The sequence below is a fragment of the Quercus lobata genome, chromosome 12 (assembly GCF_001633185.2).
Source record: "Quercus lobata isolate SW786 chromosome 12, ValleyOak3.0 Primary Assembly, whole genome shotgun sequence".
Classification (NCBI taxonomy): domain Eukaryota; kingdom Viridiplantae; phylum Streptophyta; class Magnoliopsida; order Fagales; family Fagaceae; genus Quercus; species Quercus lobata.
Genome location: NC_044915.1, coordinates 28,090,537 through 28,162,625, shown reverse-complemented (window position 1 = coordinate 28,162,625; position 72,089 = coordinate 28,090,537). Strand labels below are relative to the sequence as shown.

The 72,089-nt window shown below is 34.7% G+C and overlaps 5 protein-coding genes and 1 long non-coding RNA gene across 6 annotated transcripts; 2 read left to right on the top strand and 4 right to left on the bottom strand.

The window, feature by feature from the left end:
- The first annotated feature begins 8,255 nt into the window (after positions 1-8,255).
- LOC115970485 (pentatricopeptide repeat-containing protein At4g21300-like) lies at positions 8,256-19,293 on the top strand. The gene is made up of 4 exons (XM_031090115.1): positions 8,256-8,487; positions 8,545-9,093; positions 18,338-18,404; positions 18,921-19,293. The coding sequence occupies exons 1-4, from the start codon at positions 8,256-8,258 to the stop codon at positions 19,291-19,293; spliced, it is 1,221 nt and encodes a 406-aa protein (XP_030945975.1).
- Positions 19,294-27,842: 8,549 nt separating this feature from the next.
- LOC115971052 (epoxide hydrolase A-like) lies at positions 27,843-29,765 on the bottom strand. Its single transcript, XM_031090724.1, has 3 exons — positions 29,235-29,765; positions 28,612-28,850; positions 27,843-28,392 (listed from the first exon to the last, which is right to left on the bottom strand). Exons 1-3 carry the CDS (start codon positions 29,697-29,699, stop codon positions 28,146-28,148), a joined length of 951 nt encoding a protein of 316 aa, XP_030946584.1. The 5' UTR covers positions 29,700-29,765; the 3' UTR covers positions 27,843-28,145.
- Positions 29,766-31,641: 1,876 nt separating this feature from the next.
- On the bottom strand, positions 31,642-35,815 carry LOC115971049 (epoxide hydrolase A-like). Its single transcript, XM_031090722.1, has 3 exons — positions 35,269-35,815; positions 32,724-32,956; positions 31,642-32,183 (listed from the first exon to the last, which is right to left on the bottom strand). The coding sequence occupies exons 1-3, from the start codon at positions 35,731-35,733 to the stop codon at positions 31,937-31,939; spliced, it is 945 nt and encodes a 314-aa protein (XP_030946582.1). The 5' UTR covers positions 35,734-35,815; the 3' UTR covers positions 31,642-31,936.
- A 13,408-nt stretch (positions 35,816-49,223) lies between these two features.
- On the bottom strand, positions 49,224-49,905 carry LOC115971051 (bifunctional epoxide hydrolase 2-like). Its single transcript, XM_031090723.1, has one exon. The coding sequence runs from the start codon at positions 49,862-49,864 to the stop codon at positions 49,370-49,372; it is 495 nt and encodes a 164-aa protein (XP_030946583.1). The 5' UTR covers positions 49,865-49,905; the 3' UTR covers positions 49,224-49,369.
- Positions 49,906-54,858: 4,953 nt separating this feature from the next.
- LOC115970894 lies at positions 54,859-55,556 on the bottom strand. The gene is made up of 3 exons (XR_004087175.1): positions 55,485-55,556; positions 55,338-55,382; positions 54,859-55,023 (listed from the first exon to the last, which is right to left on the bottom strand). It is a non-coding gene; the product is annotated as an uncharacterized LOC115970894 (long non-coding RNA).
- A 9,348-nt stretch (positions 55,557-64,904) lies between these two features.
- On the top strand, positions 64,905-66,140 carry LOC115972235 (RING-H2 finger protein ATL64-like). Its single transcript, XM_031092446.1, has one exon. It carries the CDS (start codon positions 65,064-65,066, stop codon positions 65,799-65,801), a length of 738 nt encoding a protein of 245 aa, XP_030948306.1. The 5' UTR covers positions 64,905-65,063; the 3' UTR covers positions 65,802-66,140.
- The last annotated feature ends 5,949 nt before the right edge of the window (positions 66,141-72,089 follow it).

Here is a 72,089-nt window from a genome sequence, read left to right as displayed (position 1 = left end):
ACCAATCAGTATAGGTTATGTCAATAAGTATTATAAAAATATTATTAAAAATATATTGTACCTAAACTTTTTTATTTATTTATTTTTATACAAGATATAAATTTTACTTTAGTATAATCTAAATATATATGTGTTTAAAACTCCTTCTCGAGAGAACATTCATTGTCCTTTAAATACACTGACAAGGTTACCTAGTAGTATTACTTGTATTTACTATTCACGTGGTCGTAATATTTATGTTGACTCGAGAGTAATGGTTCATCTTACAAAGAAAAGAAAGATCATATCCATATGACTATATGAGTAATGCTCATAACACAATTTTGTGTACAATTTTGTGTACAACTTTGTGTCACATCTTGTCATTATCTATATACAGTAGTTTTGAAAGAAATATCGATCTAATTTGACATTTATGTCATGGGTTGTAAGGATTAAGATAAGGTGTAATACATTCTCAATCATTAGTTAGGAATCCAAATTCCACTTGAATTCTTCCTTCTTCTTCTTCTTCTTCTTCTTCTTTTCATTTTATAATAAAATTATACTTAGAGTTTTCTTCTTCCTTCTTAATAAATACTTTATTTTCAAGAAGAAGAGTCTTTAAGAATTTCTATTCAAAGCTTGAGCTAACACCAGGACAAGATGGAAATGGGGGGGGGGGGAGGAGGAGGAAATTAATATTTATCCTTAATTTGAAAATGCGTAAATGCACTTTTAGTCTTTATATTTTGACTTTTTTTTTTTTCATTTTAATCCTTATATTTTATTTTTACCACTTTTAATCTTTAAACCAATTAACGTGGGACATTTAAGTCCTTGAAGCACCATTCTATCTCCAAACTAATGAAAAACCTAACGTGACTGACGGATCAATTAAAGAAATCATTATTTTACACATGGATCAATAAAATAACTGGCCAAACTCACGTGAAGCAATCTGGCGCGCAGAGTAGACAACCCACAAACAATAAAATTACTAATCCACTTAAAATTATAATATGACAAGAATAAGGACACGGATTTCCTCCAAACCTGTTTGGAGGAAATGCTACAAACAAGACACCTATCACTTAAAGAAGGAGACACTTACGCACATGACCCATTTAGGTTTGGAGCTGTTAACCCTAACAGTGTTAGAGTCTTCTCCTCAAACACGCCCCTCTTCCTCTTAGTCTCTCACCCACAACAATAGCCTCACCCATAACTTCTCTCTCATCCTCCTCCTCTACGGCGCGGCAGCTCCACCTTTGTTTTTCTCAGGAACCCCAGTCCGGCCAGAGAATCAAGGCCACTGAGGCCACCGTCGATTCCGCCTGTTCACCCCCTTCCCTCTTCTTCGATTCCGTCTCATTCCCTTTCCCACTCAACTGTTGCCACCTCTAACAACCTTCTCTCTCTTTGCCATTTACATCCCGCACCCATATATTTGCCGCCAAGGACCACCACTCCTGTAACTTCAACGTTTCTCAGTTGTTTTGTAATCTTTAGATTTTACTGATGTTTTGGGTATTCATACCTAAACTTTGTTGCTAATTGCTTGACAGGACATATTGATCATTCTGCTAGATTGATGCGTGTGATTACATGGAATCGGTCATTTAGAGGGTTACCTAATGTTGATGATGGGAAGGATGACTTTGACTCAAAAGAGCATGAAACTCATGCCACGGTGTTGGATAAGTTGCTAGCCTCAGAGAAGCTATATGATGAAGTGAAGGTATATTGCAATATTTCTTTTTGCTTTGTTTTTTCACACTTTGTCCTGAAAAAAAAGCTGTACCCAATGCGGTTCCATTTTACATGAACTGATTATTAATTTGTTGCTTAATTATAAATTTATGGGCCTTCACATGTATGCTTGAGCATTTCTTGAGTATAAGTAATGAAGATTTTCTTTGAGTTGATAAGAATTGGTGCACGTAGATAATCTTCTAGTTATTACTTCTAAAAAATAAAAAATAAAAAACTTCTAGTTATCTCAGATTGCTTGTCAATTTGTCATGAAATTGGTGATGTGCTTTAGGGGTATGATGCACAATTTGAGTCTAAGAAACATTTATAGACAAATAACAGTGAAATTGCTAGTTGCTTTAATAGGTATCTTAAGTTAGTTTTCATATCCAAACTTAGGTATTGCAACTTAACTTCACCATTTAAATTCAGCTATGTTATAAGTTGAAATTATGTATATGAGAGCACATTCTGTAATCTGTACATGAGTTTTGCCATTCTAGAAAAGACCCCCCCCTTTTTTTTTTGGTTCAAAGAACTACTAACCATACAAATTGCTTCTTGGAATGCGAATTTTGATCGTTGTTTGTGGGTAATCATTTGCCGTTTGGCGTGGTGGTGTCCAAGGACAAGTTATTTGGCAAAGGAATATTGAAAATGTCGCTTAATCTTTCCTTCAATTTCATGTTGTTTACCATCAAATCTCATTGTCTTTTTACGGTTTTTTTCTTTTTCATGATGTATTTTAGGGTCTAATGTCATTTACACATTATAATGATAGTTCCTGCTTTGAAGCTATATTAGATAAGTTTGGTTGTATTGCTAATGATATGACTGTTGCAATTTTTGAGCTGGTGAAGTGGGAGGGCTATCAGATTGATAGCTTTTCTCTTGAAGTGTCTGTACCTCCAATTATCCTTGAAAATGAACACTCAATTAGGTAGGAATTGTTGACTTTCTAATGTTGTAGAATCTCTGAGCATGTCTCAGTAATGATACTTCTCCTGTTCAAATTCAAAAGCTGGGGGTGCCTGGCCTTTGGTTAATAATTTTTCTTCCAAAAATAAAAAATAAAAGAAAGAAAAGGGAAGGAAAAAGCCCTATCTACTTATTATGCTTGTCAGAAAATTTATGAGGATAAAAATTAGAATTGAAGCTCATATTCCGCACTCATTAATTTTGTTTTTAGGACAGTTCGCCTTGGCTGATATAGGACAGTTTGCTTGTGTTTAGTAAATATAATATTTTTGTCGACATACATTGTTGACATGCAATCCTTGGATTCAACAGATGAGTTGGAATAATATGAGTTGGAACAAGATAAGTACTCACAGAAGAGGGGGCCAGATGAGTTGGAACAAGATGGGATGGAAGATAAACCTCAAAACTATCTCATTGAGGAGAAGGGCTGTCAAAGTTTGCGTGTTCATGTTAAAAAATGTATAGAAGCTTGCAGTCCATATCACATCCTCGGAATTAAAGTCAGATCTCATCATGAGAATGTTTTATAAGCCTTGTACAATTTTGTCATTTGTATTAGTAATGTGTTACATTACAATTCTTGCAATATTTATTTGGGACGAGCTCTGAGAATCATATATGGTTTTGTTACATCAAATTGAGTTTTGACATAATGTTATTAGTTCCTTGCCAACCAAAAGAATTATTATATGTTCTTTTACTTTATTTATAAAGGTGACACTGTGGTACCACTCTTTATTCCTCTCCCTTTGTTTAGATTTTGGTTGTTTAATTGATGTTACATGTGATTGAAGATTATGGACCTCTTGTAGTGGGCCATGTGATCATGTACCACATGCAACTAGCTCACAACAGAAATAAGCATGTTCCAACCAAATCCAAATTGTCAGATAGGGTTGCACGTTCACCTGAAATGTTTTCTACCAACCAAATCTATATCTAAGTTTAAACTTCCTGAATCTCAAAAGAGAGCCAAATAAAAAGAAAAGCTCAACAAATCTATTGCCAAGTTTAAAGTTCCTGAATTTAAATTTTCATCCATATTATTCTATTGCATTCATTTAAAGTTGCCTTGTTCAAATATGCAAATACATAGATACAAAAAATATAAAAATGAACTTTCCCATTGAATATGAAATTATCCAAAATCTGTCCAAATTGTGATGTCCAAAAAATCTATCCAAATTGACTGATATGCTCTCCAAAAATCTGTCAAAGTCAGATGTACTGTCCAAAAAATACTGTCAAGTGCTATCCACTAGATGTTATATAATAGCCAATATGCTGTCCAAAAACTGTGCAAAACACAAAGGAAAACAGCCAATACGGTGTTTTTCAAAGGTTGTCAATATCAGGATCTATTGAAACCTGCAAATTATGCCACCAAACATAAAATAAGTGTATGGAAAAAATAACTAAAAGGAAAATATAAGTTTAAGTTGTAGCAAAATTCATAATAACTATACACACTTGATTCAAGCCATATAACCCAACATGATCTTGTCCAACCAAAAATTCACAATCAAAAGATTCCTACATATAACATTTAAACAAATCAATATTTCATTTTGTATGCTAATGAAAGTAATTGGGTAGTAGGATACTAGACAAAATTTATAAGTACACCTGATTCAGACCATTTAACCCAACAACATTGTCTTGTCCAACCAAATTACTACAACTGAAAGATTCCTGTATATAACATTTAAATAAATTCATGTGTCACTTTTTAATAGTAGTAATTGTTTAATAGGATATTAGAAAAAATATGTAAGTAGTAGCATCATACCTGAGTTATGTTATCTACTAATTGTGATGGCTATTCGACCTTACTATGTTCTTTGTGAGAATTAATATTAACTGAGGAATCGACCTATGTGGGAAGAAAAACAATTGTCACATAAAAAAAATTTATGAACCTATAAATTCATGTTCTATAATGGAATGTAAATGAACTTACTCTATTTAGGCCACCACGTGATTGAACTTGTCTTGCTCCACTAGTCTTTTTGGGTTGATCCTTCTTACTTTTAGATTTTTTTTTTTTTTTTTTTTGTGTCCTTTCTAATGAACTTTTCAACCTTTCTCTTGGACGACCTACAGTAGGTTTTGTTTTGATCCCACATATGCCTTGAGAAATGTCCACATGTGAATCAAATCCACCATCACCTTGTAAAACATTCTTGAGAACAACTTCACCATGGACCTCACCGTCCATAGAGGACAAACAACATTTAATTCTCATTTCTTGCAAATCCTGCAATAATTTTTCAAAACATTTATCAACATGTTCATACATCATCTCTCTCTCTGCTGCAAGTGTGTTAATTTGAAGACATTTGTGACTCAAGTGAGAAAGACGCTTTCCCATTGACTCTTGAGCACTACCTTTAACATCAATGCCACGATAGTCCTTGATAGAACCAACATTTGCATCTTGTGTCCATCTTTTCAATACATAATGGGTTGGAATTCTCTTAACATTATTCTTGAGAAGAACTTTCAAAGCATGGGAACATAGAATTCCCAAAAAGCTAAACTTCATGCAACTACATTGGATTGTCATTGTTGAGGCTTCATATTTGACTAAGTGCTCTTGAGGCTTGTTTCGATATTTCACTCTGTATTCTGTGATAGAATCAGATTTACTAGCCTTGTAAATAGTACAATCCTTAATCTTCACATATTCATCTTGAAACATTTTGAATATTTCTGGAGTGTACAACTTTGCAGTATGTCTCAACACCTCAAAATCAAATAGTAAAACTGGTGTTGTTTGTCTCATTTTGAACTCTGCTTGTAGTTCTTGACTTTGCTTATCAAACAATACTCTAGACTAATGTCCAAAAAATTGCAAAAGACCATGTTTTGGCTTTAAGTATTTCTTCAACACACTATTCATTGACTCACTCGTTGAGTGCTTTTCATATCAGCAGTGAACATATGTCGACCGTATACCATACACAATTTCTCTTTCACATCAAACATTTCACGCAACCATGAATTATCAGTTAGATCATATGTCTCAAGCATGTCATTCCAAGCAACTATCCATTCATTTTCATCTTCAAAATCATACACACAATTACTAAAATCATTTTGAAATTGGCTTGATGAATTAAATATATGATGTAGACGCTTAGCAGCATTTTGATAAATATGCCACACACATAGACGGTGATTTGATTCAAGAAACACATCTTCTATTGCATTAGTCATTGCAACAGATTGATCTGTAAATATAGTTTTTGGTTGTTTCCCTGACATTGCACTCAAAAAAGTTTCAAACAACCACTTGAATGACATTATAGTTTCATTATAAAGTAAAATTGCACCAAAGACAATTGATTGTTTATGATGATTAACCCCAATAAATGGAGCAAAGGGTCGACCATATGAATTTGTTCGATAAGTGGTGTCAAAACATATAACATTCCCAAAGTGTCCATAATCAATTATAGATCTAGAATCAGCTAAAAAAATATTCAAAATTTGATTATCATCATCAAGTTGTATAGAAAAAAAATAAGATGGATCTTCTAATTGCATCTTTCTAAAGTGATCCATCACAGTACGACCATCTCCTCTCTTTAAAGTCTCTCTCCTCTTGGAATTTACATGATTTTTATAGTCAACATTCAAAAACCCAAGATTTTCATAACCGCCAACTTGCATGCTGAACAAATCTATAGTTTGTTTTATTGATACCCCAGATTTTTCTACATCATCCACAAAAGCTTGTTGGGTAGGTGTAATTTTCCTATTTGATCTTAACATGTGTTTCATTGGAGAAGGAGCAAACTCATGATTATATTGTTCGTGAAAAGAAACAACTTCTAACATACCATCCTTTTGAAGTTGACAAGTCATTTGTGCTAAACAACCAATTCATGAAATTGGGTGATGAAAAGATACCTGTTCACGACGTTTGTCAATAGCTTGTTCACCTTCTTTTGAACAACAAAATATTCTCCTCTTAACATGTCCAGTACTTCCTTGCCTAACATACTGTTTCCTTACACTGAAGCTCATTCTAAGAGCATATTGTTTGTAAAACTCATATGCACTATCATCACAATCAAATTTCATTCCAATCATTGGTGCCTTATTTTCCTTATTGTGTTTACTAGGGGTGTTTGGACTGCCATCAATAGATTTTACTTGAGCTTCTTCCTAAATCCAAAAACCAATAAAAAGCAATAGTGTTAAGAATATTCAATATGAAAAATAATATTCAATTTTTTTTATAAACCCAGCAAAAAAACCGTAGTTGCTTATAGTCTTACAAACAATCACGATCAACAACAACAACAATATTCAGAACTCAAAATATCTAAACATCCTATTCAACAGAAATTATACTCAAAAACTCCCAAAAAATAAGTAGCATATAAATCCTTGCCACCAACAATAAATACCCATTCAAAACCAACAAAACCATAAGCTCTTAAGCTATAGAACTCAGCTATGTCCATGATCATAAGGACAAATATTCAAACTTCAAATATAATGCAATTTGAGGAAATAATTATCTTTAAAAAAACAATGTTTTTTTTATAAAAAAAAAAAAAAGAAAAAAAGAAAATCAGACCTGAACAAATTGAGAACCATTGCATTTGTCACTGTCAGGGAGAATGCCGAGACACGATGGAGCGGTGGGAGCGGCATTAGTTGAGTGAGAAACTAAATGGGGTGGAATCCACGAAGGGGGAAGCGGGTGAAGAGGAGGAATGGAGATATGGTCCGGTGAGATCGACGGTTGCTGCATGTGGCCGACGTCCATTCCGCCTTACAAGCTCTTGCCGGTCAGAACCTCAGGTTGAGATGCGGGTTTGAGGAGAGAGAGAGAGAGAGAGGGGCTGTCCAGTTGTCCAGTGAGATCGGCGGCTGCTGCATGTGGCCGCCGTCGATTCCGCCTCACAAGATCTTGCCGGTTTGAGTTTGCTCAGAAAACAAAGATGGAGGAGATGAGAGAGAGGCGTGAGGCTGTGTGTGTTTGAGAAGAAAGTGTGGCTAATGCTGTTAGGGTTAACAGCTCCACACCTAAAGTGTCTCTTTCTTTTAAGTGATAGGTGTCCAGCATTTCCTCCAAACCTGTTTGGCGGAAATCCGTGTCCCAAGAATAATTGGTACTTGCTAGTTGCTAGTGATTACATGCATTTCCATTTATGCATTTGCTTATGTTTTCTGGGTAGTTAGACAGAAGAACAAGAAGAGTAGACAGCCCACAAACAAAGATGCTTTATTGTTCCACTGAACATGTCTTATTCCCACAAACTCCTATTTTTAGCTATGTCTAAATGCTTTACACGAATCTCATCACCCAACTTCATACACACCATTACCAACTATAACCACATTGAACATTCACGTGTGCTTTACTCGAATGATAAACAACAGGCTTCGCCAAACAATCAATCTTACAAGCTTGTTCTGGCCCTACTGTTCTTCAACAAGGTAGATAGGTTCATGCCCATTTCATTGTCAGTAGATATACTTATAGCAACAAAAATGGTCTTCTGGGTGCAAAGCTTTTGGGCATGTATGTTATTTGTGGCAGTTTTGTGGATGCCAAGAACGTGTTCTATAAGCTTGAACTTAGGTCTTCGGCTTGGTCTTGGAATTGGATGATTAGAGGGTTTACAATGATGGGTTGGTTTGATTTTGCCTTGTTGTTTTACTTTAAGATGTTGAGTTGTGGTATTTCTCCCGATAACTATACTTTTCCTTGTGTGATAAAGGCTTGTGGTGGTTTGAATAATGTAAGGTTGGGTAAGTTAGTTCACCAAACAATTCAGTTTACAGGTTTTGAGTTTGATTTGTTTGCAGGTAGTTCTTTGATCAAATTGTATGAAGAGAATGGTTGTATCGGTGATGCACGGTATTTGTTCGATAAAATGCCTCATAAAGATTGTGTAATGTGGAATATTATGCTTAATGGTTATGTAAAAAATGCAGATAGTAGTAGTGCTCTGCAAATGTTTTTGGGAATGAGATATAGTGACATTAGGCCCAATTCAGTGACATTTGCTTGTATATTGTCTGTTTGTTCCTCAGAAGCAATGGTTGTTTTGGGGACCCGGCTTCATGGACTTGTTACTAGGTGTGGGTTGGAGTTGGATTCTCCTCTGGCTAACACATTGTTTGCTATGTATTTGAAATGCCAGAAACGGTTTGATGCATGCGAGCTATTTGATAGGATGGCGCAAACTGATTTGGTAACTTGGAATGGAATGATTTCCGGATTTGTACAAAATGGGTGTATGGGCGAGGCCTCACATTTGTTTCGTGAGAAGTTATCTATTGGTGTCAAACCAGACTTGATCACCTTTGCAAGTTTCCTTCCATCAGTGACTGAATTCGCATGTCTCAAACAAGGTAAGGAAATTCATGGTTACATAGTAAGACATGGTGTGCCTTTGGATGTATTCTTGAACAGTGCACTTATTGATATATACTTAAAATGCAGGAAAGTGGAGATGGCATGCAAACCTTTTAGCCAAAGCAGCACATTAAGATTTTTCTTTACCTCTGTGCGCCAGATTGCTTCACGTGAGCTTAGCCAGTTATTTTATTGATCCATGTGTAAAATAAGGATTTTTTTAATTGATCCGTTAGTCACGTCAAGTTTTTCGTTAGTTTGGTGATGGAATCAAGGATGTCAATACCGTACCGGAGGCCGTACCGGTTTGGCCACCGGTACGATATATTTCGGATATCGGTCAATACCAGTGTACCGTTTCGGGTTTACCGCTATTTTTTATATTTATATATAAATATATATATATATATATGTATGTATGTATGTGTCTGTGTATATATATATTATAATAAATATAAAAGTTTACCATCAAACATTTCCTCAATTCAAAACTAATTATTCATGATTTTAGACTTTAGTACCAATTAAAAGGGAAAAAAAATAAAAAAAATAAAATAGAAAGCTTAAAAGTTACCATTGCATACTAAGAAAACAAATAATACTAATAAGTTAATGCAAATAAGTTACCATTCTGTCCTAACAAAAATTCAAAAATTACAAAAACTAAAATAAAAAAAAATAAAAAAACATTTTTCTGTACCGGGCCGGTACGCCCGGTACTGGCCGGTATTGCCTAAAATTGGCCGGTATGGCTGGTATTTTTTCCGATATGAAACAGGGGGGTTGAGCGTACCGGATTGCTGGCTGGTACGGTATATTCCGGTCATACCGGCCGGTACGGTACGAAATCGATAACCTTGGATGGAATAGTGCTTCAAAGACTTAAATATCCCGCGTTAATTGGTTTAGTGATTAAAAGTGGTAAAAATAAAATGTTGGGACTAAAATGGAAAAAAATTCAAAATGAAGGGACTAAAAGTGCATTTACGTTATTTGAAAGATATGTAGCAAAATATCCATGTTTTGAAACTACTTAGTAAAATGCCCATATTTTGGAACTCAATTTTAATAAAATCAAATTTTGTATAAAACTTGGTATCCTCAAAATCGAGTTCTATGTATATTTTTAAGTAAGACTCGACATTAGCAATATCGAGTTCTACTTAAATTTTCAAAAAAAATTTAAGTGGTAAAATATGCATAGAACTCGATATTACTAGAAGGTGGGCAGAATAATTGCCTTCTCTACATTTTAAAAAAAAAAAAAAAAAAAAAATTTGACGCATTAACAAAAGATTTGGTTAGGTACAAAAATTCCACTTAGGTTCTAAATTCAAATAGTGGTTCAAAGTCATGTGTGGAAAAATTTAATATGATTATTTTGTAATGAAGTATAATTGAAATGCTATATTATATATTTTGTACTCTAAAAACTGAGTCTTTTGGCTGAATATTGCAAAAAATCAGGTTTATTTATGATATGAGTATTGTTCAAAGTTATTTGAGAAAATGAGGAGAGAAGAAAATTTCAATAATGGTGTTGCCAAAATTCTAAGAAAAAGTATGAGAGAGGAGAGAGAAATGATGTGATGGATGGAGAAAGAGAAAATTGAATTTTGGGAATGTAGTTACTGAAATTCCTGCTCAAAATGCAAGCGGCCCAAATTAAAGGAGTACCTAAAATAGGAGGAGTGCCCGAGAGGAAAATAGGAATTGTGGCAACTAAGTTGCTGAAATTGTATGGGAGAGGAGAGAGAAAATTTTGAAATTATTTAATATAATTTATTGTTATTATTATATGACCACAAGCATTGTAATAAATTGTATTATTATGATCTTTTTTTAATCATTTTGACTTTGTTATTATCAATAGTTACATCTATTACTTGGACAAAATATATTGTATAATATGTTTGTTAGTTGTCGAGGATGTTTTGTGACAAGGGCCAAAAATGTAAAATTAGCCCAAATCTCCCATTGAGTTCTTTAGAAGTGACTATTTGTGAAGAGTCAAACCCAAAATTTACAATGTATAGCAAACAAAGGCTAATAGTGCTTTAACAAGAGAAAAATGAAAATGCCATAATTGAAATACAAGAAAATGAAGAAAAAAATACACAGGTCTGAAACTTCAACCCATAGTCAACAAAAAAAGAAAATTGAGAGAGGTTATGAGGAAGAGAGGGAAGGTTCCCCTGTATCCATATTTCTACCTCTAAGCTTCAGAATTGTTAGAATGTTAACTAGCTAAATGGATTTTTGCTCTAAAATTCCAAACCTGAGGGTAGAACATGGTTGGTTGATTTTTTAGCTGAAGAGAGACTCTTGTTCTGAGATTGGGGTGTTGCTCTTAGAGTAAAATGTGATTTCTTCGTTTTGAATCTGATTGGGGCCTTTTATATTGAGTTTGAGGTGCTCTAAGTGACTCGTTTTTGGTGTTAAGCAAGTAGTAATTTTTAGGTTAGCTTTTGTTTGGATAAAAGGAATGATTACTTTTATCATCATCAAGGGAAATTCTTGACTAAACCCTCATTGGCTCACTTTTTCAATTGTTTCAGAACATTGGAAGGCTCACCTGAATGAGGGTTAGCAGTTGAAGTTGGCTAATGAGAGCCAACCATTTTTAAAGAAAAAAAGGGTCAAGCAGAAACTTTAGGTCACAGTCAGCCAGAGCATAATAGCTGTTTTGGGGTGGAAATTTCAGGTACAAGATCTCCTCTATGAGCCTGAGGTGCTACTAGTGTCCCTTACTCACCTGGTAGCACACATGGACTAGGCTTACGCAAAAGGTTAGAAAGGAAACTGACTCATACCCTCCAAATCACACTTCCTCAATTTCCCCAATAGGTCGCATGGGCTTGGGCCATGCTTAAAAGAATAAATAAAATATAATACATGAACTGAGCCCACAAGACCTCCTCCATGAGCCTAAGGTGCTACTAGTGTCCCTTACCCAATTGGTAGCACGCATGGGCTGGGCTTAGGCAAAAGGTCAGAAAGGAAACTGACTCATACCATCCAAACCATACTTCCTCAATTTCCCTAATATGTCGCATGGGCTTGGGCCATGCTTAAAAGAATAAATAAAATATAATACATGAATTTAGTCCACAAGGAAGTCGAGCTTGGTTGAATTGGGCTTGTAGAAAATGTGCCACGAAAATTGGTATCAACATTAGTTTATAATAAATATATGTATGTGTATTATTATTTTTATTTAGTACAATAAATCATACATTTGTGTTTCCTTTGATTTCATTAAAGTTTACTTGGTATAAAAAATGTATTAAGTTTCTTGAATCATTACTTTTTAGGGTGGTTATAGGTTGGAAAATAAAAATTAATTATATGTTTTGTCCTTTCCTCCAATTTCCAATAAAAATAAATTCTTTCTCTCTCCTCTTTCTTCCAATTTTTGGCAACTTCATTGCCACAATATTTTTTTCTCTACTCCAATTTCAACAAATTGACTGCCATAATTCTTATTAAATTTTCTCTCTCCTCTCCCCTATAATTTTGGCAACTTGGTTGCCACAATTCCGTTTTTCCTCTCAGGCATTCCTCTAATTTGGGCAGCTTGCATTTTGGGCAGGAATTTTGGTAACATCACCGAAATTCAATTTTATTTCTCTTCCTCTGTCACATCATTTCTCTCTTCTCTCTCATACTTTCTCTTAGAATTTCGGCAATACCATTACCAAAATTTACTTCTCTCATTTTTCTAAATAACTTTAAACAATGCCCATATCACAAATAAACTTGATTTTTTGCAATATTCAGCCAAAAGACTCTTTCAAACTAGTATGTGTTATTTGAAATTGTCTTTTGAATTGTAACTTGTAAGTGTGGTGTGATGAAACATAGCACAGTTTGTTTTCGGGAATTATATATACTGATATATGTATGAGAACTCAAATTGTAACGTCTTCAAGACCATCCATCCAAAAAGAAAATGTTCGTAAAAAGAAAAATCAAACATGACTACAGAAAAAATAATTTCTAAAAAGGTATTTTCAAAATTCATTAATAATTACAAACATAAGAGTCCAAGGAAAAATGCATTATCATCTAAGCCATTTGCTTAATTATATCCAAGAACAAAATTCGATATAAAAAAGTCAAATTATAATTCAATTACAAACAACAAAGATCAAATTAGAAAGTAGAAACCTCCCAATTCTTTAAAAATAATAAAAATGCTACATTCATAATATTTTCATAATACTTTCATAATAAATTATAGTGATAAGTTGTTATTGATTCTAATTTGAACTTATCACTAAAATTATTTTTGTGCTTACTAATAATAATTTGTAACCTGCTACTTATGATTTGTTATAAAAATGTTGTAAAAATCGTATCTCTCTCTCTCTCTCTCTCTCTCTCTCTCTCTCTCTCTCTCTCTCTCTCTCTCTCTCTATATATATATATATATATAATACTTTTATCTTTTCCTAAATAAAACTAGGCAACTAGTGGATCTTATTTTAAATTTTCTTTGCTTTCATGGTTTTTGAAGGTCGTTTTGAGTGGCGTGGCCCCATTGGGGTGGGGGACTTCAAGGAGTAGTAGTAGATTTCAAACCATTTAATTAAAAAATATATTGAAATAGTGGGCCCCACATAATTAAAAAAAAAAAAAACCAATTTTCATCATTTTATTCAGCACTAGAAGTATGCAGCACAAAAATCTAAAATCCTAAATTTCCACTAACCTTGTTCTCTTTCATATTTGACCTTTTTTATTGTTTCAATTTTCAGACTTTGAGTTTTGTTGTAAATCCAAATTTTAACTACTTAGAAGAATAAATAAAGAAATGATGAATTCTAAATAATTTTTTAAAAGCATTCAAGACAATGGGATATGTATACAACTTTGCAAATATATTGCTATATTCTTAACATTTTTACATTGATTTATTTTCTGAATTGGATTAATTGTTATTAATTATGAATTTATTTTTTTGTATTTTACTATATTCTTAACACTTTTAAATTGATTTATTTTCTTAATTAGATTAATTGTTATTGTAAGGACTCAATTTGTAACGATCCCAATCTGATATTGGGTTCGAACGTTAAAGGCCCAAACAATAAATTTGTAGAGCGTGGGTAAAAAGGCTAGGCCTTGGTCACCGAACAGTGGTTAGTCATGGTGTTCATGGTAATCACACGAAGGTGAACTCAGCGTATCTAACAAGACTTTTTCCCCTGGCACGGCCTGAGTGGCCCCGGTCCTTAGACCTCGTCCAAAGAGCTTCATGTTCTTCTTCTTCTCCCTTTTTTAGGATTCAATGGCTTGGGAGACAATATGTCCCCCACCTTCCTGAATTGCTTCTCTTTCCTTTTTATACTAGCCTTTACCCTTCCTCCAACGTCCACGTGTAGGTTCAGCTTTCCAGGGCTGATACTTGTTCCATCAGCCCATACCCAAAGTGGTTGGGGGTGGTTGTAAAAGCTGAAAAGTATTGCTCTGTCAGGCGCAGAGTATTTAATGGCAGTAATGGCAGTCTTTCCTTTGTCCTTTGTCGCCATATTGTCCAGGGGTCCTTTCTCCATCAATGTGGAGGTGTTCTGCTTTTCCTTAAACTACTCCTATACCGTACTTGGCCTTTCTTTCAGGAACACTTTGGGATACCGAGGACAGAATTATCCTCGGCTATATCTCTAGGCCATTTGGACTTGCATTGTATGTTCTTGGCAATATCCCTCCACGGCTCAGGCCTTGGGCCTTAAAATAAAGTGGGCCAGGGTCATAAGTTCTTTGGCCCCACAATAGCCCCTCAAAATCCTGTTGTCCAGCCCCTCGGACAGAGATGAGGTTTTTGGTGACGTCGGGCCTATGTCACGGCTTGCTAAACCTCGTCCTTCTTCAACGCCGGTGCCTCTTCATTTGCTTGGGACATGCTCCTGGTTATGAGACATTCCCTTAGCTTTACCCACGTCGCGTTCTTGCCGTTTCGGTGCACGAGGCGCATCTTTAATAAGTCCCCCTTACGAGGCGACGCAAATCCAACGGTTGAAGATGGCGTTGGGAGTTGAGTGGGATTTATCTCGCTTGTAGCTTTTCTTAGAAATTCGTACAAAGTAAATGCCACCAAGCTTGCTCCCCATATAAGAAGTGCAGCGGGAGGTCATTTTCTTTATTCACAGACCCTTTAAGCTCTCCAAATCCCTAACTTTCCAGTTGCACCCATAGCCCCTGTTACCAGTGTGACGGAGCCTTAGGAAGTGATATGGTCAAGTTTGGGGATGAGGGCAAACAGACCACACCCTCTCCAGAAGCATTAGGTTTCCCTAAGACTTAAGATGGCCTGGTCAAGGCAAGGGAGATAAAGACTCAAATCCCTTCTTCCTCTTGACAAGGTAAGAAAGGAGCCTCTTCTTCCTTCAGCCAAAATCCAAAGCAGGTGGAGGTCGCATCAGATTTTTGGTGCGATAGCACTGAGGTTTCTCATCATCAGTACCATCCGCTCTCTCTCGAGCGCTACTAATATGGCACTTGCTTGATTGTAGTCAGAGCTGGTACGGGGGTTAGGCTCAACTGCTTTTCCTTTCTTCCCCCCTGGTACCACCTTTTGCCTCCGCTTCTTCTTCTCTTCCATCACTGGGGCCATCTTGGTGCTTCTGCTTCTTCTTCTGCTTCTTCCATCAATGGGGCCATCCTAACATGCTTAGTCACTACTAGAGCAGAATTTTGAAGGATTTATTGTTCCTTTGTATCTTTTTCCTTTTTGCTTCGATAATTAGTTGCTGGTATAGGCTTGCTTAAGCCTCTCATTGTACGCTGTACTATTTCTTTGTCTTAATAAAAGATGACTTTATTTTATTCTACGTATTCTTTCTTTTCTGCAATAGTTATTTTGTGAATGGAGGTGCTAGTGTTAACAAAAAGCTATTATTTTGAACTTATTGAGACTAACAGGCACAATAATGTCGACCTAAAGTAGGTTAAACATATAAGACTAACCGAGATAACAACTGAATGCTCTATATTGCGTATAGGGTGATTATCCGAGGATGGGTAACCAAAATGAACCATCCGAGAGGGTCGTCGAGTACTAGGGTGCTTTGCCACATTCCTGACAACATTCGTAGCCTTAACCATTTTTGGCATCTGGTCCGAGGACCGTGGTATGACTATACCGGGCCTAAACACTCGTTTGCATTAGTTTCCTTTGAGTTGGGGATCCGAGGACAGGGCGGGATTTCCCTTCTGTCCAGGACTTAATCCATTCTCTAATGACTAATCTCCCCATAGGTCTGAGTCTGAGGACCATGCAATACCTTGGTTCTGTCCAAAACTTAGACTTTTGCTTAAAGTAGTTGGTTTCCTCATAAGTTTGAGTCCGAGGACCATGCAATACCTTAGTTCTGTCAAAAACTTAGATTTTTGCTTAAAGTAGTTGGTTTCCCCATAGGTTTTAGTCCAAGGACCATGCAATACCTTGATTCCGTCCAAAACTTAGATTTTTGCTTACAGTAATTGGTTTCCCCATAGGTTTGAGTCCGAGGACCATGCAATACCTTAGTTCTGTCCAAAACTTAGATTTTTGCTTAAAGTAGTTGGTTTCCCCATAAGTTTGAGTTCGAGAACCATGCAATACCTTGGTTCTGTCCAAAACTTAGATTTTTTCTTAAAGTAGTTGGTTTCCCCATAGATTTGAGTCCGAGGACCATGCAATACCTTGGTTCTGTCCAAAACTTAGATTTTTGCTTAAAGTAGTTGGTTTCCCCATAGGTTTGAGTCCGAGAACCATGCAATACCTTGATTCTGTCCAAAACTTAGATTTTTGCTTACAGTAGTTGGTTTCCCCATAGGTTTGAGTCCAAGGACCATGCAATACCTTGGTTCTGTCTAAAACTTAGATTTTTGCTTAAAGTAGTTGGTTTCCCCATAGGTTTGAGTCCGAAGACCATGCAATACCTTGGTTCTGTCCAAAACTTAGATTTTTTCAAAGTAGTTGGTTTCCCCATAGGTTTGAGTACGAGGACCATGCAATACATTGGTTCTGTCCAAAACTTAGATTTTTGCTTACAGTAGTTGGTTTCCCCATAGGTTTGAGTCCGAGGACCATGCAATACCTTGGTTCTGTCCAGAACTTAGATTTTTGCTTAAAGTAGTTGGTTTCCCCATAGGTTTGAGTCCGAGGACCATGCGATACCTTGGTTCTGTCCAAAACTTAGATTTTTGCTTAAAGTAGTTGGTTTCCCCATAGATTTGAGTCTGAGGACCATGCGATACCTTGGTTTTGTCCAAAACTTAGATTTTTGCTTACAGTAGTTGGTTTCCCTATAGGTTTGAGTCTGAGGACCATGCAATACCTTGGTTCTGTCCAAAACTTAGATTTTTGCTTAAAGTAGTTGGTTTCCCCATAGGTTTGAGTTTGAGGACCATGCAATCCCTTGGTTTTGTCCAAAACTTAGATTTTTGCTTAAAGTTTCGAGGATTAGCCCCTACGTTGGAAGCCCCTAGAACTCTCCGCGCCACTGGCCCTTCGAAGCGTAGCCCCTAGAGGAACTTTATATTAGGGCAACAACAGCGGGCTGCTGGAAGTGATGGAGGGGCTTTCGCAGACCCTTGTCTGACTGGAGCTCGATCCACCGCCTGTGCCAATGCACAAGCCTTTCCCACAGACGGCGCCAATTGTAAGGACTCAATTTGTAACGATCCTAATATGATATTGGGTTCGAAAGTTAAAGACCCAAACAATAAATTTGTAGAGCGTGGGTAAAAAGGCTAGGCCTTGGTCACCGGACAGTGGTTAGTCATGGTGTTCATGGTAATCACACGAAAGTGAACTCAGCGTATCTAACAAGACTTTTTCCCCCGGCACGGCCTGAGTGGCCTCGGTCCTTAGACCTCGTCCGAGGAGCTTCATGTTCTTCTTCTTCTCCCTTTTTTAGGATTCAATGGCTTGGGAGACAATATGTCCCCCACCTTCCTGAATTGCTTCTCTTTCCTTTTTATACTAGCCTTTACCCTTCCTCCAACGTCCACGTGTAGGTTCAGCTTTCCAAGGCTGATACTTGTCCCATCAGCCCATACCCAAAGTGGTTGGGGGTGATTGTAAAAACTGAAAAGCATTGCTCTGTCAGGCGCAGAGTATTTAATGGCAGTAATGGCAGCCTTTCCTTTGTCCTTTGTCGCCATATTGTCCAGGGGTCCTTTCTCCATCAATGTGGAGGTGTTCTGCTTTTCCTTAAACTACTCCTATACCGTACTTGCCCTTTCTTTCAGGAATGCTTTGGGATGCCAAGGACAGAATCATCCTCGACTATATCTCTAGGCCATTTGGACTTGCGTTGTATGTCCTCAGCAATATCCCTCCTCGGCTCGGGACTTGGGCCCTAAAATAAAGTGGGCCATGGTCACAAGTTCTTGGCCCCACAGTTATTAATTATGAATTAATTATTTTTGCTACTTTATTTTAATGACTTCTTTTTGAAGGCTTGTCGTCTTTCCACGTGTTAACAGTATTAACCCATTGGATTGTTGGGTTTTCCTTCGTGGGAATTGGGAAACAGTTTTCTTTCCTTTTTTATTCTTTTCTTCACCATCTATAGTCACATCTACTCGGTCCTACAGCTATGTAGGAACTGATGCAAAATTGGAAAAATTTATCCCTTTTAGAACGGGAGGGACTTGGTTGCTGTCTAGCCAATGATTTTAGCTCTCAAGAATATATTATTGCAGCAAAATTTCTCATGAAACGAACCCTCAATATTGACCCAATAGCAAGAGCTTTCCTACCTCTCTAGCGCTCTCAATGTGAATTCACGATTCACAAGTTGAAGGAACACAAAGTCCTATTTATTTTCAGTGATGCTACTGATGCTGAAAAGGTCCTCAACACCGAGCCATGGAGTTTTGATAAAAATTTAGTCATCGTGCAACGTTATGACAGGAGCAATGTTGAGGAAGATCTGAAATTTGATACAACAATGTTTTGGGTACAAGTTCATGGACTACCATATCAATATATGAATGTCAAGGCCGCGGAGAAAATATGTGAAGTGCTCGGCAAGGTTGTTCACTCCGAAAATCCTGATGCAACTGAGGGAGGACATTTTGTGAGGATTAGGGTATCACTAGATGTCACTCTTCCTCTATGCCGTGGTCTAATTATTTTACTGGAGAATGATAAGAAGATTTGGATAACTTTCAAGTATGAGTGCCTCCCCAATGTTTGTTAGTGGTGTGGACGCTTGGAACACGATGACAAAGATTGTGACCTCTGGCTTGAGAGTAAGGGAATTAACCAATGATCAAAAGCAATTTGGGCCTAGCCTCCGTGCACCACCTTATGTTTCGTCGAGAAGAAATGTGGTTTCCATTCCAGGCTTCTACAAATCGAATAAAGCTTCGTCTTCAAATTTCAGTGAACAATGAAATAACAGTAGAGGAATCCCAATGGTCACAAGTAACAAACCTACACAAGCTGAGTCTGTAACGACAGAAATGTTATGGACTGAAAAGCCTGGATAGGTCACTAAGGGACATGTAAGGGAGGATGCAATTATTTCAGAAATTCCAAACGTAAAGATAGACATGCAAAATTCAATGGATTTCGTACTTGTTAGGGTACTTTTTTTTTTTACACCTAATTTTATTTGGGTACCACCTATTTATTTTCAAACACCACTAATAAGTTATTGAGTTTTCCCAAATATTTTTTGCTCTATTATTATGTTAATTACAAATGTTTCATATCTCATTATCTAAATTGGGTTATGATATAAACTATCACAAAAAGGCTCAAAACTCATATTTTATCCAATTTTATTATCATATTCTATTTAAAACCCAAGAATCCTTATACTTGGCAATATTTAAGAAGCCTATGATTCAAGTCCATGGCAAAACAATTTTTTCAATGGAATTCAAATCCATGATCAAAGCCCATGATTTAAACTTATGGCAATTTATTTATCCAAAGCCCAATTCTCATTGGCAATATCAAAAAGCCAACTTACGTTGGCACTATTTAAAACCCAATTTTCATTGGCAACATCAAAGCCTAATTCTCATTGGCAACATCAAAAACCCAACTTATGTTGGTACTATTTAAAGCCCAATTCTCATTGGCAATATCAAAAGCCCAACTTGCATTGGCACTATTTAAAGCCCAATTCTCATTGGCAATATCAAAAGCTCAACTTGCGTTGGCACTATTAAAAACCCAAGCTAACTACTTGACACTATTCTATCAAAAACCCAAGGCTATTAAAATACTCGGCAAAATACTATATCATAATTTATTTCACTTAAAAGTCCGATAATAAACAATACTTTAAATTCTTAAACATATTATTACAATATTACAAGCTCATGGAATTTATGAATTATCTATTCTCAAAACTCATGGCAATCGTCTTGTAAAAGCCCATGGAAAGTTATGATTGTTAGACTCATGACATATATTTATTGTTATAAACCCATGAAATACATGGACATTATTTGCATCGCGACATCCATAATATACGCCTTCGACACTCATGTTAAACATTCAAAACCACAAGCTCATCGTTTAAGTTATGATGCGATTATTAGAAACCATGAACATTATTGCAACATGGAATTCATCAAAGTAAATAGTATTTACAAAAGTATTTTGAAACTTGTCCTATTGTTTCAAACATTACAACTAATTGCTCAAAGGCCTATTGCAAATATTTATGAAAAACCTAAAAATATTTACTAATAAAATCCATGAGGAATGAAAGCCCATGACAACATGTGCACACAACCCAGCCCATGTGAGCAAGCCCAAGGAAAAAACACAAGTAACTAACCAAAAGGCAACTAGAGACTCATACAAGGGAACCAAGCCTTTGAGAATGGACTAAGGGCTGTCCCATCAATTTTCTGCCACCCTTTGCCTGACATGAACAGTGCCCAAGGGCTGTCATATCAGTTGAAGTCAAAGGGATGAAGAGACTCCATGATCTTCCTCAAAACTGCACCTCCAGTGGAAGGGGAGCTGAAACCAAATTATCCAAACTTGAACAAATTGATGCTATAAATGTTAAAAATGATCAAGACATGATTCATGTACCAAGCCCATGAATCCTAAAGGGGAAAATTTGGGAACACGTGGTTTGGAGGGCATAAAGGGATTTCCAGCGGAACCCCTTGAAGTAGACTAGAACTTGACACCTGGCTTAGGGTGTTGAAATCTTACTTCTTAAGGGACCAAATCTCAGTTTGCAGCATTAGGATTCACTCTTGATACACAATAATTAAGCTCAACCCCGAAAATCTTAGCACTTAATGCAAAAAGCTCTAAAATCCCATCATTACCCAAAGAAGTAAGGCAGCCCCTAAAGTGAATCTCTTACTGCTGATCAAAAATTCTCAAAAAGCTTAACCTTAATTCGTCATTAACTAAACTCTGCAGAAATTCAATCCCTATTTGCTTTCTTTAAGCTTCCCCAAGCTCTCTTGAGCTCACTCACAACCTTTCTCAGCCTATAGTCACCATAACACCAACATTCACCACCTTGCTTACACCTTCCTACTCCATAAACGTCCCATAACTGACCAAGACATCCACTCCCTTTGAAACCCTTGGTTTTTTTACTACTTTGCTCGTGGTTTAGCTTTCCTCAAGCTCACCACTCACCATCTTTAGCCCATACTCATCCAATCTCAGACACTGTTTTCCCCTTTCACACAATCACAACCCATAAATGTCTCTCAACTAGTCACAAACAAACCACTACTCACAAAAAGCCTTAACCTCAAAGTTAACCTCATCCCACTCACTCAAAACAGCCCATATTGTCTCATTCATGTCTTATGAACACACACTCACCAAAATCTTAGTCTAATGCTTGCTGCACTGAGCTGGGGATCTTTTTCTCCCTTCATTCTATCCTATTTTTCCTCTTTTATTTGTAACTATGGAGCCTTTAATCATTGTTTATTATTATTATGATGAAGGATATAATGTATTTGTAACAATTGAATTTTTCCCTTCACATTGATGTAATGATGGTTGAAAGTATTATAATTTCCCTTGACCAAGACACTCAAGGACCCCTAGGAGTGAACACTTTCCTAAATTCATTTGATCATTGACTACTGGACTCTAAGTATAATTTCACCCATACCGTTGGAGATAATACCGTACCGCTAGAGGACTGATTTGAACTATGACGCCGTAAAAAGACTAATAATATAACAAACTAACAACACTAATGTGTTTATTGAGCTTTATTGTAGTCTTCTTATTAGGTTGCAGCCTCTATCTCTTGCTTGGGCAGACTTACACCACACCGATAGCCTTTGGGCTTTATTTCAAGAGCCCGTTGTTGAGTTTCGGCTTGGCTACCCCATATTCTATTTGAGAACATCAAAATTTTCCCCTTCAACAGTAATCAATGACCCAACAATCCCTAATTACTTGGCTACTCATTATTATTGTGATCAATTGACAGCTATCTTAATCGATATTTCCAAAGTAAGCAGCAAAGAGATTGAGGTGGAATTAAACACTATTGATCCTAATCAATGCTTGGCCAACCCTAGGCAAGCGATCAATGACCTAGGTGTTGAGAAGGGGTCATGTGAGAAGCATGAGGAAGTTAAGTTGTGTCCTTTACCATAACAAAAAAAGAAAATCACGTGGATTAAGAAAGTGAGGGACAACTCAGGCAGCCATATTCAACAAAACTCACGCAACAATGAAAGAGGCAAAACGGTGTTCTCGCAAGTTGGTGATCTCTCTGTACTTCCAAGCAAGAAGAAATAGGTTGTGGGGAGAGATAAGGACTTAATTTTATCAGTGGTGGAGGCTGTTGAGCAACCTTTCCAAGGGCCATGAATTGCTTAGTGTGGAACTGTCGTGGGCTTGGGAACCTACGTATAAGGAAGGTGCTTGGTGATATAATTCAAGCAAAAGATCCCTCTGTCGTGTTTATAGCCAAAACATGGGCAGACGAAGCTAGGCTAAACTCAGTTTTTCACAACATTGATGTTGATCATAATTGGGTGGTTCCTAGAGAGGGTCATGGGGGTGGACTCATATTGTTTTGGAAGGACTCAGTTAATCTTACTATTAAGGATTCATCAAGATATTTATTGATACTTGTATTGATAAAAATTCTGATAATGCCTGGCGGTTTACTAGTTTTTATGGGGAGCTAGAGACTTCAAGAAGGTTTGAAGCTTGGGATTGTTTATGAAGATTGAAACATAGCTCGAATATTCCTTGGCTGTGTGCCGAGAACTTCAATGAACTTTTGAGCCAAGATGAAAAATTGGGAGGAGCCTTATGTAATCACTAGTAGATGCAGTTGTTTAGGGATGCAATTGATGAATGTGGATTCATGGACCTAGGCTTTATTGGGTCAAAATTCGCGTAGAGTAAACATTTTGGGAACGACGACTCAATTTGGGAAAGACTTGATAAGGGATTGGCCACCAACAACTGGTTCCTTAAGTTCCCAGGTACACGAGTTCATCATTTACAATGTCATTTATCAAACCACTCTCCATTATTCATTAACCTTTCAGGTCGTGAAACTTTGCCAAGGAAAAAAATTTTCGATTTGAAGAAATGTGGTTATCTAATTCTCGATGTGCTGAGACAATTGAGGCCTCATGAAATTCCGATTTATATGATGTGGGAGATGGGGAGATCCTTAAAAAAGTGGAGAAGTGTGGAAGGGATTTGACAAGATGGAACTGGGATGTCTTTGGGAATGTTAGGAAAGAATTGGAGGTTAAAAAAAAAATTATTGCTCCAAGCCGAGAGGGAGGCAGTGAGTAGTGGGGCGAATTACAAAGTTAGAGAGCTGAAAGCTGAAGTAAATATTCTCCTTGATAGGAAAGCCAGGTTATGGAGTCAGAGATCTAGGATTTTCTAGTTGAAGAACGGAGATTATAATACAAAATTTTTTCACAGCAAGGCTACTACGAGGCACAGAAAAAATATTATTAAGGGAATTTTTGATGAATCAAATTCATGGCATGATCAATAAGATGAAATTTCGGGTGTTTTGTTAAAATACTATCAGGAACTATTCTTGATGTCTAATCTGGTTTCCTCTAATGCTACGCTTACCTATGTCCCACATGTAATTACCGAGGACATGAACAATATGTTGATGGGGGAGTTTTTGGAGGGTGAATTTAAGATGGCACTAAAGCAGATGGCACCACTTAAGGCACTTGGACTAGATGGGATGCCTCCCTTTTTTATCAGCACTTTTGGCAGGTGGTCGATCAGGATGTGATCAACTCTGTTCTCTCTTAGCTCAATTCAGGTACTCTTCCCCATCCCATAAACCACACTTTCATTACTCTCATTCCAAAAATCAAAAACCCTAAATATGTTCATCAATATAGGCCAATTAGCTTGTGTAATGTCCTATATAAAGCCTTTTCAAAAGTACTTGATAATAGACTGGAAAAAAAAAAAATCATGCCCAATATTATAACAAAACACCAATCAGCCTTTACAAAAAATCGCCTTATATCTGACAATATCCTTAATGCCTTTGAAACCCTTCATTGCATGCAGTCACATAAGTCAAGTGAAAATGGGTATATGGCTATGAAATTAGACATGAGTAAGGCTTATGACCGAATGGAGTGGTGTTTTCTGGAAGATCTAATAAGGAGGTTGAGATTTAATGAAAGATGGATAGGGTTGATTATGGTGTGTATCAAAATAGTCTCATATTCTATCCTTGTTAATGGTGATACAAAGTGATTGATTCATCCTACTAGGGGAATAAGACAAGGGGATCCTTTGTCTCCTTTTCTCTTCCTCCTTTGTACGGAAGCACTACATGGTCTCTTCTCAAATGCTGCAAGTAGTGGGGAAATCAATGGTTTTTCTTTTTGTCAAAGGGGCCTAAAACTAACCCATTTGTTGTTTGCAAATAACAGTATGTTATTTTGCAGGTCCACAATTGAGGAGTGCAAAAAAATACTCAATATCTTGGAAATCTATTGAAGTGCTTCAGGCCAAAAGGTGAATAAAAATAAGACGGCTTTGTTCTTTAGTAGATCCACTATGGAGAGTGTTCGTCTTGCCATCAAGCATAGACTGGGTCTACAAGAAATTGCTCAATATGATAAATATCTTGGTCTTCCATCTATGGTTGGAAAGGGGAAAAAGGAGAGCTTCAATTATATAAAAGTAAGAATTTCAAAAAAAATTGCAAGGATGGGAAGGGAAGTTACTATCACAAGCCGGTCGTGAAGTCTTGATTAAATCCGTTATCCAAGTCATTCCAACCTTCACTATGGGATGTTTCAAATTACCCATTGGTTTATGTAATGAAATTGAGACTCTCATCAGGAAATTTTGGTGGGGACAACATGGTGAAAGAAAGAAGATTCATTGGCAACAATGGGATGAGTTGACAAAATCCAAGTTGGTAGGAGGTACGGGTTTCCGACATGTTGCTATGTTCAATGATTCTCTATTGGCTAAACAAACTTGGAGATTGCTACATAATAAGGATTCTCTTTTTTACAAAGTCTTCAAACCACGTTTTTTTTCCAAATGGCTTGATTATGGAGGCAAAAGACTCAAGATCAGGATCCTATGCATGGAGGAGTATCCTAAAAGAAAGGGATGTTATCCAAAGGGGTGCCTGATGGCGGATTGGGGATGGTAAAAAAGTGAAGATATGGTAGAATCATTGGCTCCCTAGGAAGCATCCCCCCACAAGTTTGCTCTCCTATGGTTGCCTCTTTGGAGGAAGCGACTGTTGATCAACTTCTTGATGAATCAAAAAGAGTGGAACAAGGATATCATTGATGGGATTTTTGCACCAGAGGAGGCCGAGTTAATTTATAGAATACCATTATCTGCGACTGCATCAGAGGATAGCATATTCTGGCCATTAACACAGGATGGGACTTACACAAGCAAGACCGGATACAGGTTCTTGAAGGAAGAGTCGGAGCATGAAGGTATGGATGTGGAGAAGATGGAACTAAAGAGAAGTATTTGGTCGATGCAGGTGCCAAACAAAGTAAAAAACTTTGTGTGGAGAGCATGCCGCAACTCTCTGCCAACGAAGACAAACCTGGTGCACCGTAAAATCATCGACTCACCCATCTGTGATTGTTGCCAGCAATGCCCAGAAACGGTCCTTCATTCACTTTGGTCATGCCGTGAGCTGGAGGTGGTTTGGGATGAGGAGGAATTATGGGATTTCCATTAGAGATCATGGTTTGATGATTTTTCAGAGTTGGCTGCATAGATACTCAAGAAGCGAAAGCATCCAGAGTTGTTTGCAACGGTTGTGTGGTCGATACGGCAACAGCAGAATCAGGTCAGACTACGACAGAGTGGCTGTGCTCTCCGTCAAATTCCTCAGATGTCAAAGGATCGGGTTGAGGAGTTTCTTGCAGTGCAGACACCACAAATTCCTCCACGAGTTCCTCAACGGTGTCGCTGGAGTCCACCTCCTCCTGGGTTCGTGAAGATCAACGTCGACGGTGCGGTTTTTTCCGATACAAACTCTGCAGGTGTGGGTACTGTTATTCGGAACAGAGAGGGTCTCGTGATGACCTCTCAAACCCGAAGGTTCTCCCATGCCTATAGCCCTGTAGTCATCGAGGCTTTGGCTGCTCTTCACGGTCTTCAACTAGCGCGGGACCTTGGCTTCACTAATGCTGTCCTGGAAGGTGACTTTCTACAGATTATGTCGGCCCTACAAAGCGGATGTGAAGTTCCTTCGCCTGCTGGTCTGTTCATTGATGAGGCTCGGCATAGTTCACAATTTTTTCAAAAATTACTTTACTCGCATGTTAGGCAAGAAGGTAATAAGGTTGCTCATTGTATGGCATGATATGCTTCAAACATTTCTGATTTTGTGGTGTGGATAGAGATTGCTCCATTTACAGTTTATGATTTAGTTCTGAATGATTCAGCCAAATTACCTTAATAAAAGCTAAGCAAGTTGGTTTCTCCAAAAAAATAAAAATAAATAATTTACAGACTTTTTTACAAATAGCTAATGAGGTGAATGATTATTAATAAGTAAATCAATGATATTAATAGTGAGCTCGAATGAATAAATAAATTGAAGATTACATTTATTATATTAATTATTAGATTGTATATGGCCATTAACATATAATTTTTTATTTAAATCTTTATTATTGATGGATTTTATTAGATTCATTTTACTTTCAATTTTTTCTTTTAATCTTGCTTTGCTTGAGTTGAAATCCTCGCTTTGCCACTAATTGACGTGGTTAACAGTTATATATATATTTTTTTTGAAGAAATTAACAGTGATATTTAAATATTAATATTGATGCAATCTAAGATGTCATATGACCTTAAACAAAAACAAACAAAAAAAATTTAAAAACCTCTTGCCCATTTAAAACTCACATGTAAGCACGTGAGGTAAGTGAATTAGGATCTGACATCTGCAATAACATCCTGGATCAATTTTCAGCATTTTATATATGCATAACTGAACATATATTTAACACCCTTGGCTTGATTTAGATTTAAGAGGAAGCATGCTCTCCAATGCTGGTTTATAGACAATGATCATTGTTATACGGAAAGTAATCCCATTGCTTTGGAGAACTAGAACCGCATATATTTGGTTGTTTTTATTTTTTTGGTAAGTAATTAGAACCGCATGCTCTTACATGAAACCTGATTTTCCAATTATTTCAGAACTTATTAAAGGATGTACGGCACTTAGTCTTTCTCAGGACTACCAATCAAATAGAACATTTAGTACTCTGGAGCATATAACCAACTTCTAATCAGACATTGTTGACATCAATAACAGATATGCTCAAATAGACATTAATTGCAAATTGCAATGTACTCAAAACTCCTTATTCAGATAATAATATGCAGAGAAATGGGGTAGTTTTTGAGATACAAATACAGGAACAGGAACTTACGCATGCCCCATGATAATGAATACTTCTCTCTACCTCTGGACTCTTTATTGACTTGATCAGACATTGTGTTGGCACATTCTAAAGTAAAATTTCAAGTGCAGATCAGATATTTAGGAATTTAGCATGCCAATGTGGTCAATGGCATTTAAAACTTCTTGATAAAGTCATATATGTGCGTGTTGATCTCCTCTGGCTTTTCTTGGTTGATAAAGTGAGCTACTCCTTCCATCACAACTACATCTTGCAAATCTGGCACATCCTTCTTGAAGGCACTACTGTGAATATATTCCTTGGTACCTGGCATATGGTAGACGATGTCTAAGTCACCCACAATGAACTTTACTGGTACTTTGATTTGTAATCCATTCCATGGTGCTGTGAGCTCCCAGTTTCTGGAAAATAAAGAGTAGTAATGCTTTAATGTCTCAAGCAAATAGATTCTCTCATATTAGCTAATCCCAAACTAAAAACTGCTGCAATGGAAGTATTAATTTTGTGCTAAGTATTGCTTAAGAATGTGTTATATTGGTCTACTGCTTTATAATAGCCATGTACTAGCTAACACAAACAGTACTTGTTCGAAAGTCAATAAAAAGAAGCATGAAACCTACAGGTCAAAAGCTCGATAGTAGTTCAATCCTCCAGTGAAGCCTTTCTGGTTGAATTTGTTCGCGTAATAATTAACATCTTCTTCTGACAACCATGAGAGCAAGGTATCTGGAGTTTTCAATCCTCTAAATCCTACTTCTTTGGGTATGAATACAAGCTCTGGACCAAAAGCTGAAAACAACTTCTTCATTAGAATTGGAGTATCCACACAAGCAAAATCCTTTTCAGCTTCTCCAGGTTCCTGCAGCAGAGTTTAGCAATTTCATGGGAAGATGAAGAACAATAACAAGAAAACTATGGACTACTATTAACACAAACAAAACTTGAGAGTAAATTTCACAAAGTTAGGAGAAGGTTTACAATTATTAATCACCATCCATCGAAGTTTGACCAATATTGAGCTTTACCAAAGAAAATTAAAGAGACAAATACTAGGTTTGGATTCAAATTTATGATTTAAAATTAAGTGTAGTATAACTGTCTCTATGTTAATGTAACAGTGTTCAAATCTGTTCATGAATCTTATCAATAAATTGAAGTTTTTCATATTTCATTCAAGTCTTCTAAACTAAAAACTAAATCAGATTTCTTAATATTCAATTAATTGAGAGTGTTACAGAATTACCTGAAACCTGCAAAAGTAATAATCATCACCTAATAAAGCTCTCAAGGAATCCACAGGCTTCATCGCTGGGTTTCTGCGTAAATATGGCACGCTCAAGTTGACCAATGCTTTGACCCGGTCTGGCCTGAACATGCAAAAGTTCCAGGCCATCACAGCTCCCCAGTCATGGCCGACCAAGAAGACTTGGTCGATACCCAGATGATCAAGAAGGCCAACAAGGTCACCGACAATGTGGAAAGAGGTGTAGGAGGCGGCGGAGGGCGGCGCGTCAGTGTCACCGAAGCCACGGAGGTCAGGGGCTATGCAACGGTAGCCATGGGAGGATAGGGAGAGAAGCTGGTGGCGCCATGAGTACCAGAGCTCAGGGAAGCCGTGGAGGAAGAGGATCACTGGGCCTGTCCCTATTGACGCTATGTGCATGTTGATGCCATTGGTGGCCACTGTTGTGTGCTCTATCTTCTCCATCTTTGATATCTCTCTTGTACTTGCTTGTTCTATTTTGTGCAACTAGACACTAGAGTAGTGGTGTGGATTAATTTGCTTTCATTACTAACAGTAACATTGCCAGCCTGTAACATATCAAAAATCAAAAATAAAAAACAAGTTTGTATATTATGCCCTTTTTTTTTTTTTTTTTTTTTTTTTTTTTTTTTTTTTTTTTTTTTTTTTTTTTTTTTTTGTAATTTACAGGTTCTACCCAAGTCACTTATTTTATTTAGAGTAATACTACAGTTAGAAATTATTTTACAAATCGTTAATATGTCAAATTTTTATTGGCTGTAAAATAGTTTGTGACTTTAATATTTTATTTTTACATTTCATTTTATTTAAAGTACTTTCAAGAGAAAATTATCAACAAAAATTAGATAAGTTATTTCCAAATAAACATGTGTCTATAAAAGTCCAAAGGAAAAATATTTTCATACACTCATTTTACAATATCTACAATTGATGTCTTGGTATGTATAGTACATTTTATAAGGCCAAATGAAAATGTCCAAATTTAAAACATAAAAATCAATGTGAAAAAAGTATACGTGACTGTATCATTTGCCCAAAGGCTAAGATATTGGTAGAGTCCTTTACAGAGCTGCAGGATTTTCCTTATGTTTGGATTGGAGCTCTTGTTTTTCTCTCCTCTTCTTGTTTTGTTTTTGCTCATTGCGCTGTTATCTGTTTTCTCTTCTCTGTTGTTTATGCCGTTTTGCATCTTTTGTTGTACTTAGGAAACCTCAGCAAAGAAGCAAGAAACATGGATGGTTTTATAGGAGAATAAGTTGGAGGTTTCTGTAAAATATGATAATTTAAGAATTTTTTTTGGCTATTGCCCCTTGTAAAACTATACTAGGAAATGTGAACTAGTGGAAAACGTTTTTAGAAATTGACAGTAACACAGTCGGTTTATTTAGAATAGGACAAGGATTTGCTGCATAATATTTTTTTTTTGGAGAAACTCTATACAAGGTTAGGTGGCAAAGAATTAGAGTGTCACTTGTCCTAGAAGGGTCATGTGCATTGTTTTGGGTTTATTTCCGTTAGCTTAACGTCTCTCTCCCTCTCTGTGTGTCAAATCTCAAATGGCAAAAGGATTATTAGGCATTACAATATTTTTACTGTAATGCAGCAATTTCTAATCTATGGGGAGTAAGATTGAGTTATTAAAGCCCCAGTTATTATAGAGGACTTAATTGAGATTGGCATTGGGAAATTTTGCTTTGAACTCGAGTCGGCCTCTGACATCTTGCTTAATCTTTGCCAGGATCTGTTCCTCAGTCAGGATTGGGCTATTATGGATTATAGCTTTCCTTTGGTGCCAAAGATAATAGATTGGGCCCCACAAAGTAAGCATGCAAATGGAAGTTCTTAGCTCCAGCCCTTTAAGATTTTTAACAGCCCATTCCATCACAACCCAATCAATCTTGACATTTGAAACCAGGCACAGACTCGTGACTTCATATCCTCTTTGCAAATGAACATGCAAAGAAGGGATGGCTTCTGCACTCATTACACCCTATGCATAACACAAAAAGTATCACCTGTATAGCCCCATTGGGACAATCTGTCCCTAGTAGCCAGCTTATTTCTAATCACTAACCACCCAATAAGAGCATGCCTTGGGATTGTTAGATTAAACAATAAAAGCTTCCACCATTCTACAATCTCAGCCTTTTATCTAATGCAACAGAATAACTACGAGAAATAGAACACATCTGCCTCAAGATGCAAGAAACAAAACACATTTGCTTCTGAAAGAAAAACCCACATCCACGAGTGGTTCCTTGAATCCACAAGGATTCCTTGAATCTTATAGGAATCTTAAATTTTTCAGGAGGATCAATTGCATGCATTCATTTATTCTTCATTTCCTCGTATAGTTTGGTAAAGGAGTAAAGACACAAGGTTCAAAAGATGTAAAGGGGTAAAGGACTTCACAGTATTATACCTTTATTTGTTTATTTGGGAAGATAACACAGCCTACGGGACAGTCAGACAGATATCATGGAAACTCTGAACAAGATAAAAAGCAGGCAAGTAGAGCCTATGAGGCCAAAGCACCAGAAAAACTTTTTCAACACCATGAAACATTTTTACTCCAAAATCAGAGATGGAGCTACCACCCCTAACAACTAGTCTATGGATTTAGCATCAGCTGCGTATCAATACATATAGGAATTTAGCATGCTGGTGTGGCTAAAGGAAAATCAAAACTTCTTGATAAAGTCATATATGTGTGCACTGATCTCCTCTGGCTTTTCTTGGTTTATGAAGTGAGCTGCTCCTTCCATGACAACTACTTCTTGCAAAAATGGCACATCTCTACTGAAGCCACCTTTGTGTATGTATTCTTGGACACCAGGGATATGGTAGGTGATGTCTAGGTCACCCACAATAAACTTCACTGGCACTTTGATTTGTGCATTAGTCCACGGTGCTGTGAGCTCCCAGGTTCTGCAAGAAGAATACAAAAGTAGAAAAATGCCTTGTTTATAGCACCCTTTTCCAAATAACATAGCAAGGTTTTAATGCATTATACAATTCAACTCTCACATGCTTAATGTCCCAAAACTTGCATCTGGTAATGTTTCAAATGATTGAGAAAATATTTGTGCCAAGGGCCAATTGCTTTGTTGAAATAAACAAAATTATGTAATGCCAAAATGTTGAAATTAGTCATATTAAATGAGCATGAGAATTAATGTCATCTCCAAATAGCTTCAGCAATGAGGCTAGTTAATTATAAGCTCAGAACTTTTTTTTTTCTTTTTTTTTTTCTGTCATAAATTTTTCTGCACAGAAAATAACAAATTTCTTAGAACACCAGAAGAAAGTTTGACATGCAAATAGCAGGCATAGAAGATGACCTTTTATTTGTAGATTTATTACCTGATAAAAAAGTAATTGCTGGAATTAAATCATTTGCAACTCTTATAGCAGCCATATTTTAAACCTACTAAATACTATTTCAATAAAGAAGTAAAAGAAACATACAGATCCAAAGCTCGATAATAGTTCAGTCCTCCAGTGAAGCCTCTATTGTCAAATTTGCTGACAAAATAATTGACATCTTCTTCAGACAGCCAAGCTGGCAAGGTGGTATTAGGGGAAGTTCTGAATCCTCCTTTAGGTATACAAGGTGGACGTGGACTGCGAGAAGTAAGAAATCTCCTTATTATTCTTGCAGTTCCTGCATGAGCAAACTCTTCTTCAATCTCCCCAGGTTCCTACAGAACAATTTAACACTGCTTATAATATTGATGAACTTAAATCATTTGAGAAATAAGAACTCAAGTGAATGGTGAACCATACAGCACTTAGAAGATGAAACTTTAAACATCATGGTACAGAAGAAACATACTCCTAACATGATTTAAAAATAAAATTTCATTACTTTAGAGATATATAAATGGATTAAGATATTACATCCTTTAGATTGAACATATTTATTAGACTTATTCATTAATAAAGAACCAGTCCAAGCAACTTTGTCCAAATAGTTTTTTAAGAAAAAATTTCTTACTAATCAAAAAATTTTCTAACAAAAATATTGTTAAGCATCATCAAAGAAATTCCATGTGGTTGGAATCATTTTGTTCTGTTAAAGCATCTGGCCCAGAAGCATCCTTTCTGGGAAGCAGTATATGGGAGCATCCTGCCAGGTATATGCAATTCCAATATCCCAACCCCACATGAACTTGATCATCTCTCATAAACCAGAGACAGAACAAGGTAACCTCCATAGAAGACATTGATAGTGTGACATGTAAATGGTGATCTCTAACCATGCCAAAGTTGGGATATTATCTTGTCCAAATCACAAGTTTTCATCTCTCTACAAGTTTATTGTTGGTATATTGGTTACTGTGAACAAAAAGAAATGAAAAATTATCTTTACATTGAAAAGATTAAGCACCCCAAGGACACCAATCAAGAAAAGAATTACTACTATGTTGTATAAGTATGACTAGTACTCAAACTGACAGGTAAATATTTCTAAATTGCTGAAGCTTCTTGGACATGAAAATCAAATACAACTGTTTGAAAGAGGAAATAAACTATCTATGATGTGTTTTATAAAAATTTATAGGTTCTGATAAATTTATACATTAATCACAGAGTTTATGTAACTACTTAAACTTCCAATACAGAGGACCTCTTACACAATCTTGCAGTGCAAACTACACTTATATTTATTTATTCCAATTGTGTTTAGGTCAAGTTGAATGCTTTGATCAATTGTTGGGTGAGGCCCAAGTGGAGCAGTTCCATAATTAATTTTAGGGAGATGGTATCTCAAAATTAATCGCTCAATTCTCATGACTTCTACCCCATTTAGGACTTGACCACTTACACGAGTATACTCAACAAATAGAACTGTCCATAATAGATTGTCAGCTAAAAATGCCCAAAATTTGGTAACTTAAAGCAGTAAATGTCTCCAAAAAGCTTCTCAGTAAGGAAATGAGGGATATAGTTTAAGTAAAAGTATTATTTTTCTAAATTTTAAGTCAAAATGAAACCCAAATGCATCTACAAACAGGGAGATACATACCATTGGTACAAGGTGATTAATGACTTAACCTTCATGCCTAACTAGATTTCCTCAATTTTATGGGCTATAATCAAGGTGGTCTTCACTATAATTGAATGTTGAGTAACCTAAACTAGTTCATCAATACTCAAAAGATGGTGAATAACTGCATACGGTTGTGGTTAGTACATCCCCACATGCATCTCATCTCTAATTGCTCAGTGCGATCCTATTAGAAAACAGGAAACTTAACCCACGATCTATGGGATATGAACAACAGAAAAGCTCAACGCACATAAATTATGTGGTTCATCCAAAACTAAGTCAACATTCACAGGGTTGCTGCACTTTTATTATGACCACTATGAACTATTAAGGATCATTGGCATATAGATGCCACCCTTTACTTGGGTCACTCGCATGTGAGAAATTACAATAAAAGGCTAGGACATTATCTAAAGTGTACTAAAATACCAGAAATTCCCCCAGCATATACAACACAGTAGATGGAGGCTCCACAGAGATCCCATTAGATCCTCTCCCATTAAAGCCTAGGCCTAACGAATAAATCGAACAAGGAACACTATAATTTTACAGGCATGCTATAGAAAAACTAAGGACCCCAACGAACAAAACAGCACAGTTACTCTAAATATCACCAACATAAAAATCACTAGTGTCAATACAGCCCATAACTGCAATTAACAGCCTAAACTAACGAGAAATTTCAAAGCAAAAACATGCAGAAAAAACAACCAATTACTGGCAAAATCCACCAATAACAGACAATTAAACTTGAAGAAAACAATCTCCAAAGCAGAGAAGTTACCTATGGCTATAGCTAATGTACAAGAGAAAAACAATCATAACTCGTTCACAAAGGCAATTACTCCTCGACCCAAGTTGTATCATACAAAAGCAAACAAATTTCACAAGAAAAAGGAAAGAAATAACAAACCCAATTAACCAAACTAATCACAAAATGAAACGGAAATGTTGAATCACCTGAAACCTGCAGACATAGTAATCATCTCCAAACAAAGCTCTGAAACTCTCCAAAGGCTTTCTTATTGGGTTCCTAGGACGATACGCCAAGCTCATGTTGACCAAGGCCTTGACCCTGTCAGGCTTGAGCAGACAAAAATACCAGGCCATCACAGCCCCCCAGTCATGGCCAACTAAGAAAACCTGGTCAATACCCAGATAGTCAAGTAGGCCAACAAGGTCACCGACGATGTGGAGCGCGGTGTAGGAGGCGGCGGAGGGCGGCGCGTCAGTGTCACCGAAGCCACGGAGGTCAGGGGCGATGCAACGGTAGCCAAGGGAAGAGAGGGAGAGAAGCTGGTGGCGCCATGAGTACCAGAGCTCGGGGAAGCCATGGAGGAAGAGAACCACTGGACCTGTCCCTATTGAAGCTATGTGCATGTTGATGCCATTGGTGGGCACTATTGTGTGCTCTATCTTCTCCATCTTTGATATCTCTCTCTCTCTAGCTTCTTGTTGACTACTATATGTATTAATAGGTTTTTGATAATAATAGATAGATTTTTTTTTTTTTTATGAACGATAATAATAGATAGATAGTATATATTTGTGGAGCTATAAATATATAGTGTCAGTATTTGTGGGATTTGATTTTTCTGGCTCTCAAGTCGAAGCCCAATCGTTGTGTTTCAAGGTTGGCGACAGAACAGAAATATTATTGTACTTTGCTATCATGGGATTGGCTGTTTGGTCGTAGCCGACTCGTAGATGAGTTGATCTTTACCTACTTTTATTATATATAAAAAAAATTTCATTGCTTTTAGAATATAGGCTATATAGCACGGATTTGATATTTCATGTAATATGTGAGATTTGATATTTCCTAATTTTACACAAGTGATGGAATTTAATTAGTGTGTGAAAATAAATAGTATAGTAATATCACATTATTATATTTTTAAAAGAAAAATATTAACCAATATCCTTAAAGTATTGATTTAAAAATTATTTTTAAAAATATTTTATTAAAAAAATAATAAAATAATAAATATTGTTAAAGTCTTTTTATACTTCTTATAAAAGTTGTATTTGTAATTTATTATTATAGTTTATTAGCAATTGTTTTAAATGGTTAGATTAATAAAAAAAAAATTCTAAAAAAAAAACTTATAAATTTTCACTTATAAAAGCTGTGTATGGCCCAAGACCTTCAGCAGGAAGGCTCATTGGGAAAAGAAGGATTGTTAAAGATCCCAGATTGATGACAGCCAAAGATCATGTTCCTGTTTTCGTTCCTATTTCATATTGTGCTCTATGTAATGATTATGGAGTGCTCCACGAGCATGAGCAGTATGAGGATAACACTGATCCGCTAGATTATGATAACTACGCGGATACAGATTGATAGACAGATAGACAGAAGACACAGACAGACAGAATACTCTTTCGACAGACAACGGCGACAGATCACTATTCACCGACGACAGATCACTATTCACCAGCGACAGATCACTATTCACTGGAGACAGATCACTATTCACCGACATGCATGAATAGCTTCCAGACAGATCCATTACAGTCCAGACAGATACAGACAGATCCAGAAAGATATTTTGACAGAATATTATTCACATACAGACAAACTATTACTGTTAAAGATAGACTTTTACTGTTCAAGATTCTACCGACAGATTAACTTGAGTTCACTTCATTTAACTCAGGTTGCTTTTGAAGACTTACCATGGTTCACTTTATCTATAAATAGACAGACTTCGAAGACAGAAGACAGGTCCAAATTTTAAGTTTCCATTCCAAGGTCCAAGATAGCCCTCTCCCTCAGAAAGATTTTATAGCTCTCCTTTTCCCCAAAAGACTTTTGTCCTCTCCCTTTGAAAGACTTTTGTACTTTATTTTCTTTTGTAATCTTGTAGCCTTACCTTTCCAGACAGACAATCTTGTAACCCTTTACAGATTTTACTTTGTAATCTTGTAACTCTTCAGACAGCTCTTATTTTCAAAACTTGTAAGAAAGACAGTTTGTTTTCAAGTATAATCAAAGACAGAAGTATTTTCAAGTAAGATTTTATTTGTTTCAGTTTTATATTCCATACCCTGTTTTAATCTATTTTTGACTATATCTATTTTGCTATTATCTTCTTTATCAACTATTTTATCATTGTTTATGCTTCTATATTACTGCTGTGCTCACTCCTGGGTAGTCAATGGTATCAGAGCCATGGATGGTAGGTGTATGAGTTTTATTTCTTTGCAATTAAGAAGTTACTAGGAACTTATATTACTACATAGCCACTACTTGCTCCTTGTTAGCGTTGGTCAGCCTAGAGACTCGTTGGCAAACCATAGTTTCGCGTTGGTCAGCCCCTTTGTTGTAGCCGACGGACAGGCGTTGTTTGGGTGGTCCCGCAATGGAGTTTCCCGAGGAGGTGGTCCCGATAGCAAGGATACCAGTGGTTAGTAATAGTTCCGCCAGTAATTATTAATTGTTTAGAGATAAAATGAATATGTTTAGTCGCTCATTATCTGTTGCTAAGACACACTTAGGGCAGGCACACACTAATCTGAACATGGAAAGTGATAAGATAGTTAATTCTGAAGAATTTAGCATGAGAGATATAGACAGAAATTTATTAGAATGGAATAAATGGAATATACCAACTGAAAGAACTGATAAAATCTACAGACAGACTACTTTTTCTAAATTATCTTTCTTGACAGATTATACCATAAAAACTGTTGAAAGAACTTACTCTTTATTTAATGAATATGAAACAATTCAGTTATTTTCAATAGATTCAATTGACAGGCACAGACAGAAATATGCATTTTTACATGTTGGTTTGGTTCAAGTAGCTGTTAAACCATTAACAAGAGAAGCTTTAAATGCAAGTGTTTTACTTTGCTTAAGAGATGACAGACATTTAAGATTTGATGACTCACTTCTTGGAATGATGGAAACAAGCCTACATAAAGGACCAGTATATTTTAATTGTTATCCTAACTTTGCTTTAAGCTTATCTGACAGAAATATTATGGATGCTTTAACTTTAAATGTAAAAACAAATGGTTATTACATGAAAGAAGGCTCAGAACCCTTAGCTATTATTTATAGGATTTATTATAAACTGATGAAAACCACTTTAGACCCTCAATCCATAGTTGATCCTTCCCCTAAAGGACAGACTCTCCTTATGCAAGCCTCAACCCGGAGTACTAGATTGCGGGTACCTCAACAAATACAGTGGAAAGATATAACCCTTCCTGAAAGATGGCAACTTGAAGCTATTGCCCCCACACCAAAAATAGAAAACACTGAACCAGACTTTATAGCCCAAAATACAGATGGTACAGTTATTATTTCTTTTAATAATAATGACAGACATACTGATAGTCTCATAAGACCTAGTAGTTCTACAGGCAAAAAGACCCCAATGATGTTTACCCCTAGAAGCTCCTTTTCCTCTAGGACACCTTTCTCTGATTCCAGACCTTTACCTCCCCAAAATCTTCCTCCAGTTATACACCTTCCCCCTATAAATACTAGGAAAACCCCTATTCAGACAGAGCCAGCTTATTATCCGACAGATACCACACAACCTACCCCTAATGTTCACCAACCTCTTTATCAGCCCCAACCTCAACCTGATTCTCCTACCCACACAGATATATTAGGATTTACAGATGATAGACAAATTAATGTTTTATCTAAAGAATTTGTTTTAGATAAAGAACTACTAAAATATGATTATTTAAAACCTGAAAATAATGACAGAAAGAATCAATTTTTTGAAGAATATAATGAACATGAAAGAAACAATTTAAGAACTAAGTATTTTGAAATGATGACAGAATTACAGACACACTTTAGTTTCTTTGACTTTTTAGACTATCATAACAAAAAGATAAGTGTAATAGAGAAAATATTATCATGGACAAAGACAGAAAATCATGAGAAAGTGTATCAGACTTATCCACCATTTGAATCAATTATATTGAGTCAAAATAGTGGAGTCCAAGTTTTGGCTACACCTATTAAAAGACCCAGTCTAAGTGATGATAATAAGAATCTAGATAGTATAATTCAACAGAACAATTACACCAATACTTATCTAAAAACTATTGGTCAAAAGCTACAAGAGATAGAAGACAGACTTATACCCCCTTCTACTTCCATAAAAAAAGAAAACACGTCTAATACCCCTTTATTTATCCCTCATGAGATACCTCCTCACCTTAGAGCACCTTTAAAGAAACCCATGACAGAGAAAACTGATAATTTACTTAATGAAATAAATAAAAAATTAGACTTAATGAAATTAGAATCATCAAAGAATATGGAGCCATTAAAAAATAAGAATATTATAACATTAAATAAAAAAGGAAGAACTGACTCTTCAGAGGATGAAGAATCAGAAGACAATCAATTGACAGATTTGACAGATATAAATAATTTGGAATCACAATTTACAGATAAATTACGAATTAATAAATTAATTTTAGCATCTTCATCACAAGATCGTAAAAAAGGAAGAATTGATGACTTATACCCCAAAAAGAATTGGTATCCTAAACCTACTCCCCCTGATTTACAATTTGAAGAAAGACATACTTATGTTAATTCATCTTATTCACCAGATTTAATTTATGAATGGAATATTGATGGAATGTCAGAATATGAAATAATAAACCTTTTACATGAGATGACTTTGCTCACTAATGTTTATAAAAATCATGGAAAACAAGATCATCAGATAGCTCATTTAATAGTCACTGGTTTTACTGGCCAGTTGAAAGGCTGGTGGGATCATTATTTAAATAATGATGACAGAAATGGAATATTGACAGCTGTTAAAAGAGAAATAGATGGAAGTGTTATAATGACAGACAGACAGCCTTCACAAGATGCAGTTAATACTTTAATTTTTACTATAACTAAACATTTTGTTGGTGATCCCAATCAATATAAAGAAAGAGCTTCAGATGTTTTAATTAATTTAAGATGTCCACAACTTTCAGATTTTAGATGGTATAAAGATGTTTTTATTTCAAAAGTTTTAAGTAGGAATGATTGCCAACAGTCCTACTGGAAAGAAAAATTCATTGCTGGTTTACCCTATTTCTTTGCTCAGAAAGTTAGACTTGATATAGTTAATAATGACGGAACTATAGACTATCCTAGCCTAACATATGGAGACATAATATCTTCAATTAATAAAACAGGTTTATGGCTATGTAATGACTTAAGGTTAAAAAACCAGATAGAAAAAGAAAAAAGATTTGCTAAAAAAGAGCTAGGAACTTTTTGTGAGCAATACGGTTTTGATCCATTAATTGCTCCCTCTAGAAAAAGAAGAAAAGAAAAGAAAGATGACAGAAGTGATAGATATGATAGATATAAGAACAATAATAGAAGATATTATAAAAGTAAGTCTAAAGACAAGAAAGAAGAGTCCAAAAGAAAGAAATATGATAGACGTAGGGAAAGTGACATTACTTGTTTCAAATGTGGGAAAAAGGGACACACTAGCAGATACTGTAACTTTCAAAGACAGATAAATAAACTTGATATATCAAAAAAATTAAAGGATAAATTAATGCGTATAACAGAACTGACAAATAGTGATGAAACAGATAATGAAATTCACTAGATAGATAATAGTAACAGTACTTCATCCTCCTCTATAGATGTTTCTTCACATGATGGAAATGTTCAATTACGTAACTGTAATAATATTGATAATTGTTATTGTAAAAGAAAATTAAAAATATGTGTCTTAACAAAACAAGAAGACATAATAATGGATTTGATAGACAAACTTCCAGACCTACAATCTAAAAAAGATTATTTATCTAAATTAAAAGAATCCTTAACTGAAACTGATAGATTTGAAATAGATCTAAAAGATTATAAGTCAACTTATAATTTTACAGAAATTACTGATAGATTTAAACCCAATAAACCTATAACTGTGACAGACCTACAAATAGATATTAATAACCTAAAAAATGAATTGAAAAAATTAAAATCAGAAAATTTCATATTAAAAGGCATGGTTGAACAGATAACTGCACAAGTAATCAGCATAAAAGATAGAATTAAATATTGTAATGAACCTCTGACAGACTCCTCTCTTCTTGACAGGCATAATTGTACTGGTGAAAGTTCTCATAAAGAAGATGATAAAGATGAATTTTTAAATATAATTGACAGAATGATATTTCAGAAGTGGTACACAGAGATAACTTTGATAATTCATAAAGAATTTTCATTAACTGTTATTGCCCTTGTTGATTCAGGTGCTGATATGAATTGCATACAAGAAGGATTAATACCCTCTAAGTATTATGAATCAACGACATACAGATTAACTCAGGCTAATGGTGATAGACTTAAAATAAGTAATAAACTAACTAAGGCATACATATATAATAATGGAATCAAGTTCAGAACACCTTTCTTCTTAACAGATAAGTTGTCCTCTAAAGTTATATTAGGAAATCCTTTTTTGGCTTTAATCTACCCTTTCTTCACGACAGATAATGGAATATGTACTAATGTTTTAAAGACAGAAGTTTTCTTTAAGTTCCTCCTACCTCCATTCCCCAAAGATATACACTTATTGAAAGAAATTTCCATCTCAAAAGATAAAAGTGATGATGAGATTCCTACAATGACAGACTTAGTAATAGATGATGATGAGATTCCTACAATGGTAGATAATACTGTTCTACCCAGTAGCAAAAGTACTTAAGTACATATATACTTAAGTATATATATATATATATATACATATATATATATGTATATATATATATATATAAAAGATTTCCTACTTTTGTTGACTATTCTAGTCTTTCTTTTGTTCCTACGTATCTTTTGTTCCTATGCATCTTTCCATCATTTCCCCTATCCCTTTGCCAGGATCTTTGTCTTGTACTATAGGTTCATGACTTTAGTTTATTCTTGTCCTTTCTCATCATATATTTTACCATTTCATAATAACCTTTAAATAGTTAATTTTAAAATTAACGGTCAATTGCCTGGCAAGCAAGATAGCCATTCTAAGGCTAAAATTTCAGACCAAATCCTGCCAAAAATAGAAATCTTTAATACAGATTTCAATTAAAGCATGAAGGCGTCTCAATAGAGATAATATCCCTTCAGAATACAGGGTCAGAAATGACAGTGTATTCAAATGGATAGACAAATTAACAGACAAGATAGACACTGCGCCTTGCGCCAGATTAGATACAGACAGATGAAATCCTCCTTCATCCTCTCCAAACTACAGGACTCATGTGACAGAAGGAGACAAAAAGAAGACAAGAGACAGATAGATACAAAAAGAAGACAAGAGATCAAAAGATAAATCCAGAAAGATATTTTAGCAGAATATTGTTAGTACGCAGATTCTCACAGACAGAAAAGATACTGTTCACCAGCATGCGTACCCGGACAGACTGCCAGATAGACTTTTACTGTTCAAGATTCTACTGACAAATACCGACAGATAGACCTTTACTGTTCAAGATTCTACTGACAGATACCGACAGAAAGACTTTTACTGTTCAAGATTCTACCGACAGATACCGACAGATAGACTTTTACTGTTCAAGATTCTACAGACAGATTAACTTGAGTTCACTCTACTTAACTCAGGATACTTTTGAAGACTTACCATGGTTCACTTTATCTATAAATAGACAGACTTCGAAGACAGAAGACAGGTCCAAAACTTAGGTCCAAAATTCTAGGTCCAAATTTTAAGTTTCCATTCCAAGGTCCAAGATAGCCCTCTCCCTCAGAAAGATTTTATAGCTCTCCTTTTCCCCGAAAGACTTTTGTACTCTCCCTTTGAAAGACTTTTGTACTTTATTTTCTTTTGTAATCTTGTAGCCTTACCTTTCCAGACAGACAATCTTGTAACCCTTTACAGATTTTACTTTGTAATCTTGTAACTCTTCAGACAGCTCTTATTTTCAAAGCTTGTAAGAAAGACAGTTTGTTTTCAAGTATAATCAAAGACAGAAGTATTTTCAAGTAAGATTTTATTTGTTTCAGTTTTATATTCCATACCCTGTTTTAATCTATTTTTGACTATATCTATTTTGCTATTACCTTCTTTATCAACTATTTTATCATTGTTTATGCTTCTATATTACTGCTGTGCTCTCTCTGATACCATTGACTACCCAGGAGTGAGCACAACAGTAATATAGAAGCATAAACAATGATAAAATAGTTGATAAAGAAGATAATAGCAAAATAGATATAGTCAAAATAGATTAAAACAGGGTATGGAATATAAAACTGAAACAAATAAAATCTTACTTGAAAATACTTCTGTCTTTGATTATACTTAAAAACAAACTGTCTTTCTTACAAACTTTGAAAATAAGAGCTGTCTGAAGAGTTACAAGATTACAAAGTAAAATCTGTAAAGGGTTACAAGGTTGTCTGTCTGGAGGAAGGTTACAAGATTACAAAAAGAAAGTAAAGTACAAAAGGGAGAGTACAAAGTCTTTTGGGGAAAGGGAGAGCTATAAAGTCTTTCTGAGGGAGAGGACTATCTTGGACCTTGGAATGGAAACTTAAAATTTGGACCTTAGAACTGGACCTGAAATTTTGGACCTGTCTTCTGTCTTCGAAGTCTGTCTATTTATAGATAAAGTGAACCATGGTAAGTCTTCAAAAGTAACTTGAGTTAAGTGAAGTGAACTCAAGTTAATCTGTCGGTAGAGTCTTGAACAGTAAAAGTCTATCTTGAACAGTAATAGTCTGTCGGTAGAATCTTGAACAGTAAAAGTCTATCTGGCAGTCTGTCTGGGTACGCATGCTGGTGAATAGTAACTTTTCTATCTGTGAGAATCTGTGTACGAAAAATTCTGCTAAAATATCTTTCTGGTCTGTCTGCATTCTATCATTTTATCTTTTTGTCTGTCGGTCTGTCTTTTGTCTTCTTTTGCATCTCTCTGTCTTTTGTCTTATCTGTCACATGTCATAAGGGTCTTGGGAATCTTGAAATGCTTCTGGATGAGTTCTGTAGTTTGGAGAAGAGGATTCCATTACTGTGTCATCTTCATCATCTGATATTTGTGATGCAGCTTCAAGCAGTTGCTTTTTGAGCTGTCTTCTGTCTGAAACAGAGGCAAGCTGGCACTGAACTTGACTCTTTTCTAAAAAGAAATTAGAACTTTCTGTCTGGGAGGAAGAGGTCTTTTTTTGTAATTCTTGGCAAATATGATCAAAATTAAACTTATTCCACCATTTTAATTTAAACTTTCTGGCGAGCATAGGAAAAGGATACTGGGGATGCTTTTCTATCTTGTATTCCCATCTGATGATCCATGGGAGATCTGGAAACCTGTAAAAGAACTGTAAAAGATGTGGGAAATCCCTAAGATGCAGTATGTTAGGTTCTTTCTTGAAAGTCTCATAGGCTTTTAAAAGATCAGGAGGAAGAATCATAGCTTCAGGACCATAGGAATTCCACCAGTCAATGAACCATCTTGGAATCATCATGTCTTTCTTTCTGTACATATCAAACCGGAAAAACCAAGTATGCCTGTTAATATTATTTTGGAATAAAAGAAATCTGTCCCAAGCTTCCATATAGTCATAATAATTATAAAACTGGGGCTCAAAAGGTACAGAAAAGTTCCTTGTGATCCAGGGTTGTGCTTTCCACTGAGAAGAGGTGAGAATCTGTTTTATAACAACTTTAGAATAACCAATTCTGTTTGGTTCCTGGGAACAAGGCATATGTGTAACTAAAATTGAGTCTGTATCTACTAAAATATGCTCATAAAATGTTTGGGTCTTAAAAGTTTCTGTCTTAGGATGTTCCCATCCTGGGGGTATGAGCTGTCGGACAAGGGAGAGGGTGTCTTTTATGTGCTGGTATTCTGGTTCAATCCATAAAATAAAATTCCATGAGTCTTTTGGGATCTCAATGCTGTGATCTTCTTTTGGGATTTGGGTCTGAGTTTCTGGAGAGGTAGAGGATCTGTATTTTGGTTGGTTGGAAGGAGAGGCCAAAGGAGGAAAAGAAGATGCAACTACATTAAATGGTTTCTTTAAAGGAGGGGTTGAGGAGGTTGAGGGTATGGCATAAGTCTGTTTGGATGTTGGATTCGGGCTGGGGGAGAGTGGTTGGAAAGGGTTTGGGCTACAGATTAATGGGGATCTGTCTAGAGATTTATTTGAAGAGAAAGTGGGTGAAGTGAAAGAGGGGCAAGGGAGGAATCTGCTAGGGGGAGGAGGAATTGGGGGAGCAGCATAAGACTGTCTGGTTCTGGGTTTTGGGGATTTGCTCTTATCTGCAGGGGAGCTCATCTTCCCTATAGAAATTCACGGGTTAAAAAATCAGGAATTGAATTAGTTTCTCCTTTAATATATTCAATGTCAAAGTCAAAAACACTTAAAATAGCCTGCCATCGAGCAAAACTCTGTTTGGAAACAAGATTTTGAACATCTTTCTGTAAAACTTCTTTAGCACTTTTACAATCAACTCTGATTAAAAACTTTTGATTAAAAAGATCATTTTGGAATTTTGAAATACATAGTATGATAGATAAAATTTCTTTCTTAGTAGTGCTGTAATTCTGCTGGGTAGCTGACCAAGAGCCAGAATGAAATCTAACAATTTGTTCTTTAGCATCATTTGTTGCTACCTGTTTTAGGATTCCACCATAACCTATGTCAGAAGCATCTGTCTCAACAATTTTAAAAGTATTAGGAGAGGGAATAACAATACAAGGAAGTTGCTTAACATATTTTTTAATCTGTCTGACTATCATAGTATGTCTGTCTGTCCAAGGTGGAGGATTCTTTTCTAATCTTTTATACAAGGGTCTGCATATTTTTCTTAATCCTTGAAAATAATCTGAAACATAATTTAAACTGCCAAGAAATCTCTGTAATTGATTTTTATCTTTTATCTCATCTGGGAATTTATCTGCAAATTGAATAGCTCTGTCAATAGGGCTTAAAGTTCCCTTATAAATATTATGGCCTAAAAATCGAATTTTATCTTGAAAAAGACTTATTTTAGAGGCTGAAACAACTAAACCATTTTGTTTGATTACTCTAACAAATATATTCAAGTGTTTCCAATGGTCATCTATTGTTTTAGAAAAGATTAGAACATCATCTATATAAACAATGGAAAAGTCTGTGAAAGGTGTAAATATGTCATTCATTATATTTTGAAATTCACTGGGTGCATTCTTCAAACCAAAAGGCATAACATTCCATTCATAATGACCAAAAGAAACTGTAAAAGCAGTTTTATATCTATCTGTCTCATCTATCTGTATCTGCCAAAATCCACTTTTCATGTCAAATTTAGAAAATATGGTTGCTTCATGAAGTCTGTCAAGAAGATCTTTCTTATTGGGAATAGGATATCTTATCCATTGTAATGCTTTATTTAAAGGTTTATAGTTTATGACTAATCTTGGAACTCCTCGCTCCAATTCTGCCTGTTTATTAACATAAAAAGCAGCACAACTCCAAGGAGACTTGCTCTTTCTGATTAATCCTTTAGTTAAGAGATCTTCAATTTCTTTCTTACAATGTTCTAATAATTCATTATTCATTTGTATTGGCCTAGCTTTAGTAGGTATCTGTCTTTCATTAAAATCTTTCTCATAAGGTAACTGTACTATATGTCGATGCCTGTGCCAAAAGGCAGTGGGTAGACTAGAACAAATCTCTGTCTCAATCTGTTGTCTAAATAAATTTATTTTATTATTTAGTATAGGGTCAGTTAATTGATCAGTTATTCTTTTGTATTTTATTTCTGTCTTTAAAGATTCCAAATGCCTATTCCTTCTGTCAATTCTTTCTCTATCAATTTCCTTTACTATGTTATTAAGTGAATAAATATCTTTTGGAATTGGTGGCAAGATAAATTTAAAAAGTATATCTTTCCCTAGGACATTAGTTTTAATACCTTCTTCTGTCGTTAAAAAGGGGTAAAGTAAAGTCATAAAGGGGTTTCCTAGAATGATTTTAGAAGAAAGGTCTTTAATTAAAACAAAAACTGTTTCAAAGCAAACTCCATCATTACATATGTGAACACTAGGTATTTTATAATTAATTATTAATTTTTCTCCATTAGCTTGAGCTAGTCTTTCAGATGATTTTTCATAATACTTTAAAGGTATTAATCCTTCTTGTATGCAGTTCATGTCAGCACCTGAATCTATTAAAGCAATTTTTGTCAAAGAAAACTCTTTATTAATTACCAAGGTAATTTCTGTATGCCATTTTTGGAAAATTACTCTGTCAATTAAACTTAAGAAATTCTGTCTATTGTTATTATCATCAAATTTTCTGTCTGGGGGATTAGAAAATTCTTTTAAGTTAATTAATTCTGCAATATTTCGCTCATTTATGTCTGTGGAGTTTTCTTCCTTAATCTCTTTAATTTCCTCTTTTACCATTTTTGCTTCTGTCATTAAGTCTTGTAGATTTACTTGTTTTATTTTCATTTTCATCTTTTCTTTCTTTCTATAATCCGTAACTTGGTGTCCATGTTTTTTAGATTTATGACAAATAGTATTATTACTAACATGTCTGTCAATTTTTTCATTATCTGAAGACTTAGTTGTATTTAGAACTGTTATATATCTATTTCTGTCTATCTGTAAGGGTGTATTTAAAATTTTCATTTTTTCAGTTAATTCTGTCAAACTGTCATTTTGGGTTTCTATTATAGATCTTTCAATTAATTTTAGTCTTTCATCTACCATTTCTTTTAAACCATTACACTTTTTGTCTACTTCCACTTTTACTACACTATCATTATTTTCTTTTAAATTACCATAATTATTTTTTCCACCATTGTTGACTTTTTCTTTTTGTCTTTCATGTTTCATCTTTTCCTCTATTTCTATCTTCCTACGTAGGGATTCTTCACTACTATTTGTTTTTGGTTTTTGCATGTCCTTTACTTTCCCTACATCTTTCCTATTTTGTTTTTCATGCAATTCTTTCAAACTATCATCATTATTTCTAAAACTATCATCTATCACTATTTCTTTTTCTAGCTTTCTACGTATAACACCTTCATGTTTATGTCTTTCAATTCTTCTTCTATCATTTGTCTTTATCACTTTCTCTACATCTTCACTATTCTGTCTTTCAAATATTTCTTTCTTACAATGTTCTAATAATTCAGAAAAGATACTGTTCACCAGCATGCGTACCTGGACAGACTGCCAGATAGACTTTTACTGTTCAAGATTCTACCGACAGATACCGACAGATAGACTTTTACTGTTCAAGATTCTACTGACAGATACCGACAGAAAGACTTTTACTGTTCAAGATTCTACCGACAGATACCGACAGATAGACTTTTACTGTTCAAGATTCTACAGACAGATTAACTTAAGTTCACTCTACTTAACTCAGGATACTTTTGAAGACTTACCATGGTTCACTTTATCTATAAATAAACAGACTTCGAAGACAAGGGACAGGTCCATTTCCAAGGTCCAAAATTTCAAGTCCAGTTCTGAGGTCCAAAACTTAGGTCCAAATTTTAGGTTCAATTCCAAGGTCCAATCCTCAGAAAGACTTTTAGCTTTCCTTTTCCCTTTCCCCGAAAGACTTTTGTACTCTCCCTTTGAAAGACTTTTGTACTTTATTTTCTTTTGTAATCTTGTAGCCTTACCTTTCCAGACAGACAATCTTGTAACCCTTTACAGATTTTACTTTGTAATCTTGTAACTCTTCAGACAGCTCTTATTTTCAAAGCTTGTAAGAAAGACAGTTTGTTTTCAAGTATAATCAAAGACAGAAGTATTTTCAAGTAAGATTTTATTTGTTTCAGTTTTATATTCCATACCCTGTTTTAATCTATTTTTGACTATATCTATTTTGTTATTACCTTCTTTATCAACTATTTTATCATTGTTTATGCTTCTATATTAAGCAGAAAAGTTACCTATGGCTATAGCTAATGTACAAGAGAAAAACAATCATAACTCGTTCACAAAGGCAATTACTCCTCGACCCAAGTTGTATCATACAAAAGCAAACAAATTTCACAAGAAAAAGGAAAGAAATAACAAACCCAATTACCCAAACTAATCACAAAATGAAACGGAAATGTTGAATCACCTGAAACCTGCAGACATAGTAATCATCTCCAAACAAAGCTTTGAAACTCTCCAAAGGCTTTCTTATTGGGTTCCTAGGACGATACGCCAAGCTCATGTTGACCAAGGCCTTGACCCTGTCAGGCTTGAGCAGACAAAAATACCAGGCCATCACAGCCCCCCAGTCATGGCCAACTAAGAAAACCTGGTCAATACCCAGATAGTCAAGTAGGCCAACAAGGTCACCGACGATGTGGAGCGCGGTGTAGGAGGCGGCGGAGGGCGGCACGTCAGTGTCACCGAAGCCACGGAGGTCAGGGGCGATGCAACGGTAGCCAAGGGAAGAGAGGGAGAGAAGCTGGTGGCGCCATGAGTACCAGAGCTCGGGGAAGCCATGGAGGAAGAGAACCACTGGACCTGTCCCTATTGAAGCTATGTGCATGTTGATGCCATTGGTGGGCACTATTGTGTGCTCTATCTTCTCCATCTTTGATATCTCTCTCTCTCTCTAGCTTCTTGTTGACTACTATATGTATTAATAGGTTTTTGATAATAATAGATAGATTTTTTTTTTTTTTTTTTTTTTTTTTTTTTTATGAACGATAATAATAGATAGATAGTATATATTTGTGGAGCTATAAATATATAGGGTCCGTTTGGATTGAGCTTATTGTTGCTGAAACTGAAAACTGAAAACTGAAAACACTGTAGCAAAATAATTTTTAAATGTGTAAATAGTACCGTAGGACCCATTTTTAATATTTTTTAATGCATGAACAGCTTCAGTACAGTACATAAACAGTGAATTTACTATTCATAACAGTAAAATTTGTCTCCCAAAAGTCAATAAATACAGGCAAAAAAAAAAAAAAAAAAAAAAGAGAAAACGTGAAACGCAGACGCACAAAATGCCCAGCCCAAACGCCCTCATAGTGTAAGTATTTGTGGGATTTGATTTTTCTGGCTCTCAAGTCGAAGCCCAATCGTTGTGTTTCAAGGTTGGCGACAGAACAGAAATATTATTGTACTTTGCTATCATGGGATTGGCTGTTTGGTCGTAGCCGACTCGTAGATGAGTTGATCTTTACCTACTTTTATTATATATAAAAAAAATTTCATTGCTTTTAGAATATAGGCTATATAGCACGGATTTGATATTTCATGTAATATGTGAGATTTGATATTTCCTAATTTTACACAAGTGATGGAATTTAATTAGTGTGTGAAAATAAATAGTATAGTAATATCACATTATTATATTTTTAAAAGAAAAATATTAACCAATATCCTTAAAGTATTGATTTAAAAATTATTTTTAAAAATATTTTATTAAAAAAATAATAAAATAATAAATATTGTTAAAGTCTTTTTATATTTCTTATAAAAGTTGTATTTGTACTTTATTATTATAGTTTATTAGCAATTGTTTTAAATGGTTAGATTAATAAAAAAAAATTCTAAAAAAAAAACTTATAAATTTTCACTTATAAAAAATGTGTTGAATAAATATTCTTTCAGACTAGGAGAGATTATGGGTTTAAGATAGAGATAAGGTTCCGTATGTGATAAAAAAATTAGTAGGATGTTCTAAAAATCTTAAACGCCCACATGGAATTAATTGATCCTAATAAATTTAGATTCAGAGTATTCATAAAATTTTGCCCACGTGCTGTTTTTAGTTTTTTTTTTTTATTAGCCTTTTGTATTTTGCTTTTTGTTTTGAGTGTTGACTAGTTACTGAATTTTCTGTCGTACCTACTGTAATACTAATATCTTCTTCTTTTTTTTGCTGAATTAATACTAATATCTTTTTGATTGAATGAAACTTTTATTCAATATAAAACCAAAATAACTCCTGGCTATAGGTGATTTGTCTCCTTCTCTATTTTCTCTTGCAAATTTGTCTCTTTTCCTTTGCGGTCAAAAGCACTTTTCGTGCACAGTATCAAGATTTTTATTCTAAGTTTCTTTCTAACCAAATTGGGTTGGAGTCCATGCGAGGCCAACGGGGTTTTTTGAAGAAGAGCTTGGGTTTGGAAGAAGAGAAAAAAGAATAGTGGGAATAAGAAAAGTACTGGGCCTGGGTAGAGGAATAGAGTACTGGACAAAGCCTCATCTCTATTCTCATAGAGAGAGAGAAAGAGAAAGAAAGGACAGGCTGGTGTTGCTCTCTTCTTGCTGAGCTGTGTGTACTATCTCAACCAAAAATATCACTCACTCCCCTCTCACCCTGGCCTGTACATGTACATCTGCTCTCTCTCTCTCTCTCTCAGGACCAGAATGCCATTTCAATTTTTTTTTAGATTTTGCCTGTCCTTGCGTCCTGTGGGATGAACAAATGGAATCGTCAACTAAGTTAAAGGTGTGGCGTAGATCAAACCTTGGGAAATGGAAGCCTTGGGGAAATAAAATAAATAAATAAATAAAAGGTGAAGTTGATGTCCTATCCAAACGTGATGCTGCTGTGGAGTGGCAGGTGAATGGAGGGTATCCAAATTGATGTCTTGCTATGGAGTGGCAGGTGAATGGAGGGAATAAAAAGAAAAAGATTTTAAATTTGTATTGGGTTAGAAATAGGAAGATTATGTCTATTATATTTTTACAATAAATTTTAAATAGTGAATTGTTATTAATTGTTATTGTTGAAATAAAAAAGTAATTTCAATGATACATTTAAATTTGAACTAACTTATAATTTATTGTAAAAATATTATAGACGTAGATATTTTAGATTAGAAATTAACGTAATGATATTTTTATAATATTTGTACAATAAATTCTTGTATTAGATTAATATTAAAAGTAATATTAATTTTCTAAATGAATTAGATTATTTTAGTTAATTTTTTTATTTTTTTATTAATTTAATGTTTTTATATATATTTAAAATAATTATTAAATTAATTATGACGTCATCATGATTCGATCCCGGTTCGATCTCGGTTCAACCTCAAAAACAAAAACTTTGAATTTTTTCTTTTACAGTTCAATGAACGGTCTGGATTTGAAAACCTTGCAAATAATAGTAACTAGTCGCTAACCCGTGCGATGCACGGGAATGCTACCAATTTTTAAAACTAAAAATAAATAAAAATTATATCCATAATTCAAAATTATAAAATCTATAGGGCATTCAATAATCAAATAGAAAATAACAAACTAAATCTGAGTTTCCAGCTAGTTATACAACTTAATTGGATGCTTACATAATAATTCAGCCAAAATACTTTGTATTTCAAACAATTGGATCATTTCTAATGTAGTTCAGAAGATGGTTTTTGTCTTCAAGAATTGGGTGCATAATTACTTATAAAGAGAAATAGAAAAGAGAAATGGACTTGACTTTAAAAGTCTTGACAGTCAAGCATGTAGCTATTATGATAAAAGGGCCTGGATTTTCAGTAAAGAAGCTCTCCTCAACTTGATTTGCAACTGAATCCCAAAATGTAAGCTTTAGTTCATTTCCTCTGTTCAAATTTTCCAATGTTACAGTGTAAATTCATATAATATAAGTGCATGTATTGGCTTATCAAAAAATGAATATGCGACCATATTCCAATTTCAAATTCTTTCTAGAAACATATTACCAATAAATATGCAATAAACAGTACAAAATAAAGGAAAGACTGGTAAATCCCTGACTGTCCTCGTCTTGTAGTTGTATTACCAAATAACTCAGGTAACAAAATGCCAAATCCCTGCCTGCAAAATAGTAAAAATCCAATTTTCAACCAATGTTCAAGAAACATTAATAGAAGAGAAATATTGCAGTGTAGAAAGTTTGAAACAGTGCAGTGTAGTGCAGATTTTAATGAAACAGTCCAGTGTAGATTTTTGTGAAACAGTGCAGTGCAGAGCAGATTTTAGTTGTAAAAAAGTGCATATTTTAGATGTAAAACACATATTTTATGTTGATTCAGATTTAAACTCACTAAAAATTGAAAATTCAGATTCAATTTCCCTATAATTTTTACAAAACCATCTCAAGCAAGGTAGTTCCAACAATTTTCCTGACTTTCTCATGAATAAAGCTGCTAAGATAGGATGGTATTAGACATCCAATTAAATGAGCAAAAACCCAAAATCAGTGTCCTTGTCAACATGAATTACAAAGAATTAAAAAACTCACCAAAAAATTAAGATTATCTAAATAGGTAGTCTATTGATATAAATCATGCTCTTAATTGCATATGGTCTCCCAATCAATTTAAACACTCTTATGCTTCTCACCCCTAATATCTTATTCTTTATTAGAGAGAAGTGTTTTAGTAAGAGGTAATTACCATAAAGCAATCAAACTAAAAAGAATTTGCAATCCACACTTAAAAATCCAAAAAGAAACCTAAGAAATCTAAACTATTCTAAGTTTGAACTTAAAACAGTCAAAACATAAACCATGAAGCTATATTTTTTCTGCAAAAAAACATTAATAGCTTTTCAGTTGTGTGTAAAGAACCTAAAATGAAATAAATTGAGATCAACAATTTATAAATTGCTTTTTGAGCTACTGTGCACTACATTAAATGGATGAAGAGCCTCCATTTGCAAAACTGATATAACTGATTTAGTGATATATGCCAAATGTGTTTCTGCTCATGTTCACTTACTTTTCTAACCAATGAATATTCATAATTGGGAGAAACCCAACATCAGAATCAGCATAGAGAAATTATAATCAACATTAACATTCAAACTCTCTCATGTTCCTTCAATCAAACTATAAAAAATAGAATATTGATTTAAAACAGCAACCATATATTTGCTGTGTGTTTAGAAGAGAGCATACCCAAACAACCTTTAACGATCCTTTGTTGTTTCTTGAAATAATCAGCTACCCGGTTTCCTTTTCCTACAATTAAATGCATAAGATGAATGAATGCATCTAAAATCATCAAATTTTGATTTTTTACTTTCCAAAGGAGCTTAACATCAACTATGTCATAGAATAAGAAATTGTTCAATGATATTAAAACTCTGTCCCATAAAAGAAGATTTAAAACAGCAACAATATATTTGTTGTGTGTTTAGAAGAAATTTAGCAATTTAGCATATACATATACCACCCTATTACTTGGATTACACACATATAAGAAATTTCAATAAAGATCCCAAGAAAAAAGAACCGAATTGATAGTATGTATAGGAATGTGTTTGCGGTTTAATTAAAATCACATGTTAAAGCTCATCTAATCTAATCACCAGCAAACCCTTGGATTTTTACTCATGTTCACTTACTTTTCTAACCAATGAATATTCATAATTGGGAGAAACCCAACATTAGTATCAGTACAGAGAAATTATAATCAACATTAACATTCATGAGGTGGCTACCAATTCCCAATCCCTGGTGCAATCCACAATCAACTTTCTCAAAGCCGCATATGTTTCATGAGACTATAAAGGTAATTATGTATGGGTGCACATATGTAATTGCTCCCCAATACTTATAAATAGTGTAATACCCATATCTACGGGTTTTGATATTCTAAGTTATTAAACCATGTCAAATAGCAAGTAAAATGAAAAATGATATTACCACCGACTGAATTAAACAACAGGCAATCAGATATAAAACAGTACATACCCACAACGCTCAGCACAACTTTTTGATATTATTGTTGATTGGGCTCCACTGTCAACAAATGCCTGAAACATGGTGAAAATTAGTTGGCAGACTGTGTATGTGATTAGTTCTCAATCAGCAGGGGCTAGAACTAACAATAAAATATAAAGAGGGATGCATAATTCAACATGATGGGGATATTAATCTGGTTGCATATCATATGCCTGCACAAATCTCATTGAAATGTGTTTTTAAACCAGGGCAGTCCCGGTGTGTAAGATGTTTTACATAGGATCACAAAAGTGACACAAGAAACCCTATAAGCCCTTCAGTAATTTCATATTACGCTGAACTGAATAAGTTATTCCTAAGATATTTTTCACCATCTAGTTGTTACCTTTAATGGGAAACCATTAACCTCCATGTCCACATACAACATAACCTGAAGAGTTGCATAAGAAACTTTAAAATCAATACAAAAACAAATATATATTTATGTATGTAATAGTGATAGCCGGGTTGAAGATAAATAGATAATACATACCACCCTTGCAAAAGCTTCAGGGTTATGTTCCAAGGCAGCGGCCCAATTTTCACCAATTCCTTTCTGCAAATAATCTAGAAGTATTGTCAACTTTTTGATACTATTGAGTTAAATAGATAATACATACCACCCTTGCAAAAGCTTCAGGGTTATGTTCCAAGGCAGCGGCGTTCGGGTTTTAGAAGAGCTCTTGCCGTCTTGCGTTTAGGTTTTTTTTTTTTTTTGGTTTTTGAAAAGTTTTTTTTTTGGGTTTATGTTTTTTTTTTTTTTTTAAACTATGCTGACGTGAAAAATTGTGGGAGCTTCAAAAGCTTTGGTTTTATATATATATATAGATTAAGTTGCACATTATTTAGAGTGGATCCGATACAATTGGACAGTTGCTTAGTGATCTAAATGGGGGTCTGGCCCCTTATGTTGTTGGTTCCAGATTTACCAGCCTTCTTGTTCAATTTCAAGCCCTGTTAGGCCCAGCTTGACCGGAAGAGGCTATGTTACACTCATATGTTGTGGCTATTGAAAGTGTAGGCCTGAACCCAGTCCAGCATGGTTAGACGAGCTCAATAGTTGGACCAGACAGAGCCTATTAACTCGGCCAGTGCTCCATAGCTACCTTTAAGAAGAGCCCAGGCTCTCAATTTTCATTACAGATGCGGCCCAAAAAGAAATTTTCGATTGGAAATAACATGCAATGCAGGCATACGAATTACAAAGTTGAGGGATTTTCATTTAGCTTTTTAACTTTTATATATATACTAGTTAGGGCAGCATGTGTAAGGCATGTGCTTACCATAGAAAAAAAGTACTGTAGTAATTAAGATCAATTCTAGATTTTATTTGTATTACAAAATAAAGATATGAATCATTTGGTTTTTAAAATATATGGAGATTTACATTAATTAAAAGATATATTAATTTTAAGAATTTTGATAATTATGTCGTAAAAAGTTAATCTCATTCGTTTAAGAATTTTGATCAACTACAAAGTTAGGGTAGCTATTTAACATATAAATATTTATTTAACTATAATAGTTTTTTAGTACCTACTTGCTAACGACAATATATCTATTCTCTAAAAACTTCTAAGAATGATAAAGAATATCATTATCTTCCAACAATAAATAACTAAGTTTTGCAAAGAGATTAAAAAAAAAAAAAAAGATAACAAAAGGCTTGTGTCATCGAATATCATCATTTTAACTTTATAAGAATTTTTATCATTTAAAACTCAAAATACGTAAAGAAAATTTTTAGAATGTTAAAATTTAGCAAGAGTAATTTAGACATTATACAATAAAATATTTTAAGAATCATAAGTTTTCATTAGGATTTAACTGAGAGAATAACAATATGACATATTTGCTCTTTTCCAAAATATTAAGGGAAAAATTGCTTGATTTTAAAGTTTAAGGAAGAATTGTAAACTACCCCAAACATAAAGGATGAAAAATGTTTTTTTCTTAAATTTTTGTTTTTGTTTTTGTGTGCAAAACTATGTGTTTTTACTTAAAATAGTGTGTAAAAAAAAATTATACAAAAAGTCAACCCAAGAAAATTGTATATGGAATAGTGAATTTTGGCTCAACAAAGTTGATTAAACCAACAAAAAATTTCTAAAAACACAATAGAATGATGCAATATTTTCATAATACCTTTATAATTTTGTTATATTTTATTTTAACTTGTAAAGAATTGACAGCTCAGTAGTTTTGAAAATATTGTGACAACATCAAGATGTTTTAACATTTTTCACACAAAAAAATGTTATGTCCATGACATTTTCACAACAAATTATAAGTAGTAGGTTACTACAAGTTGTTATTGGTGGGCAAAAAAGTAGTTTCATTAGTAAGTTTATATTAGAACTAATAACAATTTACCATATTTGATTTGTTATAAAAGTGTTGTGAAAATTATTGTGGACAAACCAAAAATAATATAGCAAATATGCTACAACTTTATGCATTCACAAAAAAAAAAAAAAAAAAAAAAAAAAAAAAAAAAAGGCCAGCAAAACAGTGAAAGTTAAAAAAACCAAAACTACTATAGCGAAATTACTGTAACTTTTTCCATTCACTCTTTATATATATATATATATATATAGAAATATACATTGCACTTACAATGTAAATTTATATGGTAAACACATAAAAATTGGTAAATGTTGTACAAATTTGCAAAATTTGTACAATTTTTTTTTTTTGTAAATGTATATAATATTTGCTACTTTTTGTGTGTATATAATGTAAGCTTACATTACAAGTAAAAAGTAAACATATAAAGATCCTTTAAAAGAAAAAAAAAAAACAAGCTCAAACCAAGTTGGTGAACTTGAAGGAAAAAAAAGAAAGAGGAAAAATGCAAGTCACTAAACCAACAATACTGTTCATAACACTATTTATGAGCCTATTCGCTCTTTTTATATATAGAAAAAAAAAAAAAAAAAAAAAAAGCACAAATTGATGACTGAAAAAAAAAAATTTTAAAAGCGATGAATAATATATATTGAACAAACTAAAAATACTGTAGTTTTTACACATTCACCCAACAAGTGTCACAACATTTTTAAAAAATATTTATTTTCAGTTGTAGTTGGTCACAATTTCATATTTTATTATTTTATTTTGACTTATAAGAAATTGACACCTCAATAATTGTGAAAATATTGTGAAATTTGTTGTGTCAGTATAACAATATATACGCAGATTCTTATAAATATTTAAAAGAAAAAAAAAGTACAAATGGAAGACTAAAAAAAAAAAATATGATGTAGCTATTGTAGCTACAGTGCCACTTGAACAAACCAAAGTGGCATTGTAGTAATTGTTCAAAACTTGGGAGAAAAAAAAATTTGCTCACTACACCAAAAGGGACACTATAGAGGCATTGCCTCCTTTTATATAGTTAGTAGAAAAAAAAAACAAAAAAAAAAACAAAAACAGTACATGTTGAAAAAACCAAAAGTACGTAGCTTTTACACATTCATCTAACAAGTGTCACAACATTTTCATAAAACATTTATTTTCAGTTGTAGTGGGTCACAGTTTATATTTTATTATTTTATATTGACTTATAAGAAATTGACACCTCAATAATTATGAAAATATTGTGAAATTTATTGTGCCAGTATAATAATATATACAAGAAAAAAAAAAGGTACAAACGGAAGACTAAAAATTAAATAAATAAAAAAATTGTAGCTACTATAGCTACAATGCTGCTTGGTACTCTATAGCTACTGTTCAAAACTTAAAAAAAAAAAAAAAAAAAAAAAAAAAAAAAAAAAAGACAAAGTGGCTCAATAAACCAAAATGGCACTGTAGAGGCAATGCCTCTTTTTATATAGTTAATATATATATATATATATAATAGGTGAAACTGAGAGAAACTCAAATTAAAATTCAAAATTAGAGTTTCAATTTTATGTCATTTGTCCTATATTATTTATTCTTAAAGAGTTTTTTTTTTTTTTTTTTTTTTTTTTTTTTTTTTTTTTTTACAAAATAGAATTTCTACTCTAGCCTAATCTAAGTGTATATATGTGTGAAATATTCATAAATATTCTTTTAAATGAGTTATTAAGTACAAAAATTAAAGAGTCTAGAATGAATCGTACCAAAAAAAAGTGCTTCACAGTAATTAAAAAAATAAAAAATAAAAAAGACAATTTACATTTTATATCTAATAATATCCTTACAAAATTTTTTAAAGAGCTAACAAAATATAAAAATGACTATCAATAGTATTTAAATTATATATATAGGAATTGTATTAAACATCTTATTGTATATCTTTAAGTATATCCATGTATATGCATGTGGTTACAAGCTAGTTTTGTTAATACATAATCTTTAATAAGTCTTAATATTTTTAGGTAGAACTATACTTCAGTTCATTTTCAACAAAAATAAAAGTAAAAAATTTAATAAACTAATACTTAACGGACATTTAGCAAAGAAAAGTGGTTAAAAAGCGTATACAAAGAATGGAAATGAGGAAATATTCAACCATGTTTTGTCTTGGGTACAAGCCAAAACATGGTTGAATGTTTCCTAGAATGCATACAGCAAGCAAGTTACGCATTCATATGACCATGCACCTTAATCTCCTTTCCAAATGATATTTGAAAACCCCCAAAAAAGGGGGGGAAAAACCCAAATTATATTTGATTAGCTTCAGTTGAATTACTATGTATCCTAAAAGTTTAAATGGAGTGAATTTAATCCTTTAGTTATTGGGTTAAACTCCCTCTCCCAAAGGACTACATCTTTATTATTTGAATTATGGACTACATCTTTATTATTTGAATTATGGATTGAGTAAATGATAGAGAGAAATAGAGAGTGAAAACAAATATTAATGTTATTCTGTATAACGGTCTACATCAATATCAGAAAACCTTAAAATGTTGCATTTTTACTATATGAAAATCTGGTCATAATATCTGATAAAAAAAAAAATATCTGGTCATAATAAACCTATTCATAAACATATAGAAACTAAACTAGACTAACCATAAAGTAACCTTATGATTCATTACAAGTTATGGTAATGCATTATGCAACATAATTATTGTAGTAGTCAAAGTTGTACATGTACATTTAATCCCTCTAGTTTTCATATTGTGATTTGTGTTATCATGAACTTATTGAATGGTATATATAATATTTAAGCTAACCCTGATCAATGCTTGAAGGTTATGGTAGCATAAGTAAGAGTTAAGGACTAGAGCTACATCATGAGTAAGTCTGGTAAGGATTCCAAATTCAATGAACTTGGATTAAAATAATGCAATGAATCTTCACCATTGAGTTATACAACGGACTTGGAACTTAGACCATGGTATCTTTAGCTGTTTCCAATAGCAGATGGTTCAGTTGCACTTGCACCATATGGGCACCGCCACTTGACCATGGGTAGGGGTGGCAATTTTTATCCATATCTATGAACCCATCCATTATCCACCTTAAGGACCCATTTGGTTATTTAATTAGATGGGTCTAAATGGATAAATCCACTAATACCCACTAAACCCATCTAAAATTTAAAATTAAATAAACCCACTAATACCCACTAAACCCTTCTAAAATTTAAAACTTAAATAAACCTCAGTCTCACTCTCCCTCAGATTTTCTTAGTAACCAAACATTTTCCTAAACACTTTAACCTCTAGATTTCTAAGCCCAAACACTTTCTCTCAGATTTTCTCAGTAACCAAACAAAATGAAATTCTAGAGAGAGAATCGGGATGGAATCGGAGTTCACCATTCCACTCTTTTCCTTGTCATTTGATTTCCCAAAGAAACTTTAGTGCCCTAACCCCAAACAAACTCACGTTCAAACACAGCAAAAAGAGAACAACATTGATTAGAGCAACAATGGAGGCCACGCAAAATGACGAAAATTCCCTTTCACAATCACAACCACAGCCACAAACTCTCTCGAAGAACGCTTAGAAGAAGCTGCTTAAGCAGCAGAGGTACGAAGCGAAGAAGGTAGAGAAGAAAGCGCACAGAGGTAGTGTATCAGCTTCGTCTTTGGTGAAGTTGGTTATGTTCTTGAGGACGTTCCTCACTTCACCGATTACATTCCTGACATCCCTGTCTGTATCTCTCTCTCTCTCTCTCTCTAATGCTTTGTTTGGTTGCTGAGAAATGAAAGGAAAGAGAAGGAAAAAGTGATTTTTGAACTTTTTTTGTTTTTTTTTTTGTTTTTTGAAGTTGACAACTTTAACTTTTTCTCTTTCTTTCTCTAATGGTCTGTTTGGTTGCTGAGTAAAATAGAGGGAATAGAAGGGAAAGAGGAAATGAAAGGAATTTTATGACCTTCGGTGTGCTTGAGACTCTGTTTTGTTGCCAAGAAAAAAAAAAAAAAAGTCATTGTTTTTCCTCTCTATGTGGCTTTGTTTGGTTGCTGAGAAATGAATTTTATGAAGGGAAAATGAAAGGAAAGAACAGGAAAAGTGATTTTTGAACTTTTGAATTTTTGTTTTTAAAGTTTTTAACAAGTCATTTATTTATTTGGGTCATATTAGGTTAAATTGATGGGTTACTAATTAAATGGGTTGGACGGGTATAATTAATAATTAATTTATATATAAACGTGTCATAAATAAATAAATGGGTAATTATACACCCAACCTATTTATGACCCCATACAAAAAGATTCCATACAAAAAGCCTTTGAACAAAATTAGATGTCACTGAAATGAAATCACACTCGCCAACAAACAAGTTGATCAGTGAACGGCAAAAAAAGCATCTTCTAGTGTGAAAGTATGGACTTCATGTCTTGTTGCCATTTTCTTATTCCCTTATTTATTTATTTTTTTTTTCGTACACATTCTTTTCTACCCTTTTCATTAATTTTATTTATTTGATGGGATATTACATGTTAATCTTTTGATTGGACGTTGGATTAGAGAGAATATATGCGGGCATGGGAGGCAAAATATGAATGATACTATAAATATAAATTATTTTACAAAAAATTTTACAAACTGCTAATATGGTGGATAATAATTGGTATATCTAAGTCTAATTTGTTGATATATCTCACATTCCAACTGATATAATAATGCAGAGTCACCTTGGAATTAATCAATATGGTTAACTTTCTTCAAAATGTTATAAGAAAAATTCATAGCCTCGTGATCATTATCCTGAATTATTAGTTGAACTAGTGTATAACCCGTGTGCATGCAAGGTATAATTAAAAACAATTATAATTACATATATACATGGATTCAAGTTATACATAACATAAGAGATACAAATTTTTTAAGTCATAGATGAGTGTTTTTATTTTTGGATATACACTAATACACATGACTTTACTTCTTTTTTTTATTTATTGGGTTTTCTTTTATAGTTTATTTATATTAGACTCTTCGTCTTTTGCACATCATTAACTCCTCTAGATCAAAAAAAAAAAAAAAACTACTGAGATAGAATACATGGTGCAAAATTAAACAACAGTTGAAATTCAATTGCTTTAATTATATATAGATACTTTCAAAGTGCACTCGTTGAAAAAATTTGGCAAGTGCTCTACTTCTACCACAAGCTTTAGGCTAATCATGATAACAAGCAAAATGCTAGTTCTTTATTTCAGAGGATACAGGGAATAAAATTTGCACAATGCTTTTTACTTTGGAAAATCATACAAGTATGATGTGAGAAATGAAGAGAAGCCAAACTTTACAGCACATATATATGTCATAACCATGTCATTCTCTCAAGGGATTGTCCATGTATTAACAACAGTAACATCAACCATGCCCAGTCTGCTAGCGTCCAAATTTTAAGGCTTCACATATCTATTGGATTTTTCAATATTTTCCATTTTTACGGTAGTCGATAATATGATGAACCGTGAGAACCTAATGGTCAAAAAGTGAACCTTGACCATTAGGTTGTATTGCAGCAAGAATCATAAGGACTATTGTCTTCATCCGTGGTAGGTAACAGTGTTTCTGTAATGGCTTTTCTTGTACAAAAAAATGGGGCCATACATACAATTTGGGGTGGTTCATACATAATTGATGAGTTTACAAGCCATGTGAGATTTTTTACTTCATTACTCCATATTCCAATCCTTTGATTCCCTTCCAAACAACAACCTTGGCCTTTGCATTTGTACTTTCTTTTGGTATGTATTATGCTTTGAAAATTTTGTGATAATTTTAAACATACCCTGCCATGTTGCACCATTAAGTTATGGTTCTTGCCTTTGGATTTAAGTAGATTGTAAATTTTTGAACATACCCCGGTTCTTAGGTCTAACATAACATATCATAAAGTTAGAAGATGCATGACTACATGTTCAAGCGTATCCAACTTAATGGTCAAATTTTTTGGGGTCATAGAAGGAAAAGTTCAAGTTACATGATTAGTTGCATATTATAACTATATATCTTAAAAAGAAAAAAAGTTCAAATGTATCATCCGCAAAAAATTTAACTTTGCATGAGCAATAAACTTATTATATTATCCATGATATTAAATCCCAATAAAATCCTTGATGAATCATTTTGCTTACCAATTGCAAATTGAATGTCCTTAAATTTGGTCTTATCAACTTCAACAATACTTTTTCCTTAATTTGTTTATCTCAGAATGGATTTTTCCCCTTGTGGAAATTGTGAGGGGAATCAAATTTGTGGAAGTAATTTTATAATCTTGGACTTGAAGACAAGAAATAATTGGGGATAAGATTCCGCACGACCTTCTTGTCATTAATGCTACCCAGGATTTGTTGGATGATGCTTGCGTTGATATCATGCGTATATTCCATTAGAAATGAATTAAGAATCATAGCACATTCACATCAGAAGCTTAAAGTAATAGAGAAACCAAATGAAGAGATAAGGTCGGATACAAAAACACAAAATTTTCAGTTTAAATATATTTTATTCTATTCTATTTCCATCAAAAGGAAGAAAAGAAAAGAAAAAAATCTATCCAATCATAACATAACCTCGGCTCCTATTGGTGAACATTACGGACACCACGGGATGATTAGAAATTTTATACGTTTTCTGGTTCAGTGAATGGCATATCCAATTGGCCTATAGTCTGCTTTTTTACTTTTCTGGCTATCATCTTGTAGGGCTTCCTCAATTGTTTAATTTGCAATTAGAGGATGATGCAATATTAGGAGGAAAATTTTATTAACAGAATAACAATTCTATCTACGAAAGTAGTCATGGACACCATTTTATGATTTAACTGCTGATCCGTATTAATAAAAAAAAAATTACATTTGTTGTCACAGCTGTTGATCTGTACTGCATAATAATCTCACCAGCAGTAAGTACTTCAACACAGGTTTTGGAAATTAAGCAGAGTAGGGGTACATCAAAATAGATAAATATATTATACTAATTGATAAGGTTTTGGAAATTAAGCAAAGTAGGGGTACATCAAAATAGACATATATTACACTTCTTAATATATATGCTTATGGATTATCAAAAATAATATATAAGCTTATGTTTATAACAATTATTTCAGATAATCATTTGTGTATTATTACAGTCTCATTCAAAATGAAGAGCATTTTGCTATAAATTATTTAAGAGTTTTATAACTTAATTAACACCTCCATATTTCTATTTGAAAATCTCTTCATATCCCATTATATCATCCAATTATACAAAAAAAAAAAAAAAATTTATGGATAATATTTATATGCATGCCACATCGTTATGTGTTTTATATGGTTATGCTAATCTGTTTTTTTTTTTTTAATAAAAAAGATTAGAAATACTTATGCTAAATATAGTATAATATACCGCATGTCTGCAACACCCACTTAATCTGCAAAATGCAGGATGAGTAGACGCTAAAAACAACGCAAAGCTCAAAAAAGGCAAAAACGAAACCCATTTACTCGGCACACAGATATATGCTAGGAACCTTCCTCGCCCCTTTCCTAAACCCCAACCCCCCCACCATAAATGCATTATAAAAACCCCTTCTCCGGTCTCTCACTCTCACTCATCCACTTTCATCAAACACTCACAGACTCACTGACACACGCACTCACTTTCTCTCTCTCTCTCTCTCTCTCTCTCTTATGGAGGCCAACGCAAGCTATGCTTTCAACGGAAAGATCATGCTAGCTACAGTGATCACTTTCTTTGTTGTTGTATTCATCTTGATATGCTTTCATACCTACCCTTGTTGCTACTTCAACAACAACCACAACCGTCGCCTTCGCCGCCGTCGCCGCAGCAGCAGAGCCAGCCAGCTTTTCCTAGAAACTATTACTAACTACACCAGCGCTGATGATTCTGTCTCAAAACACGGCCTTGACCCTTCAATCCTCAAAGCCATCCCTACTTTCACCTACTCCTCCAAAACCGACTCGCTAGAATGTGCCGTGTGCTTGTCCGAGTTCGAAGATGATGACCAAGGCCGAGTCTTGCCCAAATGTGAACATACTTTTCACGTTGAGTGCATTGATACGTGGTTCCAGTCTCACTCTAGTTGCCCACTCTGTCGAGCTCCGGTTCAGGCCGATATTCCGGAGTCAAAACCCGAAATTTTGGCCGAAACGAAGGGTGAACCTTCCGGGTCATGTGCAGAACCGGGTCAGGTGGGAGCATCTGAAATGGGTTTCTCTGGTTTTTCGCAGCAGGTGAGTTTGGTGGCCTCGGGTGGCCAGAGAAAGCCATTGGAGCTGGTGGGTATAGTTGTGGAGGTGCCTAGGCCGAGATTGTTGGATGAGATGGGTTTGGGTTCCCCCGGTGGACACGGGCTGAAGAATCCGGGTAATCGGGTTTTAACTTTGAAGAGGATCTGCAGTATATAAGTGTGAATGCTCCGAATCTCCTGAATCGGCAAGTTAAGACCCGCAATGGAAACTTGTTTCCTGTTATAGTAGGAACACGTGGCAGTTCATTTTGCATGCGTGGCAAATGTATACAATGTTGATCTTTTTTGAGGAAGTATTCATTTTGATCTTGGATGTTGGTTTTACCCTTGTGGGACTGGGGAATGTAGATACAGATACTAATTTAATACAGTTTTATCGTGTATTTATTTAAAGAAATGCTAATGGGTGTCCTTAGGGCATTAGTTAATAATTCAATTAAAATAAGTTTTGACATCAAAGGGAAATGAAAAAAATTATCAAAATATTATTTTTTTTTTTCATAAAAATTTTCTTTAACTGAATTCTTAATTAGTGCTTTGCATAGTTTTAAAAATCGGTATGATGAAAGAACCGAAAAAGAGACTGATTACCAATTTTTTGGTCCGACCAGTGATCCAACCAGTGACGTCATAAATAATTTAATTAATAATTTTTTAATTTATATAAATAAATAATGATGAATATATTCTATTTTATAATGTTAATAATTTTTCACAACTTATATAATAAATATCATTTAAATATTAAAAGTAACTTACTATAGTTGTTCACAAATATGGTTAAAACTTTAAAAGAGGCACATACAGGCTAACACAGATTGTCAGAAACGGCTACAAGACTTTCTAGGCTTCACCGAAAATGAAAAAGAGATAATGAATAAATAGATAAAAAACCCACCTCCAGCCATTACTAACCATTAACACCCACCCACTTTTTGACTTTTATGACATGCATTTACTTCTCCCAAGTCCCAAGACTCACAGCCTTTCCAGCCTTTCCACTTTTCTAATACAAATCCATCTGAATCCAAATGCCCATAAGGCCATAAGTCCTCTCCTTCGTCTCTCTCTCTAATCTATCTCTCCTTCTCACCTTTTCTGCCAAGCCCGTCCATCACTCCATCTCTCTGCAACATATCTTTTTTTTTTTTTGGGTAATCACTCTCTGCAACATATCAATTAGCAATAGTTCAAACTTCAAACCAAAATACTTTTCTCCACCCTTCTCATGTTGCCTCTCTTAGACTCTTACCTCCTCCCCAAATTTTATTTTACCAACAGATTTGAAAGTTTCATTCACCAACTCTTATTTATAATAGATCTAAGATTCTCAAAATAAGGAAGAAAAATTGTTCATTCCCATCATTCACAGCAACAAAGTAACTGCTGCACAAATGAGAAAGGCCGAATGGGGAAGAAATCAAGAGAAACAAAGTCATTTTCTCTGTATTTTGCAAAACTAGTTCAACCATACTGGTTTTTGGTTTTACGGTTGAACCGGCCGATTTTTATTATTTACCGGTTTTTAAGCTATTTTCGGTTTTCTGTCATAATCGGACCGGATTAAAGGCCAGTTCCCGGTTGAACTAGTCGAACCAGCTGGTTCGGTCCGGTTTTTAAAATTATGGTGCTCTAAGGGCACTCGTTAGCATGACCCCTTTAAATATTGCAAGTAGGGATGGTAATTTTTTCCCGCCCCTCCCCGTTTCGCCCCGTACGGGTTTTCCCCGCCCTGCAAAGGTGGTGAGGCAGGGATGGGGTGAGATTTTAAACTCGCACCACAGGGCGAGGCGAGGATGAGTTTACACTTTTTAGACCCGCCCCGCATTAATAAGGGGTTAATTGTAATTTTATCGTACTCTAAAACCCTACTATTTAAACAAAAATATCATCAGCTTATTTTATTCTACCTAACGTGGCTCTACCTCTTTTTTCTCTCTAGTAAAGTTGGAAATAAGGTACCAATTTTAACTTTTTTTTGTCTTTATTAGAAACAAATTTATATACTATTAAATTGCTGATTTCATTCATGATTCATACGGTCTTTCTCAACTTACTTTTTCATCATGAACATAATATATATATATATATTTAATGAGTTATGGGTCTGTGGTTCTAAATATGTGTCCGTGTCATTGTTTTTGTAATTTTTGTGGGCATTTGGCTGCTTAACAACACTGCTTCTTTATGCTTGTTAAAATCCATATCTATTTTACAAGCTGGGTTTTTGTTTTTTAATTTTTGGAGAATAAGATGATGAGGGTCAGGGATATGTTTCCAGATTGGTTTGATTGCCAATATGATGGCATCGATCATGTACTAGGCTACTAGCTCTAGCTATTCGTTCTTGTTCTCCACGCAAAAATTATTTACAATTTAATTTTGTTTTATGTATTTTTGAAAAATATAAGGTACAGGTTTTTTTTTTTGAAAGGGGTACAGGTTTGAGATTTGAGACTTTGTCCCATTCTTTATGAAATAGTCACAAAATGGGAGGAATTAACTAATGCATACTACTGACTACTTAGTATAAAGGAGATTTGTTTTAGTATTTTTTAGGCCAATGAAATATGAATACCCATTTGTGTATGTGCTACGGGTGCTATGATTTTTAATTTAATTGTTTAACGACGTTGCTAAATATATTTTAATTGTTTAACAACGTTACCAAGGAGATTTGTTTTAATTTTTTTTTTCGTTCCCATTATTTTATATTATCTCTATTGGAGAAATATAGTTTGTCCATTACTAAGTTGCTAAATTAACATCAGGAAAAAAATGACTTCACATGAAAACATTGGTAGCTCCAATCCATCTGGTAGCAATCAATTTCCTTTGATAGTGGATGAAGATAATGCAACCCCATCATCACCTCTGTTGAATATGCCAAACGATGTCTAGGCAGTCCAGCCTAGCAATGAAATAATTCAAGAAGAAGGGAAGTACAAATCAATTGTTTGGAATCATTTTAAGAGAAAAAGAGTTGATGAGAAAGGCAAGGCTGAGTGCAATTATTGTAAGAAATTGCTAGTAAGGGGATCCAATTATGGCACTAAACATTTGCATGACCACGTGAAAATATGTCCAAGGAGAAAGTTTCAAGACATTAGGGATATGAATCAAAAAATTTTGGCGAGGGATCAAAATAAAGTGGATTCAATGGCGGGTGTGAATGCTTATAATTTTGATTAAAATGTATCAAGAAATGAAATTGCTCGTATGATCAGCTTGCATGAGTATCCCCTCTCTATAGTTGACCACATTGGTTTTAGAAAATATTCAACTTCTCTTCAACTATTGTTCAGGATGGTTTCTAGGAACACAATCAAGAAGGACATTTTGAGCATCTATGAGAAAGAAAGGGAGAAATCAAAGCATGAAATTGATAAGAATCATGGTAGAATTTCTATTACCACTGATATGTGGACTTCACAAAACAAAAAGCGAGGGTTTATGGTTGTAACAACACACTTCATTGATGGTTTGTGGAGATTACAAAACCAAGTTATGAGGTACTTTTTTTAAAGTATATATTCATTTTTATGTTTCCATTAAATTCTTTTCAAATGTTTTATGAACTTATATCATTGTTGGTTCTAATTATTTAAAATTTTCATTTAAGGTTTATTTATGTGCCATCTCCACATACGACAGAAGTGTTTTCTAGTGTCCTTCTAGATACTTTGTTGGAGTGGAATATTGATAGGAAGTTATCTACTATGACTATGGACAATTGCAGTACCAATGATGCAGTTATAAAAATTATCTTAGATAAGCTTCAATGTGGTGCACTTATTATGTGTGGATCAATGTTGCATATGCGTTGTGCAGCACATGTTCTTAATTTGATTGTTAAGGATGGTTTGGATGTAATTGGATCATGCATTGAAAAGGTTTGAGAAAGTGTGGGATTTTGGACTGCATCAACAAAGAGAAGGCAGAAGTTTGAAGAGATAGCTCGACAAGCACATGTTGAATGTACCAAAGAACTAACCCTTGATTGTAAGACTCGTTGGAACTCTACCTATCTCATGCTTTCTATTGTTATAAAGTATCAAAATGTCTTTTATCGATTGAACATATGTGAGTCATCTTCTAAGTGCATTCCAACGGAGGAAGAATGGGAGATGGCAAGTAATATATGTGAGAGATTGGCAGTGTTTCACAATGTTACAGAGCTATTTTCAGGTACCTCATACCTTACAACTAATCTTTTCTTTCCTAAGGTGTGTGAAATAAAAATAGCTTTGAATTCTTGGTTTACAAGCGCAAATGATGTGATTAGGAGTATCGCATTTAAAATGTTGGAAAAATTTGATTGTTATTGGAATGTGATTCATGGTGTTATGGTTGTGGCAACCATTTTAGACCCAAGATATAAGATTGAATTGTTAGAATATTATTTTCTAATAATTTATGGTGATGAAGCTGATAATGAAATTCAAAGAGTTAGAGATATTTGTTATGAAATGATTCATGACTACAGTTTTGGGAGAATGGGTAGGGAAGGTACTCGTGGCCCTTGTGCGGGAGAGGATCCGCAAGTTGATGACTCCCTTATGGACTTTGAAAGATATCTTAGTAAGAAAAAAAGGGGTGGGAATATTAAATTGGAGTTGGACCATTACTTTGAGAATGATTTAATGCCAAGAACTGTGGATTTTGATATTTTGGCATGGTGGAAATCTAATGGGCCAAAGTATCCTACTTTGCAACGTATTACAAGGGATATCCTTGCCATTCCAATGTCAACTGTTGCCTCAGAGTCATCATTTAGCACAAGTGGTCGATTGTTAAGTCCATATCACAGTAAACTTCATCAAAAGACTGTGGAGGCATTAATGTGTGCTCAAAATTGGTTATGGGTAGAAATTAATGGTAATTAAATTTACTAGTTTAATTATGCAATGATTTATGTTGCTGCATTCTTTATTATATTTTTCAATTGTTTGATTGAATATATTTTATCTTTTTTTTAGGTTCTTCATCGACCATAGATGGAATTGAAGATAAATTCCAAAATATCCTAGATGATTATGATGATGAAGAAGAAAGTGGTGTCACAATGATGGAAGAAAGTGGAGATTCTTTTTGAAGATCTAGGCAATTTTTATTTTGTTACGTATTAGGAGTTTGGATTATTTTTGTGGGGCCCAATAGTTTATGGGCCGGGCCCGTTTACTCGTAGGGAGTCCAAAGGCCCAAGCCGAAGAGAGCTGTGACCCAAGGCCAATAATGTAGAAGTATAGGATAGCCTTAAGATACGGCTGAGAACCGCTCAGTCCTCGGCAAACCCAAAGTCCCACCGAAGAGAGGGGCAAAAACGGTATAGGACTAAGTTTGAAAGGAAAACTAAAATATCCGGGGAAAGCTGCCATTCAATGCTCTGCACTTGACAGAGCCACATTCTTTGGCTTTTACAACCACCCCCAACGACTTTGGGTATGGGCTGATGGGACAAGTATCAGTCTAGGAAAGTTTGACCCTACACGTGGACGAAGGACAGCGAACACAGGCCAGTATAAAAGGGAAAATAAGTATCCTGGGAAGGAGGCTGGGAAAAATGGCCAAAAACCAGAGCCTCCGAGCCCACCTCCAGGAGAAAGATTCCAGGGGTGAAGAAAACTTAACCATGTATGAACGCCACGAAAAACCCACTATCTGGTGACTAAGGCCTAGCCTTCCAAACCCACGCTCTACAAATGATATTGTTTGGGCCTTTTTACGCGCGAACCCAACACCGCTACGGTTTGTTACGAATCGTGTCCTTACAATTGGCGCCGTCTATGGGAAAGGCTTGTGTGTTGGCATAGGCGTGGGTCGAGAGAGTTCCCTTGTCATCTCTGACAACTGGTTGTAGAGTTTTAGAGTAAAGTTCCGCTAGGGGCTATGCTTCTTGACTAGGGGCTACGCTTGGTAGCGTTAATCGCACGGATAATTCTAGGGGCTTGGCCGGGGAGCTAACTCCCCTAAAGCCAAGGTCCAGCGCCAGAGGAAAACTAGGTTTTGGACAGAACCAAGGCATTGCATGGTCCTCGGACTCAAGCCTATGGGAAAACCAACTACCTGGATGAGGAAAACTAGGTTTTGGACAGAATCAAGGCATTGCATAGTCCTCGGACTCAAGCCTATGGGAAAACCAACTACCTGGATGAGGAAAACTAGGTTTTGGACAGAACCAAGGCATTGCATGGTCCTCGGACTCAAGCCTATGGGAAAACCAACTACCTGGATGAGGAAAACTAGGTTTTGGACAGAACCAATGCATTGCATAGTCCTCGGACTCAAGCCTATGGGAAAATCAACTACCTGGAACCAATTTCTTGGATGAGAAGAAGATTGAGTTTTTGTAAGGTTGGCTACTTAATAACAATTCTAAGTTGCTCAGTCCTCGGCTCAAAAGCTGTAAAATGTTAATGCCAATAGGGGTGTGAAGAAAATGTTG

What these genes read in the sequence shown, in the direction of transcription:
- LOC115970485 (XM_031090115.1), top strand. Translation starts at nt 8,256, where the DNA reads ATGTATGTTATTTGTGGCAGTTTTGTGGATGCCAAGAACGTGTTCTAT. An exon ending in TTTGAATAATGTAAGGTTGG is followed by an intron (nt 8,488 to 8,544) that starts GTAAGTTAGTTC and finishes ATTTGTTTGCAG; the next exon opens with GTAGTTCTTTGATCAAATTG. An exon ending in ATTCGCATGTCTCAAACAAG is followed by an intron (nt 9,094 to 18,337) that starts GTAAGGAAATTC and finishes CCTTTCTTTCAG; the next exon opens with GAATGCTTTGGGATGCCAAG.
- LOC115971052 (XM_031090724.1), bottom strand. Translation starts at nt 29,699, where the DNA reads ATGGAGAAGATAGAGCACACAACAGTGGCCACCAATGGCATCAACATG. An exon ending in ATTACTTTTGCAGGTTTCAG is followed by an intron (nt 28,851 to 29,234) that starts GTAATTCTGTAA and finishes ACTCTGCTGCAG; the next exon opens with GAACCTGGAGAAGCTGAAAA. An exon ending in TACTATCGAGCTTTTGACCT is followed by an intron (nt 28,393 to 28,611) that starts GTAGGTTTCATG and finishes TTTATTTTCCAG; the next exon opens with AAACTGGGAGCTCACAGCAC.
- LOC115971049 (XM_031090722.1), bottom strand. Translation starts at nt 35,733, where the DNA reads ATGGAGAAGATAGAGCACACAATAGTGCCCACCAATGGCATCAACATG. An exon ending in ACTATGTCTGCAGGTTTCAG is followed by an intron (nt 32,957 to 35,268) that starts GTGATTCAACAT and finishes ATTGTTCTGTAG; the next exon opens with GAACCTGGGGAGATTGAAGA. An exon ending in TATTATCGAGCTTTGGATCT is followed by an intron (nt 32,184 to 32,723) that starts GTATGTTTCTTT and finishes TTCTTCTTGCAG; the next exon opens with AACCTGGGAGCTCACAGCAC.
- LOC115971051 (XM_031090723.1), bottom strand. Translation starts at nt 49,864, where the DNA reads ATGGAGAAGATAGAGCACACAATAGTGCCCACCAATGGCATCAACATG.
- LOC115972235 (XM_031092446.1), top strand. Translation starts at nt 65,064, where the DNA reads ATGGAGGCCAACGCAAGCTATGCTTTCAACGGAAAGATCATGCTAGCT.